This window comes from Camponotus vicinus, unplaced genomic scaffold, assembly GCF_025532165.1.
Source record: "Camponotus vicinus isolate PSW18456_S1 unplaced genomic scaffold, iyCamVici1.0 SCAF_7, whole genome shotgun sequence".
NCBI classification, from domain to species: domain Eukaryota; kingdom Metazoa; phylum Arthropoda; class Insecta; order Hymenoptera; family Formicidae; genus Camponotus; species Camponotus vicinus.
Genome location: NW_028141979.1, coordinates 17,429,406 through 17,501,494, shown reverse-complemented (window position 1 = coordinate 17,501,494; position 72,089 = coordinate 17,429,406). Strand labels below are relative to the sequence as shown.

The window sequence follows — 72,089 nt, the reverse complement described above, 5'->3', positions numbered from 1 at the left end:
CCAGAAAAGATCGAGACCATAAAAAACTTTCCGCAACCAAGTACGGTGAAGCAACTACGTCAATTCCTGGGCATGATCAACTTCTACAGGAGATTCATTCCAGGAGCAGCGGAAGACCAAGCCATGTTAAACGACGTGCTAAAAGGACCAAAAACAAAAGGAAAAGCACCCATAGACTGGAATCCGGAAAGAGACAAGGCATTCAAGCAATGCAAGGACAGCTTGTCACGGGCCACACTCTTAGCTCATCCAGATCCAACAGCTAAACTGGCAGTAACAACTGACGCTTCAGGTACAGCAATCGGAGCTGTAATCCAACAGAAAACCACAGATGGATGGCAGCCACTAGCATTTCTAAGCAAGAAGCTCAATACAACCCAAACAAAATACAGCCCATACGATAGAGAACTTCTAGCCATATACGTCACTATCAAACATTATAGACACATGTTGGAAGGAAGGCTGTTCACTATATATACAGATCACAAACCGTTAATACACGCCTTCAAAAAAGACCCACTCCAAAGTTCACCAAGACAAGCACGACATCTGGAATACATAGGGCAGTTTTCAACAGACATCCAGCACATCGAGGGAAAAGACAACACGGTAGCTGACGCACTATCACGAGTCGAAGCAATACAGACGGCTGTAGAACTCGATACACTGGCTCACGAACAGCAAAACGATACAGAATTGCAAGAATTGCTGAAAAGCGAAAACAAAATAAAACTAACACACATCCCTATACCAGGATCCACGAAAACAGCTTGGTGCGACACAAGCACGCCAGTAGTTCGACCTTACGTACCCAAGAGTCTAAGAAAGCAGGTTTTCTTATACCTACACGGGTTAGCTCACCCAGGCATTAAAGCGTCAACGAAACTCGTCAAAGAACGATACATCTGGCCAGGAATACAACAAGACTGCACTAAATGGGCAAGAACGTGTATACAATGCCAAAAAGCAAAAATAACAAGGCATAACCATACCCAGCCCGGAACATTTGAACAGCCAACGCAAAGATTTCAACACATACACACAGATATAGTCGGACCATTACCGATATCAGAGGGGTATAGATACTGCCTCACCATAGTAGATAGATTTACTCGGTGGACAGAAGCAATACCAATACCCAACATCACTGCAGAGACAATTGCCAAACACATCTTTACGGACTGGATAGCACGATTCGGCACACCAGCTCGAATAACTACGGATCAAGGCCGGCAATTCGAAGCCGAGCTATTCCAGAACCTAACAAAACTAACGGGCACAAAACACATTAGAACAACAGCGTACCACCCCGAGGCAAACGGTATGGTAGAAAGATTCCATAGACAAATGAAGGCATCTATCAAATGCCACGAGACAGAGGCATGGACACAGATACTACCTGTCATCCTCCTCGGCATTAGAGCAGCCTGGAAAGAGGACCTAAACTCCACTCCAGCCGAGATGGTGTACGGAGAGCCGATCCGACTACCCGGACAGTTCCTCAGCGAACTTAACAGGGATTACGAAAACGAAGACACCCTGGTAACCAGACTTCGAAAGACAATGGCACATCTCCGACCAAAAATCAAACACCACGGACAAAAGGCTACATTCACCTTCAAGGACATGGAGACAGCTTCACACGTATTCGTACGGCATGACGCACCAGCAGGAGCTCTCCACCTACCTTACGAGGGACCCTATGAAGTACTAAACAGGGGTAACAAAACATACAAACTGCGAGTGAGAGGAAAGACAGTCAACATCGCAATAGACAGACTAAAACCGGCGTACATAATGGACGAAGAAGCCCCAGACAAAGCGGAAGCCACCAAACAGGCTAAACCAAGCACCGAAGCCACCACCAAGACAACAAAGTCAGGACGAGCAGTACGCCAACCAGTCCGGTTCGCGCCAACGTAGGATGGGCCTTACCACAACCAGGGGGGTCCTGTGGCGGCTACGATCCACCACACAATCAGCGCCTACTGAACCGTACACCGTACACGCGCTACGCGTACGGCGGTGCGAGCCCTAAGGCGATTCGGTACGCAGCGAGCCGACAGATGGCCGCAGGGGCAAACCATTTCGCATAAGTGAAATTCGGCAGCCTCGCTATATAAGACCGCGCGAGACGACAGGACACCGAGTCGCGGCTTGAGAATAGTACAGCATCATAGCTCTCTATATCGATAGCCAAGACTTGTTCTTTTTTGCACGAGGAGATAATACCTCCTCGGGAATTAATTGTGGAAGAGCTTCGCGCTCTCGCATCATTACACGGCGGAGGAGTCACATTCCACGGCCACTCTCGACGCCCCGATCACCAGGGCCGGTCAGATCACCGTGGAAAGAGGCGCCCAGGGCACCCTGCACCAACCAGTCAGCAGGAGAGAAAAAGGTCTCGTTCCAGCTTCTGCCCTGGAAACTGGAGAAGATAGACCTGGAACCACCGAGATTTACTCGTCCACCAAGGTACCTGCTCGAAGTCTGGGACATACGCATACGAAGATACACTTCGCCAACTGGACCTTGGAGCGTTCCAGACGTAGTCTCACCGCTGCCGCCGTCGCCGTCGTCGTGTTCACGAACGGACCAGGCCTCACAGACGGTCCCTTTAAGCCGTGTCCACAGGGGGACTCAAGTCGACGCAGTTCCCACTAACGATCAGAGCACTCAATCGGACTCCGATTGGGAAACGCCCAGTCACAGCACGGCCACGCAAACGGACCAAGTAGACGAGAACAACAACTGTCTAGGGTCCTTAAAAGTCACTAAGGCCTGGCCACACATAACTTATAGAGAGCGGCTATAACTCCGCATACAATAACGGCCCTTGTAAGGGCCACCAAAAACAATCCAAAAATAATTGTATATAGTGTACAGAATAAACCAACTACTGTTACATCGCCTCGATTATTCACGAGAATCTCGGCAACCTCTGCAAATCCTTCCACGAGCGAATTACGAACACGCCTGAACATAAAGCGCTACATATTTGTGTGTATTTTGTTATAAATTAAATTTATTTTATAATTTTTTTTAGATATGCTTTCTTTTATTTCTGTTTAAAAACTTTTTTAGTTAGTTGAACTTTTAAATAATTTTTAGTTATATTATTATTTTCTATATATTGTAACATTTATAATATACATATATATGTATACACACATACATATTTACATACATATGTATATATATATAATATATACACATAAATGCATGCATACATACGTACATACATATACAGGGTGATTCTAAATAACTTTATGCTTTTGCAAAAACATAATCTTGACCGAATTCTAAGACGATTTTTCCTTTGGCAAAATTTCGTCCGAAGCTTAGTTTTTGAATTATTAAAGGAAGTAGTTAACGTATGACGGGTCGAATACAAGAAGCAGGCAAGGGTGACGCGATTCACCGTCAGACGCGAGTGCTTACGCGGGGCGCCTGCTGCGATCAGCTGGTCGCTATACACATACATACACACATGCGAACACATACATTCTCTCTCTGTCTGTCTGTCTGTCTGTCTGTCTCTCTCTTTCTCTCTCTCTCTCCCCCCCTCTCTCGCTCATTCGCTCACTCACCTGTTTTTTTTTTTTTTTTTTTTTTACGAGAGAGGGGAAAATGCATTTTATGCATACCCACCGGTCGATCCAGTGAGTTATGTGGGACTCGAGTACCAAGTCGAATTACCAACTCGGTACTCCCTACCCACTAAAAAGCCCTCTCTTTTCACGAATTTCCTTTGACACACTGTCCCTCTGACTTCCCGAGATCTGTTTTCACATAACGTCAAAAAGTAGTTATTATTACCTTGTTCGATGATTTTTGATGTATTGCTGTAATTGCTTGAAGGAGAAATGAATTTTCCGATAGATCGTACGTTCTCAAATTTAACGTAGATATCACGTTGCAAAAGACAAGAAATCCACACTAAATTATTAACTGAAAGTTTTTCTCCTTTCATGAACTGTATTCTTGTATAAACTTTAACGTAATCACATTTATTTACTCACTCGATGAGACGAGAAATTTACTAATGACTCTCACTAATCACTATTAATCACTGTCGAATAATAACTGTTGGCGATTAAAAATCATTCGATGAAAGAAACACGCGCGGACACGTTACTACACGACGCGACGACGCGACAATGCGACGATAATTACTCGGCGACTGCAAGCAGTTTTTTGTCATGGTAGGTTGCGGTAGGTTAAGGTACTGCTGGCGCAATCGAACGCAATCATGTGTTCGATTGAAGAATGCGGTAAACATAATAAACATTTAACATATTAATATTATTATTATCATGAATGTGTGTGATATCCATACATCGTATATCTATTTAAAAATTAATTAGATTAAATAAGTGTTTTTAAAATATTTATTACTTTTACTATTATCATATAAAATATTAATATTAAATATTTATTTAAGATAATAGTAAAAGTAATAAATATTTTAAAAACACTTATTTAATCTAATTAATTTTTAAATAGATATCATATGATGTATGGATATCACACACATTCATGATAATAATAATATTAATATGTTAAATGTTTATTATGTTTACCGCATTCTTCAATCGAACACATGATCGCGTTCGATAGCGCCAGTAGTACATTAACCTACCGCAACCTACCATGACAAAAACTGCTTGCAGTCGCCGAATAATTACCGTCGCATTGTCGCGTCGTCGCGTCGTGTAGTAACGTGTCCGCGCGTGTTTCTTTCATCGAGTGATTTTTAACCGCCAACAGTTATTATTCGACAGTGATTAATAGTGATTAGTGATAGAGTCATTAGTAAATTTCTCGTCTCATCGAGTGAGTAAATAAATGTGATTACGTTAAAGTTTATAAAAGAATACAGTTCATGAAAGAAGAAAAACTTTCAGTTAATAATTTAGTGTGGATATCTTGTCTTTTGCAACGTGATATCTACGTTAAATTTGAGAACGTACGATCTATCGGAAAATTCATTTCTCCTTCAAGCAATTACAGCAATACATCAAAAGTCATCGAACAAGGTAATAATAACTATTTTTTGACGTTATGTGAAAACAGATCTCGGGAAGTCAGAGGGACAGTGTGTCAAAGGAAATTCGTGAAAAGAGAGGGGTTTTTAGTGGGTAGGGAGTACCGAGTTGGTAATTCGACTTGGTACTCGAGTCCCACATAACTCACCGGACCGACCGGTGAGTATGCATAAAATGCATTTTCCCCTCGTAAAAAAAAAAAAAAAAAAAACCACGGGTAAGTGAGCGAATGAGAGAGAGAGAGAGAGAGAGAGAGTGAGAGAGAATGTATGTATTCGCATGTATGTCCGTGCATAGTATAGCGACCAGCTGATCGCCGAAGGCGCCCCGCGTGAGCGCCCGCGTCTGACGGTGAATCACGCCACCCTTGCCTGCCTCTTGTATTTGACCCGTCATACGTTAACTACTTCCTTTAATAATTCAAAAACTATGCTTTGCACGAAATTTTGCCAAAAGAAAAATCGTTTTAGAATTCGGTCAAGATTATGTTTTTGCAAAAACATAAAGTTATTCAGAATCACCCTGTATACATGCATACCTATCTATACATATATACCTATGATATTACTTTTATTTCTAAGTATTAATTATATTGAATTAATATAGGTAAAACATCCACATTCTTTAAAAGATTTGGAAAAAGCTAAATCTAAACTCACACATAATAAACGTCAATATAAAGAAGACATTAATAATGTTACAAAAAAGCAGTGTGTGTTACAAAAATGGGGTTCTGGAACAGCTGGAATAACTCAAAATAAGTTAGACACTGCCATACTACGATTTATTGTTGAAAATGTCCAACCACTCGCGGTTGTTGAGAGTCCTGCATTTATTGATTTGATTAAAATTGGATTGCCTTCATCAATTCGAATAATGTGTAAAAAAACATTAAGAGATAAACTTAGTAAATTATATCTGGATATGAAAATCGCTCTTAAAAAACAATTTACTGAAATCGATACGGTTTCAACTACAGCAGATTTATGGAGCAAAGCGAAAAGGTACATGTGTGTATAATTATGTTTTATTTAATATTTTTACATTAATATTTTATTTTTTAATGTTTTGTTACATAATAATTAAAATAATTAAAATCTTTTATTTTTATAGAAGTTACTTAGGGATAACGGTCCATTAGATCAATCCAGAAAATTTAACAAGAGAGTCTGCCGCCCTAGCTTGTCGTAGAATTAAAGGGAAACATACTTTTGATGTTTTGGCAAAAGCCATTAACTCTATATTTGTTGAATATCATATTCAAAACAAAATTTGTTGCACAACAACAGATAATGGTTCAAATTTTGTTAAAGCATTTCGGTGAGTTAATATTTTATGATATTATATACACTTTTGTATTATACGTATGTACATAATAATTTTATATGTATTCATTATATTAAAAAAACCACATATTACATTTTTATATAAATATATTTAATTTTTGAGAGATTTTGGAAAAGAAGAAGATGATGAGGAGATTAACACGGAATTCCACAATTTAAGTGATCTATTGATTACGGATGAAAAAGGTTTAGACACGGAAGATATTACTCTTCCACCACACCATAAGTGTGTTAGTCACACGCTTAACCTTATTGCAGCCAAAGATTCTGAAAGAGCCTTGGAGAATGATCCCACATATAAAAAAAAGTACAGAATAATATTTGCAAAATTATCGAAATTGTGGAATAAACAAAACCAGTCTACTCAAGTGGCCGACAAAATAAAAGATATTTGCGGCGTTTATCTAAAAACTCCAGTTATTACGAGGTAAAAACTAAAAAAACTCTTATTTTTTATTTATCTATATTTTTTCTGTATTTTATTTTAATAAATATGTTATATTTTTTTAAAAATATCTATTTACACATACATATGCTTACAAACATACGAACGCACATACACATGATATATACTTATACATATGTACATATATACAATATAAAAACAAAATTTATTTGTTATAGATGGAATTCAACTTTTGATTCCACATATCAACTTGTAACTCTTTTGAAAGATAGCTTAGATAAAATTAATCAATGTTTGGACTATTGTAATTTACAAAGGCTGACAAATAATGACGTAAAATTTTTAGACGAGTATTGTCAGGTAAAATGCACATATTTAATTTAATAGAATATGAATTATATGTATAATATATATATATATATATATACCATATATATATATATACATATGTGTGTGTGTGTGTGTATTGTATATGCACGTATATTAATAAGTATATATTTTTAATATTTTCTTTAGGTAATGGAGCCTTTAGCTAGAGCATTAGATATCTTATACAAAGTGACGTAGGAATGTATATGGGATACTTATTGCCCGTATTGAGCAGTTTACAAGAAAAATTAAAAAACATTAAAAATTTGACGGATTGTCAATCATTAGTTATCGCAATTCAAGAAGGCTTAAATCGAAGGTAATTTATTAAATAATAAAAAAATATACAACTAAAAAAATGCATATAATATTCGCATAATAAAAAATATAAAAGTATAAATATTTTATTATATGTATATTTTTTAAATTTTAGATTTTGTACAATATTCGAAAAAAAGGAATTAATAATAGCAAGTTCATTACATCCTAAATTTAAACTAAACTGGTTAACTGGAGATAAGAAGAAATTAGCTAGAGCCTATTTAGAAGATTTGTTAGACATTCGCTCAAATGAAAGTTCATCAAACTCAAGCAAGGATAATGATTATGACGATTTTTTTAATTTTCATGGACAATCAACATCAATTTCAGAATCTGGCGAAGAAGAACTAACACGATTTCTGAAGTCGAAAAGATCTGACGTTGCATTATTACTAGATTTTCCAAAATTAAAACAGTTATTCATTAAATTTAATACGGCTTTGCCAAGCAGTGCTTCTGTTGAAAGATTGTTTAGTGTCGGTAATTCTGTACTATCACCTTTTAGAGGCCATCTAAATGATGACCTATTAGAATATCAACTTTTATTAAAAATTAATAAAAAATATCGATAAAATTTAACATATGTTTTGTGATTTAGATAATCCTTTCATAAAGAAAGAAAGAGAGAGAGTATGTATTGCACGAAACAAAATTTATTACAATTATAGATTTAAAAAAAGTAACGAAAAAGTAACGAACCGTTATTTTTTAAGTAACGGTAACTGTAACTAGTTACTTTTGAAAATCAATAACTAATAACGGTAACTAATTACCTTTTTAACTTGGTAACGAGTAACGGTAACCTAACTAGTTACTTTTAAAAAGTAACGTTCCCTTCCCTGGATACGAATACCTATACAACATCAGGATTTGTACACGTTACCGTGCGAAAGCTTTCTTTACATTGAGGGAAGGTTTAATGTGCGTAAAGCGAATGACGAAATGAAGATTGTATTGGGAAACAATTGCGCCGCATTCATGTTTGATGAGCTTCAATACGAACTCGACGGAGTAGAGATTGATCGCAACAGAAATGTTGGAATAACTTCAACGCTCAAAAATTATGTCTCTCTAACGCACCAGAAAAGTATAAACTTGAAGAACGCTGCGTGGGATTTGACGTACAACGGTGACAAAAATTATTTCAACTATTGCGTACCGCTCAACATGTTGCTGGGATTTTGCGAAGATTATAAACGCGTTGTGATTAACGCTCGTCACGAATTGATTTTGATACGTTCGCGCAACGATAATAATTGTCTATTCGGACATCCATCGTCGGAAGCAGAGATTGAATTACTCAAGATACAGTGGCGTATGCCTCATGTAATATTGAATGAGATTAATAAATTGTCGATGTTGCGAATGTTGGAAAGCGGACGATACTTGAACATGAGTTTCCGATCTTGGGATCTATACGAATTTCCTCTGCTGCATAGCACGACTAAGCATTCGTGGACCGTGAAAGCCGCCTCCCAGTTAGAGAAACCACGATACGTGATCTTTGCTCCGCAAACTGGTAAAAAGAATTCAGTGTCACAAGATGTTACATTATTCGATAACTGCAAATTGACCAACGTTAAACTCTATTTAAACTCGGAATTTTATCCCTACGATGATTTAAATTTAGATTTTGAAAAAAATAGATTCGCCATCCTATTCGACATGTACTCTCGTTTTCGCAAATCTTATTACGGATGCGATAACAGCACCACGCTATTAACTATTTCAAAGTTTCTACATTGCGGTCCTCTCGCGGTCATTGATTGCTCGCGACAAAACGAGTCTGTCAAAACTGCTACCGTGGACGTGAGAATAGAGTTTGAATGCAGGGAAAATATACCGGCGAATACTACCGCCTATTGTCTCATCTTGCACGATCGGGTTGTCGAATATAATCCATTGACCAATGTAGTCCGCAAAATTACATAAGTCAGCAAATATCCCCTCCATTGCATATGAAAAAATATAAAAGATTGAGATGTTTGACGATCGACATCAGTCTGCGATCGGATCTTGTCATCATGGCTGTGCCAACGTATGTGGATCTACAAGGATTTATCGTTGGAAAAAATTTTGTCGTGAAGGAAGCTGCTGTTCTGAGAAAGGGATCCGTACTTTCTCATTACATTTTTACATGTCCTGAACCATGGCACATGCTCACAAAATCTGAGAGATGTCAGGTTTTATAGCTGATGAAAAATCACCATGGATTATCGTGGAATGATGGACACGTTTCATATTGGAAATCGAAACGTTGAATTACGACGGCGGTGATGGGTGCAACGGGGAAGGATGATGATGCGTCACCTCTCATGTACGTTAAAGGGCACGAAAAACGGCAATGGTTAGCCGATATACTGAACAATGATGCGAGAAACGATGTGATTATCGAAACTTTGGATGCAGACTATGAGGATGTAGCTTCTTTAAATAAGTTAGATGTTAAGAATACTATGCGTTGTGAAAATCATGTAAAAAATTGCGCTTTACAAAATGTATTTAAGATTTATAATTGGTGGTTGAAACACCATGATTCTTCGAATCCATATTTATAATAAATTGATGCGATATATTTTTATCGTCTTTCTTATTCTCTTCATGCTTTCCTTTTCCTTATCTATGTACGTGCGCAGTATTGTGTTTCCGTACGTGACACAGCTGCCACAGATATTGTATTTCGATACATAATGATACATTGTAATACATTTAAATATTTGATAATTGAATATAGTTTTGCGTTCGATAGTCGTTGATTTCCGTTCGATGACCGTTCAATTCCGTTCGATGACCGTTCATTTCCGTTCGATGACCGTTCGTTTCCGTTCGACGGGCGTTCATTTCCATTCGACGGGCGTTCATTTCCGTTCGATGACCGTTCGACGGGCGTTCATTTCCGTTCGACAGCCGTTCGATAGCCGTTCAATTGTCGTTCAATTCCGTTCGACGGGCGTTCATTTCCGTTCGACGGGCTTTCATTTCCGTTCGATGACCGTTCAATTCCGTTCAATTACCGTTCAATTGCCGTTCGACGGGCGTTCATTCCGTTCGACAGCCGTTCGATAGCCGTTCAATTGTCGTTCAATTACCGTTCGATGACCGTTCGACGGGTGTTCGTTTCCGTTCGACGGTCGTTCATTTGCGTTCGATGACCGTTCAATTACCGTTCGATAGCTGTTCAATTGTCGTTCAATTCCGTTCGATGAGCGTTCGTTTCCGTTCAACAACCGTTCAATTACCGTTCGATGACCGGGTCGTTCGTTTCCGTTCGACGAGCGTTCGTTTCCGTTCGACGGGCGTTCGACAGTCGTTCGATGACCGTTTAATTACCGTTCGAGCAGGGTTGACGCATTATATTATAATGTTATATTATATCATGCTAATTTGCATGGGAATATGCATACTTTTGTCTTACGACGCGTTTTTGGTAAAGCGATAATGATATGTCCCTATTCTAAAGTTTCATGCCGAGACGACTGTCTCCTCACAAAGTCGCGATATGATAATATTAATATTATATTATACAGGGTTTAGCAAAAGTGTGGAAACCCGTTAATATTTCGAAAAATACGCATTTAAAAAAAAAATGTTTCATACAAAAGTTATAGGGTTTTATGTGGCGCATTACACAGCAACATTATTATGATCTCGAATAGCGTTGTCAAGGTTATGTGAAGGTCACCTCCAACTTTTTAAATGGGATACCCTATATGCTTTTGCATATTCTTGTAGCTTATCTCGAGAGCTTTCCAAAACACTATAATTAAGTTAGTTTTCATTAAGTACTTTCCGAGTTATGAGGCTTGCAATCATTTCTTAATTTTACATAAACCATAAAATATCTAGTAAAATATTCATTTTTCGATTATCTTACCTTAATACTTTTATGTACAAAATAATGAGAGGAATCAATTGGTGTAAAGAAAAAACATAGTTGTTTTTAAGAAAAAATATGTAATTTGCAATTAACAATTCCATATTTTTTCTTAAAAACAACTGTATGTTTTCTTTACACCAATTGATTACTCTCATTATTTTGTACAATAAAGTATTAAGGTAAGATAATCGAAAAATAAATATTTTACAAGATATTTTATGGTTTATGTAAAATTAAGAAATGATTTCAAGCCTCATAACTCGGAAAGTACTTAATGAAAACTAACTTAATTATAGTGTTTTGAAAAGCTCTCGAGATAAGCTACAAGAATATGCAAAAGCATATAGGGTGTCCCATTTAAAAAGTTGGAGGTGACCTTCACATAACCTTGACAACGCTATTCGAGGTCATAATAATGTTGCTGTGTAATGCGCCACATAAAACCCTATAACTTTTGTATGAAACATTTTTTTTTTAAATGCGTATTTTTCGAAATATTAAGGGGTTTCCACTTTTGCTAAACCCTGTATACCATGCTGAGTTTCATGGGACCGCGCATACTTTTGTCTTACGACGCGTTTTTGATATGGTGATAATGCCACATCTCTACTATAAAATCTCGTGCCGAGACCTCGTTCTCTCATCAGAAAGAGTTTAGCAGTGCAAGTCGAGAAGTACGTGTGCCAAATTAAAAAAAAAGAACAAATGGATCAAACGAATATTTACCCCCAATGGAAAAGAAAAATGTTTGACCTATTGTGCATAGTGTTCTTAAAACTAACTTTCCTGTGGAATGTAAGTATCGTTTTTGTGAAAAAAGAAATGAAAATTTGTGGAATATTGTGTAATAATAAATATTTTTGTGTAATATTTTTGTGTATTGTGTAATAATAAATATTTTTGTGTAGTTCCAGGATGAAGTTCAAATACCAGGTTTTGTAAATATTGAGCACCATCAGTAGGTGCGGGTGGTGCGCCGGGCGAGGAGAAGCCATTTCTCTGATATGTGGGGCGACACCCCGGAGAGTCGCCAGATTGAGGATATTTTTGATCTGCGGCGGTTCTTCGGGGAAGAGCCCTACGATGAAATGGAAGAGGAATGGGTGCAAGAAAATTTGGTAATAGAGGAAGAGGAGCAGGAGGAGGAAGATGAAAGAGAAGAGGAGGAAGAGGAGCAGGAGGAGGAAGAGGAAAGAGAAGAGGAGGAAGAGGAGGATGGGGAAAGAGAAGAGGAGAATGAGGAGCAGGAGAAGGAGGAGGAAAGAGGAGTGGAGGAACATGAATGGATAGATAGATGTAAGTGTTTTTTTCTTTTTATAAATCTTATCGTAATATACTTCTATTAACGCAGCATCTTTTTTCTGTTCCAGGAGCGGCATCCCCCTTAGCCCGGCGCATCGCCCCCTTCCCCTATATTAAATTTTAATTATTTTTATATTTTTATTATTATTAATTTTATATTTTATATTATTATTATTACTATTATTATTGTTAATTTTAAGTACACATACACACACACACACACACACATAAATGTATTTACACACATTTTGAAATAAATTTTATATATTTTAATTGTGAAAAAAATGTAATTATTTACGCGCCTCTCCTTGCGTTCCCATCCCTTGCGCTATCTCTCTCTCGCGCGTTAGTTGTAAGTCTCGCGATATCTTCGTTGCGTTCTCTCTCGCGCGTTAGTTATAAGTATAGCGATATCGTTCTCTCTCTTTCGTACGCGCTATCGTTCTCTCTCGCGCGTTAGTTGTAAGTCTCGCGATATCTTCGTTCTCTCTCGCACGCGTTGTTCTCGCGCTATTATCGTTCTCTCTCGCACGCGTTGTTCTCGCGCTATTATCGTTCTAAGTCTCGCGATATTATAGTTCTCTTTCGTATGCGTTCTCTTCGCGCTATCGTTCTCTCTCGCACACGTTGCTCTTGCAATATCGTTCTCTTCCGTACACGTTGTTTCGCGATATTATCGTTCTCTCTCTTTCATATGCTCGTTGCTCACTTACCTTTGCATCGTCCTTCTCCCACCTATGCAGCATCTTACATTGCGTCATCCTTGTCCCACGTTGACGTCATCCTTGTCGCACGTTGATGCCATCCTTGTCGCACTGTCCTCTTCACACACTTAGCGCTATCTTTTTCCCACATGTAGCGCTATCCTTCTCACACCTTCGCACCGTCTTCTTTCCGCGGATCCCCCTTCTCCTCGCGGACCTCCTCGTCCATCGCTCGCGCCGCGGATTCCCCTTCCCCGCGCGGGCCCCTCGTCCATCGCTCGCGCCGCGGATTCCCCCTTCCCCGCGCGTGACGTCACCCCCCGGCACGTGACGTCACCCCCCGCGTGACGTCTGCCCACGCACGTGACGTCATCCCCCGCACGTGACGTCACACTCCCCGCGTGACGTCACACCCCCCCCCCCGCACGTGACGTCACCCCCTCCCCGCGTGACGTCATCCCCCAGCGTGACGTCACCCCCGCACGTGACGTCACCCCCCCCGCGTGACGTCACCCCCGGTTCCCCCCGCCCTCACCCCCCTGAGATCCCTGAGTTAGAACCGGCCTAGTATCACTACTTGCAGCAAATATATAAACTTCTGTATAGCTATATATAATTATAATTATATAGACAAATATATAAATTTATGTGTAATAAATACAGTTATGTAGAAAATTATTCATATTTATAAATATAATATATATAAATTGTATACAATTATCCTTATATAAATATATTATTTAAATTATGTAAATAATTTATATATTTGCATAGCTACAATAATGAAAATAATAATGTAACATAATAATTTAACATAATGTGAGAATCTTCTACATAGTCATATAATTATGATTATATAGTATTTCTACAATCATAGAAGTTTATATATTTGTTGCATAGCCAAGAATGATTGCAGAAATACCATACCATCATAATCATATCATCATTTATAGTTTCGCAAAAGGTTCCTCTCACATTATGTTATATTATTGTTGTATTATTTAATAATAATTATTATTTTTATTTGCAGCATAGTCATAATAATAAATAATGTAATATAACATAATATGAGAGAATATAATCTTCTGCGTAGCCATATAATTATGATTATATGATATTTTTACAATCATTCTTGGCTATGCAGCAAATATATAAACTTCTATGATTGCAGAAATACTATATAATCATAATTATGTGGCTACGCAGAAGATTCTCTCTCACATTATGTTATATTATTGTTGTATTATTTATTATTATGACTATGCTACAAATATATAAACTTTTACATAAATAATTTAACATAATGCAAGAGTAAATAATCTTTTGTGTAACCACATAATTATGATTATATGATATTTCAACAATGATTCTTGGCTATGCAACAAATATATAAACTTCTATGATTGCAGAAATACTATATAATCATAATTATGTGGCTACGCAAAAGATTCTTTCTCATGTTATGTTATTGTTGTATTATTTATTATTATGACTATGCTGCAAATAAACATAATTATTATTAATAAATAATACAACAATAATATAACATAATGTGAGAAAAAATCTTCCATATAATTATGATTATATAGTATTTCTGCAATTATAGAAGTTTATATATTTGCTTATATATTTCAAGATAAGAGGAGAAATACAGGGGGAAGGAAGATAAGTGGAGAAGAGAATGGGGGGATAATGGGGGAAGAGAAGAGAGGGGAGATTGGTAGGGAAGAATGGAGGGTGGCATTCTGGAATATAGCGGGGTTGAGGAATAAGGACAGGGATTTTTGGAAGGGGTTGGAAAATTGGGACGTAATTGTGTTGTCAGAGACATGGGTGGATGAGAAGGAATGGGATAGGATAAAAGGAAATTACCGAAAGGATACAAATGGGGGACACAAATAGCAAAAAGGAGAAATAGGAAGGGGAGAGCAATGGGAGGAATGGCTATGGGAATAAGAAAAGAAGTAATGGAGAAAGGACAGGAAATAAAATCAGAAAAGGAGGGAATAATTGAGGGAAGAGTGAGAGTGGGGGGGGGAGGTGGAAAATAATAGGAGTATATGTGAAGGGGAATTTAGAGGAAGTGTTAAAGAATATGGAGGGATGGAAGGAAGGATGGAAGGATGGATGGAAGAAAAGGAAGTGGGAAGTAGAATACTGATAGGTGGGGACTTTAACGCGAGAACAGGAAGAGAGGGAGGAGCGGTGGGAGAGGAAGATGAGGGGGAATCAGGAGGTGAGAAAGGAAGGAGATCAAAGGACGAAAAGATAAATAGAGATGGAAGAAAGTTAGTGGAATTGATTGAAGAAAAAGGATGGAGTATTTTTAATGGAAATATGAGGGGGGATGAGGAAGGCGAATTTACGTTTACGGGAGGTAAGAGATATACAGTAATAGATTATATGATTGGAGATAAGGATGTGAGAGGGAGAATCAAAAGAATGAGAATAGGAGATAAAATAGACTCAGATCATCATCCGGTGGAAGTATGGGTGGAAGGGAAAGTGGAGAGGAAGAGAAGAGGGGAAAGGATAGAAGGAGTCGGAAGAATAATATGGGATGAGGAGGATAGAGAAATGTTTAGGAAAAAGATGGCATTAGAGAAAACAATGGGAGATGGATTGGAAGAAGCATGGGGGGATATGGAAATGAGAATAAAAAAGGCGATGAAAGTGACAGAGGAAGAACAGGGAAAAGAAAAGATAATAAGAAGGGGATGGTGGGATGAAGAATATAAGGATAAGAAAAGAGAGGTGAGAGAGGAATTGAAGAAATGGAGAAAGGAGGGAGAAGATAAAGAAGGGTATAGAAAAAAGAAAAGAGAATATAGGGAGTTATGCGAACAAAAGAAAAGGGAGGAAAGTGAGAGATGGGAAAAAGAAGCGGAGCAGGTAAAGAAAGAGAAGGATGTGTGGGAGATTGTGAATAGAGATAGGAGAAAGAGGAGGAGAGTGAACGAGAATATAGAGGAGAGAGAATGGAAAGATTATTTTATGAGACTACTGGGAGGGGTGGAGCACAGAGTAGTGAGAGGAAATTGGGATAGGAGAAGGGAGGATGGAGAAGGGGAAATAAGCAAGGAGGAAATTAGGAGGGCGATCAGAAGGATAAAGGATAGGAAGGCAGCCGGGTACGATGGAATACCAGGAGAGGTTTGGAAATATGGAGGGGAAGATTTGGTAGACTGGGGGTGGAACTTTTGCAAGGGAAGGGAGTGTGGAAGGGAGAGGGTGGCCGGAGGGATGGAAGGAGGGGGTAATTGTACCAATTGTGAAGAAAGGAGAAGGAAAGACAGTGGAGGAATATAGGGGGGTGACACTGATGGCGGTATTATACAAAGTGTATATGATGGGGTTAGCGGAAAGATTGAGGGAGGTATGTGAGGCTAAAAGGGTGATTCCGCAGAATCAGACGAGGGTTTAGGAAGGGAATGGGTACAATGGATAATATATATTTGGTAAATTATTTAATAAATAGGCAATTGGAAAAGGGAAAGAGAGTAGTGGCATTATTTGCGGACTTGAAGGCGGCATTTGACACGGTGGACAGAGAGGTATTATATGAGACAATGAGGATGAGAGGGATAAGAGAGGATTTAGTGGAGAGAGTGAAAGAAGCACTGAGAGAAACAAAAAGTAAGGTAAGAGCAGAAGGGGAAACGGGGGAGAGTTTTTGGATGGCAAGGGGGTAAGACAGGGATGTCCATTGAATCCGATGTTATTTAGTATAATGATTGCGGACTTGGAGGAGGAGATGGGAAAGGTGAAGTGGGGAGGGATAAAGATGTGTGGGGGAGAAAGGATATATACCTTAGCTTATGCGGATAATATAGTGCTATTGGTGGAGGAGGAAGATTAAATGAGGAGCATGATTGGTAGATTGGAAGAATATATGGAGAGGAAAGGTTTAGAGTTGAATGTAGGTAAGACGAAGATAATGAGGTTTAAGAAGGGAAGAGGTAGAATGAAGAAAAGAGAGTGGAGGTGGAGAGGGAAAAGGATGGAGGAGGTAAAGGAATTTAGGTACCTGAGGTATACGTTGCAGAGGAATGGAGGACAAGAAGCGCATATTAGGGAAAGGATTAAGAGGGCGACGGCGGTAATGGGGGAAGTATGGGGAAGAGAAAGTTTGGCAAGGATTGGAGTAGAATCTGGCATTGGCTATGGCTGTTTGACAGGCTAATATGGACAATATTGAGTTGAGATATGGGGTTGGAAAGAAAGGGAAGGAATAGAGAGACTGGAGAAAAGATATATGAGGTGGGTACTGGGACTAGAGAGAAGAACGCCAGGATACTTGATAAGGGAAGAAATTAAGAGGGGTAAGTTAAGAGAGAGAGCGGGAAAGAGAGCTTGGGGATTTGAAGAAAGGCTGAAGGAAGGGAAAGGTAGTGAGTTGACAAGACTATGCTGGAAGGAATTGAGGGAGGGGGCGAGGGAGGGAAAGGTAGAATCAGAGTGGAAGAAGGAGAGAAAGAGGTTCTTTGAAAGCAGGGGATGAAGGTTTGGAGAGGTAGAGAGGAAGAGAGAGGAAGGAGATGGGTGGTTTGGAGAATTGATTAAGAAGGACAAAGAGGAGCAAAGGTTGGAGAGAGAAGGAAGGATAAGAGACTCAAGATATAACAGGTGGTATAAGATGATAAAGGAGGAAGGAATACCAGAATATCTAAAGAAGGGATGGGGAGAGAGCAGGTGGAGGAGGGTATTGAGGTTTAGATTGGGGAATGAGATAGGAGAGAGTAATTATTGGGAAAAAGAAAATAAAAGGATATGTAGGTTATGTGAGGGGGAGACGGAGACTGGGGGAGACGGAGACTTGGGAACACGTATGGGAGGGGTGTAGAGTGTGGAGGACTGGGGGGGAAGCTGGCAGGAAATGGCGGGGTGGATGTTGGGGCAAGGAGGGGAGGGAGAATGGTAGATGAGAGAGATAGGGAGAGAAAGAGAAGTAAGAAAAGATAGAGGAGGGAGAAGAGAGAGGGGGCGGAGGAAGAGAGAGAGTGAGTAAGTGAGTGAGTGAGAGAGAGAGAGAGGGTAGAGGGAGGGACGACGGAGTTGAGAGGTTGAATAAAAGGCAAGAGGAAGCGGAAGGCGTGTGTGTGTGTGTAAAGGAGGGAGGGGGAGCGAAGAAATTCGCGATCCCTCAAGTAGTTTATAAGTATAGGTTAAGTTTAGGATAAAAGTAAATTTAAGACTTTTTGTAAAAGATTGTAACCCTGAGGGGAACAATAAAGCTTATTATTATTATTATTATTACAATCGTGCCATAAAATAGAGTTAAATTATTCTAAGTTTTAATCTTAACAATCACATTTTTAGTCACATTAGTAAAAATTCCATTTTTCTTCCGTACAGTCACCCAGAAATAAAAGCTTATCGACCCTCTTTCCATTAAGACGATTTCTCGCTTTACTAATAGTGGCTCCTGCCTTTGAAAATAGTCGTTCTAAAGGAACAGATGTTGCAGGTGTGTGAAGATATTGACGCGCTTGTTTGTACAGCAATGGGAAGACAGTTTTCATGTCTTCCCATTGTTCCATAGGGTTGCTATGCAGAGGGGCCACTGGATTTTTCAAATATAGCGGGACTTCATCATTTAAAAAGTCATCTTCCAATTTTTTTTTGTGTTTACCGTGAGTTAAGTTTTTATGGTGGGGGGGGGGCTCCAAAAGTCATATACTGGTGCTGTTTCTGAAGAATCCGTGTTACTATTTTCTTCACTACTACTAGCAATATCCACTTTTAAATTTTTTCTGATAATCGAAATAGCTCTAGAACATGCTTTTGCATCCGTGAAGTGTAGAGTTTTGAATCGAGGGTTCAAAATACAAGCAACGGCTATTAAATAATTTTCCACCATATGTGCAAATCTTTGAGTTATTTGTTGTAATATTGTTTCTTTTACCTTTCCTACTACCTCGATTTCATTTTCTTTGCAATCTTGTAAGTTTATTTGTGATTTTAAACAATTGATTATTGGGATTATTTTGCTTGCCGTAACATAATTTTCTCCAGACATTTCACGGATAACGTACTTAATAGGTTATTATATTCCGAAAGACTATAACTTTATTTTACCTTATCATTAATAAATTTTATACAATTAAAATGCTATAGAATGTTCGCAAACCGCGTAAAACCGCTACCTCAGCGAACCACGCGCGAATTCGCCGGAAACGTGAAAATGCCAACGAAGGGATTCGACTTTGAACCTCCTTCGTTTGCACTTGGACTTGACCGCCACGAAAATCTTCCATGACCATATATGGTCATGTCGCTAGGCGATCCCCTCCAAAATACCCCTAAAAATGATGTGTTAAAAACCGTCCACCGCGGGTCCGCGGCAGACAGTCGTTAATTAAAATTCAATCAATAAAGAATGCGAATCTGGGGCTAATCGCTGTGCATCAAACGCTGAATAAGTTTATTAACACTCGAAATCTAAGAACGAGGCGATTTAAGGGAAGACGATATTAAGGAGATAAGGCTTAAAAAAACCGATCAGAATAGAATAAGTGTATGTATTTGTGAAAGAATTATAATTATAATAATAAAAAAAAAGAGATTGAAGTGTAAAAGGTCTTGAGGCCTTGGTTGGTTTTTTCGGCAACCTCCCACATCTCGTGCCGCACCCGGCACAACATTTGGTGGCAGCAATGAGATTGCCGAGAGAGAGAAAAAAAAACCGCCGAAAAATCCTTTTGGACCTCTAACATCTGCAACAAAGAGAAAATATAAAATTAATAAAGTGGACGGAGCAACTGCTATATTAAAGCAGACGGACTCAAGCAAACCACAGTACACATAACGCATAAAGCCAACAAGTGATAAGGGATCACGGTCAAGCAGCTGTATCTGAAAAGGAGCACCAGCACCCAAGGACCAACGTCGATCTACGACCTTCGCCAAGGCAACGCATCGCCGACGGACAGCGTATCACCGACGGACAACGACCCGTATCTACTAGCAGCGTCAGCGGTCGAGCGAACCGATAAGCGACCATGTGATTCACCGTACTACTACTGTAAGTCGAAATTCAATTTAAATGTCGGAACCGTTAAACCGAGTTCGATTTAATAGCCCGCGATTTTTGAGCGTGCCAGCATGATTGGCAAATAGATTAGGTCTTGTAACACCGCTCCAAGTTGCGGAAGAAGCTACTCGCGATATACGAAATAGCGTGCGAAGAAATTTAGAGAACCAATATTCGAGTTCCGAATCTTTCGAAGCGCGCGAACAAGACGATAACGATAATTTAGAACAGAACCGACAAAGCGTTAGTCGAATTACTGTCAGGAGAAATTATTCACCAATATCCGTTGATATTAGTTTCTTTGAGCCAAATCCCGCGAGAAATATGGATAACGAAGCCGTCGATAGAGAAATCGAACGCTTGCGAGCGCAACAGGCCGGACAAAATGCAGCCGCGAATTATGAAGACGCCGATCGCCCGGTCAAAAGCACTAGTAATATATTATTAGCCGAACTCGTACATAGTTTTCGCGAAATGCAAGATGAAATACGAGATTTACGCGAACAAGTGCGAAACGCACATATTAACCAAGGAAACTTTAACGAGCCACGAGCAAATATAAACGATGTCCCACACGATATGACGTACGGACGTACCGAACGCGATATTAGAAACAGACGTAGCGCAACCCCGCACTATCTACCATTAAAAGAAGCGCGATCAATGATTACCGAATTTGACGGATCATCGCGACAGAAATTGCAAGAATTTTTAAATGCATGTACGTACGCGGTACAAAATATTAATCCCGCGGATGAAGAATCGCTGATGCAAGCAATTCTATATACTAAGTTAAAAGTTAAAGCCATGCAGGACTTCGAGACGCGAAATATACAAACGTTCGAAGATTTAAAACAACAACTTGAAACGTGCTATCAAGCGAAACAAAGCACGACACATTTACAAATAGAGTTCAATTCGCTAAAACAAAAATCAAGCGAAACCGCACATGCATACGGGCAACGTGTCAATATACTAGCCATGAAGTTATATGAGTCTATGGTAGAAGGAGAAGAACGACCTCCTTCATTCAAACAAGCTATACAAGAAACCATTAAAAAACAAGCTTTGATAAATTTCTAAATAGGATTACGCGATGAATTAAAAATTCTCGTGCGATCACAATGATATACTTCGCTCCAAGAAGCGATAAATGGCGCGAGCGCGGAAGAGGAGCTTATCGGACCGTCTGTCACACGAGCACCCGGCTTCTCTAATAAAAATTAATTCGACGCTAAACACACGCGACCAACTCGAAACACAAACATACAATGTTATAAATGTGGAAAATCTGGACACTACGGACGCGATTGCCGTAGCAGTAATAAATATACACTACCAAAACCGAGAAAGATAGAGATGTATGTGGGAGGAGGTCGGACGTGTCTTTACGCACATTTGATCAACGAGCGACAGAATCCATCCGTGGCAACGGCATTGACGCATATCCTGTGGAGAGAGCATTCACACATTTTTCAGCCTAACGAATAATTGCTAGAAAACAATATTTGCAGACTAGAAAAATATGTGAGGCGCAAGTGGCCGGATCGGGAAAAATCTACGCGAATAAATACTATAAATAAATTCTGCAAATATTGCAAAAAATCCGGACACAGCCGCGACGAGTGCTAGAATTTAAATGGACGACCAAAAAATAATATTAAAAATAATAAACAAACTAATAAAAACAATTATAAAGATAATACGTGTGAACAAAAGACTTCGCATCGACAGCGGAAAAAGAGCGCCGACTCTGCAAGCAATAGCGAAGAGGAACAGGAAGAAACGAAGAAGCAACCGCGACCTTAGAGTATCGCGTAACGCATGTTAAAAATATGCATGCACTATCGAAGGACGAATTACTACAAGTTACACTACCCATTCGCGAAGTAAAAGGAGAAAAAATAAACATGTTGTATGATTCCGGATCAACAATTTCCTTAATAAAATTAAAACATTTAAAGGACGAAACATTAATATATGAGAAGAAGATAGCACTTATAGGAATAAGCGGACATAAAATATATACTTTAAGCAAAATGTACGCTACGATAAAAATCAACAAACATAAAATTAAACATGCATTTTATGTAATAAAAGACGATACCGCCATAGAACACGAGGGAGTTCTAGGACTAGACATCCTTAAAAAACAAACAGCTAAATGTGATTATGAAACTAACGAAATAAAAATAAAAGACAGTACATTAAAACTCTATCCTTGCAACAAAATAATTTTAAATCCGCGTAGCGAAACAATAATAAAAGCTGCGACTAATCAAAATCGGATAGGGATAGTCCGAACGGAAGAAACCACACCGGAAGTATATATTGGAAGCTGTCTAGTAAAACCAAAAAATTTTTCATGTCCTGTGAGCGTAATAAATACGACCGATGAAACCATCGAGTTAGCAACTCCCATCACATTAGAGGACATGGAAGACAAAATTAGCACTGCCGAAATAAAAACAGTAAAATCAAGAACGAAGAATAAAACCAACACTCCGCGAGTCCAGCGCATTTGATAACTACTGCGAACTCAACACTTAAATAAGGAAGAGGGGCAGACACTCTTAAAAATCTGCGAAGAATTCAGCGATACATTCCACTTGGAAGGAGAACCACTGACTTGCACCGCGACGGTAGAGCATGAGATAAACACGCGTGCCGACACTGCGCCGGTGAACATGAAGCCGTATCGTTTACCCGAGAAACATAAGACAGAGGTAAATAGACAAATTCAAGAAATGCTAAAGGACGAAATTATTCGAACTAGCACGAGTCAATGGAACGCACCGTTATTAGTAGTGCCGAAAAAAGCAGACGCATCTGGAAAACCGAAGCTCCGAGTAGTAATAGATTTTCGGAAGCTAAACGAATTAACAATAGGCGATTCATTTCCATTGCCTAATATAACCGATATTCTAGATCAGCTGGGAAATGCGAAATGTTTCACCACGTTAGATTTAGCATCAGAATATCACCAAATCCCAATGGCTGAGAGGGAAAAATAAAACAGCTTTTTCAACTCCCTACGGACATTACGAATTTAATCGAATGCCGTTCGGTTTAAAAAATGCGCCAGCAACATTTCAACGACTAATGAATTCGGTCTTAACAGGAATACAAGGACTTAGATGCCTGGTCTATCTCGACGACATCGTAATATACGGATCGAGCTTAGATCATAATAAACGTCTAAAGGAAGTACTTCAAAGACTGCGAAAAACTAATTTAAAATTGCAGCCGGATAAATGCGAATTTCTACGCAAAGAAGTAATTTATTTAGGGCATATTATTTCAGAAAACGGAATATCGCCAGACCCGTCAAAGTTAACTGCAATAAAGGAATTTCCAACGCCGAAAAAGGTAAAGGATATCCAATCCTTCATAGGACTTACAGGATATTACAGGAAATTTATTGAAAACTTTTCAAAAATAGCTAAACCGCTAACAAAATTAACGAAAAAATCAGAGAAGTTCGAATGGACAACGGAACAGCAAGCAGCATTTGAACTACTACAGGAAAAAATTAATGACTGCACCAGTGTTAAAGTACCCTGACTTCACACAAGAATTCGTAGTAACCACCGATGCCTCCGACTATGCGATCGGAGTAGTGTCACAGGGAAAGGTAGGCAACGACTGACCGATTGCTTACGCCAGCAGAATATTAACAAAGGCGGAGAAAAATTATAATACCACTGGAAAAGAATTACTAGCAATTGTATGGGCCGTAAAACATTTTAGACCATACGTATATGGAACAAAATTTAAAATTGTGACCGATCACAAATCTCTAATATGGTTGTTTAACGTAAACGACCCCGGATCAAGACTAATCCGATGGAGATTAAAACTATAAGAATACGACTATGAAATTATACATAAGGCCGGACGAGCAAACGCGAACGCCGACGCACTAAGTCGCAACGCGATACCGGGACCCTCAAATGAAAATAATAATCATGAAGTCTTAATAATAGAAGAAGAAGAAGAAGACGAAGAAGAAGAAGAAGAAGATGAAGAAGAAGAAGAAGAAGATGAAGCAAACAGAAACATATACAGAAGAGGAGAAAAAGCAAATACTCTCCGAATATCATGATGCACCTATAGGCATCAAGGAATAGAACGGACAATAAGAAGAATCCGACTTCAGCACAATTGGAAAGGCTTGACAAAAGACGTCGAACGATATATTGCAAGATGCGAATCTTGCCCAAAAAATAAATTATCGCGAAAAAATAAAGTACCGTTAATTATTACGGATACGCCTAATAAACCATTTGAAAAATGCGCGTTAGACATTGTCGGACCGTTAACGATTACTACTAATGGAAATAAATATTTACTAACGTTCCAAGATAACTTAACTAAATTTAGCAAGGCAATACCGATTCCGAATCAAGAAGCGAATACAATCAGTAAAGAATTTGTTATAAAAATAATACTTGAACACGGAATACCGGAAAAAATTCTAACGGATCAAGGAACTAATTTCATGAGCGAAATATTTAAAAATACCTATAAACTATTAAAAATAAACAAAACACAAACAACCGCGTATCACCCGGAAAGCAACGGCGCGTTAGAACGATCACATCGCTCATTAGCCGAGTATTTACGACACTACATAAACGAAGATCAAACAGACTGGGATGAATGGATACCGTTCGCGATGCTTACCTATAATACAACGCCGCATACCGCTACAGGATATACACCCTTCGAATTGGTGTACGGACATCAAGCCGAAATTCTGACAGCGCTAACAAAACCGCCTAAACCGACGTACAATTATGACGATTACGCGCAGGAATTAAAAGAAAGATTAAGAGCGATAAATCAACTCGCGAAAGAACACATAAAAGAAGAAAAATTTAAGGCTAAAAAACAATACGACAAAAGCACAAAGGAAACACAATTTAAAGTAGGAGACAAAGTATTAGTATATGACGAAACACTACGACGTAGAAGATCAAAGTAACTAGAATCACTATGGACAGGACCATATACAATTCTAGAGGAAAACTCCGATGTTAATTATACAATAAAAAGAGGTAGAAAAGCGATACGCATGCACGTGAACAAATTAAAGTTATTTATAGAATATTAAAAATATAAAATAAAAAGCACTTACCCAGGCGAGCGACCACGACCACGACCGATGGAGGGGCATCCTCTCCCGCAGCCTAGGAAGAGGCACCACCCGATTTATATCTATATAGTCGCATATCTTGTGTATATTCAAGGACGTACATTGTACATCACATGCATGTACTATGTATATGTACACAATGTACATATAAATACACATTGGATATACATAGTACATGCATATGATGTACAATATATATTCTTTGGATATACATAGGATATGCTAAAAGTGTGACTATACGGATATACGAAAATGTATGTTCCGTGTATGTACACTGGATGTACAAATGGATATATAATGGATCTACCTGAGATCTACGGCGCATTGCTTTTGAACATCCATATGACCTGCAATGAACATCTTTCAGACGCATTTTCGTAGATTATATGTATATATACTATTTGAGGTCCCAGGAAGATTCAATATATATCCATATATACATCCACTGTACATACATTTTTGTATTATCAATATAATTTTTTTGGCATATATATTTTTATGATATTTAAAAACGTATTTTGTACGTCATATTATATGTATGTATATAGTATAGATATATTCAATGTCGAATGAATATTTGTAATACATACATATAGTGTATATCCTGTACAATTAAAGGTAGATAATTAAATTATTAGTTAAAATTTGTTTTTATAATAAAATTCTAAATACAAAATGATCAAAATCTAAAATATAATGCCTGATGCCTTATTGTCAAAAACTAATCGATTAAAATAATGAGTAATATGTAATGAAAGAATAAGCAATTGGTGGAACGGAACATATTGGAAAGTTTGAAAAAGTACATATTTTTAAATTTTACAATTCAGAATATATTTTAAAATATCTAAATAAACATGTGTGTTGTTATATGTAACATTAAATTTTTTTAGCATAAATTTTTTGTACCTACATTGTAAGGCAACATAATAAAAATAAATTAAACAAATCAAATAATTACAAAAATAAAATAAGTATTATAGCAAAATGATATATTTAAACGATATGTTTTAAAGTTTTAAAATAAAAATAACTCAATTGAAATAAAAACAAAACTAAATACTGATAAATGTGCAGTAAATCGAATAAAATGAAAATGATAAATACATTAGTAGCAGAACAAGCAAATTATTTGTATTTGAAATCTTAAAACCTCTCTTGCTGTACTTTTAAGTTTTAATAAATATTGAGAATATTATCATATTCAGTGTAACAACGATTATCAATTTCAAATGTTGATCTTTATTCACAATGACGCGCACGCGTAATTGATACATATCGCGCACACGCATGTTTTCTATCTTGGTAATATATACTCTCTCTCTCTGGCATCTGTATCGGGATATATTCTACCTAATAATTCTTTCTAAAATAAAGTTAAGTGATTAAATAAATGCGTGTGATTATTTACGACAAACACAAGCATCCTACCTGATAAAGATTGACAACAGGTTATGGGCCCAGGTAGGTCGTAAAGTGCGAGAAAAATAAGAATAAAGTTCGCTTCAAGTGCAGCACGTGGGCAATTTCGAGGTTAATCATGGCAGAGCATATACGGTCTAGCATAACCGAACTAAATGGTGAAAACTACCATATGGAAATTTAAAATGGAACTCCTCCTTACCAGAGAAGAATTATGGGATCAAGTTAATTCGACGGCGCCAACGCTACACAGGCTGCAGCATGGAAGAAGAGATAAGGCTCGATCCACGATAGGTTTGCTTGTAGAAGATGCACAGCTTATACATATTCGTAAGGCAGAAACGGCAAAGCAGATATGGGACTCTCTTAAGAATTATCATGAGAAATCTACTCTAACCAGTAAAGTATATCTGCTGAGACAAATCTGTAATTTAAAGTTAACGGAGACTGGAAATATGGAACAGCATATAATTACTATGCAAGATCTTGTCGATAGGCTGACAGCGCTTGGCGAAGAAATTAAAAATCACCTTTTCGTAGCCATGTTACTGAGCAGTTTACCAGAGTCTTATAGTACTTTAATTACAGCTCTCGAGAGTAGACCCGAGACAGAACTCACACTGGATTTGGTCAAAGGGAGGTTGCTTGATGAATATAAAAGACGCAAAGGTGTGCCAGACGCCAGTGAAGAAAATACAGCATTAAAGGCGTCACAAAAGGGCGGTGGTACAACAGGTGAAGGAAAAAGGTCATGTTTTTTCTGCCACAAGCAAGGACACTTCAAGCAGGACTGCATAAAGTATAAGAAGTGGAAGACGAAGAAAGAAAATGGAGAGAAAGCAAACAAGGTTGACGCAGAAGAAATACAATCGGGGTTTATATGTTTCAGCGCTCGTCGAGGAAAAATTCAAAAGAATACGTGGTGTATAGATTCGGGAGCCACAAGTCATATGACGAGAAACAGAACCTTTTTTAATGATTTTGAGTCAAGAAAGTTGCCAGACGTCACTCTAGCAAACGGACTAAGTGCTCAAGCGACAGGAATTGGCTCAGGTGTCATGAGATGCATCGATGGAAATAACAGGGAGGTAAATATTAAACTGTATGATGTACTGTACGTATCAGACTTAACCGAAAGTTTATTGTCGGTAAGAAAATTAGCAGAAAAGGGCTTAATAGTGCAATTTGAGGATAAAGAGTGTAAGATTGTTAAGAACAACGCTGTGATAATGCGGCAGTTCTCTCATCAAATATGTACGCACTAGAAGCAATGCCCAAAGCAATGGCTGTGAAACAGATCTCGCACACAGAAAATTGTCAACATACTTGGCACCGAAGATTTGGTCATAGACACATACACGATATACAGCTGCTCCAAGACAAAAATCTGGTATCAGGGATCAAAATACAAGATTGCGGAATTCGAGAGGTGTGCGAATATTGTGCGAAAGGCAAACTCACGAAGAATCCATTCCCGAAAACTAGTATAAACAGAGCGACGCACGTACTAGATTTGGTGCACACTGATCTATGCGGTCCCATGCAAACTGAGACATCGAGCGGAAAGCGATATTACATACATGACGATGATCGATGACTACAGCCGATACACGGAGATATATTTTCTAAAGAACAAGTCAGAAGCAGTTGAGCACATCAAAGGATACGGTATGTGAAGAATAAATTTGGCAAAGCTCCAAATATAATAAGGTCAGAAAATGGGCGTGAGTATGCCAATAACGAAATCAAGCGACTATTTGCAGGAGAGGGAATACGTGGACAGTATACAGCTCCTCATACGCCGGAGCAAAACGGAGTCGCAGAAAGAAAGAATAGGACGCTTATGGAGGCAGCAAGATGCATGCTGATCGATGCGAGCATGGCCAAAAGGTACTGGGCCGAAGCAGTTAGCACGGCAAATTTTTTACAGAATATTTTACCCAGTAGAGGGATAGAAAAAACGCCATATGAACTATGGAATAAACAAACGGCGGATGTTGGTAGGCTGAGAGTTTTTGGATCTAAAGGATACACGCACGTACCAAAAGAAAAAAGGAGGAAACTCGACTAAGGCTACCTTGCTCACTTTTGTGGGTTACTCGACGGAATCTAAAGCCTATAGGATGTTAGACACCAAAACAAACCAGATCACCATTAGTCGCGACGTGAAGTTTGACGAAAACTACTCGAAGGGAACAAAATGGGAGACTGAACGTGACGCCCAACAAAAGGGGAAAAGTGAAACCATCGAAAGAGAAAAAACAGTTACGAGAGATAAGGCGACACGCTTAGCAGAAGTCGATTTAAACCTTGAAAATCTCGAAGAAGAGCAAGAAGTTATACACAAAGCGGATCTTGAAAGAAAAAATAAAAAAAAAGACGGCTTTCCTCAACGGAAAGCTCGAAGAAACGATTTTTATGAAGCAGCCCAAGGGATACGTTGTGGCTGGAAAAGAACATCTATGCAAGCTTACAAAAAGCCCATATGGACTAAAGCAAGCTGCGAAGGTGTGGAACGAAAAACTTCACGGAACAATCATCAGACTAGGATTCAAAACAAAGTACAAACAAAGTACAGCAGACCCATGCTTGTACTCGAAACAGTCAGAAAGAAAAACTCAATATATGATTATCTATGTAGACGATATTCTTGTTGCAGATTCAAACAAGCAAGAGATGAAACGGCAAATAGTCTCGAACAGGAGTTTGAGCTCACACGGCTCGGAGAACTCACAAACTATCTCGGTATCAACGCACGAAAGGATTCAGAGGGCATATACAGCATCGACCAAGAAAAATATATTCAAAAAATTGTCGAAAGGTTTGGGCTGGAGGATGCGAAAATATCGAAGATATCTATGGACACGGGATATCTGAAATTAACGGGAGACAAAAGGCCTATGGTAAACGATGATATATACCATAAGCTTATCGGAGCTCTACTGTACGTGGCAACACATACGCGACCCGACATCGCAGCCAGCGTATCCATCTTGAGTCAACGCATTAAACAACCAACTGAGACCGACTGGACCGAAGCAAAGAGAGTTGTACGATACCTAAAGGGCACAAAAAACCTACGACTAAAACTAGGAGGTAACAACGGTCTCGTAGTATACTCAGACGCAGACTGGGCAGAAGATACAACAGATCGCAAATCACATAGTGGACACTTGTTCCTATACAACGGAGGCGCAATCGCATGGTCCTGCAGAAAGCAGACATGTACAGCCTGGTCAAGCTGCGAAGCAGAGTACATTGCCTTGGCAGAAGCTAGTCAAGAATTAATATGGATAAGAAAACTTCTAAAAGACTTCGACGAGACGGAAATCAAAGCAACAAGGGTATACGAAGATAACCAAAGTGCAATTAAGATGGTAAAAAGTAAAGAATTTCGAAATCGAACCAAACACATTGATACCAAATATCACTTCGTTAACGATCTAGTCGAAAAGGAAGTCATAGACTTACGATATTGCACCGAGGAAATGATTGCAGACATGCTTACAAAACCTCTGCAATCAGTCAAGCTGAGAAAACACCGAGAAGGATGTCAACTGACGGATAAATGAATATGGAACTATGTAATCGTTGAGGGAGGGTATTGAGAATATTCTCATATTCAGTGTAACAACGATTATCAATTTCAAATGTTGATCTTTATTCACAATGACGCGCACGCGTAATTGATACATATCGCGCACACGCATGTTTTCTATCTTGATAATATATACTCTCTCTCTGGCATCTGTATCGGGATATATTCTACCTAATAATTTTTTCTAAAATAAAGTTAAGTGACTTAATAAATGCGTGTGATTATTTACGACAAACACGAGTATCCTACCTGATAAAGATTGACAACAATAAATGTAAAACAAATAATAATAACACCAAGTTGTATCTTAATCATGAAGATTCTGGCTTATTTCACAAACAGAGCCTTTTTCAAAAACGGAGGGTGATTCAGAAATAGAGTCTGTTTCACAAACGGAACCTGTTTGACATACAGTGTTTTGTGCTTTTTTTTTTATTGAAACTTGTTACTGCGTTCTTTACTTCTAACTAGCCAATTTTTTTATGACTTCTATGATGTCCGATTCTGTTGCAGATTTTGTCTTGAGATTCAGTCGAACAACACCTAAAATCATACTGCTATGTATATAAAGCTATGTACGCATATGACTCGAGCCTTACAACGTAACTGTGGAACGTAACCGGTGTGAACAGACCTGCGAACTTTAAAGGCCATTGCACACATTTTCCGTAACCATACGTAACGTAAGGATTCGATCAATCGCGTTGCTTGATTCACGTGACGGACAGCCGAATCAAGCAATAAGATTGATCGAATCCTTATGTTACTGTTACGTTTACGTTACAGAAAGTGTGTGAAATGGCCTTAATGCGTAACATCATCGCATAATACACGTATTACAGGATTACAGCCTAAGATTCAGAGCGACCTACTGATTGTCAGTATTTCTGTGTCGCGCGTAAAATGATGTTAGACATTAATATGGTTACGCAGTATTAGATACACGTCAGACTGAGCCACAAACCTATAGGAAATGTATTAAATCAGAAATAGTTAATCAAGGAATGATAGCAACAAAGTAATGTAACAAGATTAGATTTAAATTCAAATTTTTCTATTTGACTATCGAGCATCATTTGGTTACGCAATATGGTTAGGAGGCTTGACTCAAGGGTGTATACGTGCTTAAAATTATTTAGAGTGTATATTAAAATAATATATTTTATCAATAATAACTTGGACGAATTTTAACGATTTAAAAGTTTTTTTTTTGCCGGGCTCCTTCCCAAGAATACAGCATCCCAACTTCGTTCGAAATTACTCTCGACATAACACCCTTGATTACATGGCAAAGATCCATGCCTCCAATTAAACGCAGTTGATAACTCTAAAATATTAAATTCACAAAATAATAGAAGTTATTTATTAGAAAATAATTTTCATTATGTAAAATAACATTTTAAAAAATACATAAGTAATTTAGTATACGCACCAATGCATGTATGTTATTAGCTGAACTCGATAGCCATTCTTCCATCGACATTAGTTGCTGCTCTGTAAGAACTGGAAACGATTGTATTAGAATCTTAACAGCCGCATTAGTATCATCATTAAGTTCTGGCTCATCAGTATATCGGGCTTTTTTTATAAGTATATTAACGTTGCTTATAAGGTCATTTAATTTTAGATTAATCAGATGAATTTCTTTAAAAAGTTGTTTTCTAAATTCTGAAAATTTGAAAGTTGAGTTGTATTAGATATTATTAGAATATTATACAAAAAGAAATATTTAGAAAATACGAAATAAATGAAACACATAATATAAATGAAAATAATTATTTACCAGCATTTATGTAAGCGCTGTCTGTAGCTGGCTTGAAGTTATCTTAAAATAACAAGAAAATATGATCCATTTAATAATGGTTATTTAATGAAATTGGTTGTTATATTAAGGCCGGATATAATACAGGGATGGATTCAACGGAGCAGAAAAAGTTTCAACACATGTATTCCTATGGTAGCACACTACGGCGGACTGTGGCGGGCCCGCCATAAGCTATTTACCACATAGGAATACATATGCTGATAACCTTTCCGTCCTGCGTTGAATCCACCTGTGTACTACACCGGCCTTAGAGTGGAATAAATGAATACACTATTAGAATTGAAAAACATCAATGTTATTTTGAAATAATAATTAATTTTTTAAATGTATATACAGGGTGGCCCATTTTAATCCATCCAGTCGAATATCTCGAAAACCAAGCCCGGGAGAGAAAAATGTTTCAGACAGAAGTTGTATGGTTTCGAGGGGGCCATAAGATGGTACCATTGGTTTGACCGTGAAGAGTCATTTAAAGGTCACGTGAAGGTCACTTCAATTTTTTTAAATGGAACACCCTATATATTTTTGCACATTCTTGTAGCTTATCTCGAGAGCTTTCCAAAACACTATAATTAAGTACCTTTTCGTTAAGTACTTTTTGAGTTATGAGGCTTGAAATAATTTCTTAATTTTACATAAACCGTAAAATATCTTGTAAAATATTCATTTTTCGATTATCTTACTTTAATACTTTTACGTACAAAATAATGAGAGGAATCAATTGGTGTAAAGAAAACACATAGTTGTTTTGAAGAAAAAATATGTAATTTGCAATTAACAATTCCATATTTTTTCTTAAAAACAACTATGTTTTTTCTTTACACCAATTGATTCCTCTCATTATTTTGTACATAAAAATATTAAGGTAAGATAATCGAAAAATGAATATTTTACAAGATATTTTACGGTTTATGTAAAATTAAGAAATTATTTCAAGCCTCATAACTCAAAAAGTACTTAACGAAAAGGTACTTAATTATAGTGTTTTGGAAAGCTCTCGAGATAAGCTACAAAAATGTGCAAAAATATATAGGATGTTCCATTTAAAAAAATTGAATTGACATTCACGTGACCTTCAAATGACTCTTCAAGGTCAAACCAATGGTACCATCTTATGGCCCCCTCGAAACCATACAACTTTTGTCTGAAACATTTTTCTCTCCCGGGCTTGGTTTTCGAGATATTCGACTGGATGTATTAAAATGGGCCACCCTGTATGTATAAATGTATAATGTATTATAATTAAATGTTATCTAAAACAAAAGTAGATATTTAAATGTATAAATTGCTAAGCCGTGTTCGAATTTGTTGCGTATCTGTATTATGTAATTTTGAATTGTAAATAGTGATGTGATAAAGATACGACGCAATAAAATTGTTTCCCGTTGCTTTACAGCATTATCTTCCATGCGTATCATTAATACGAGGGTTGCCTTTTAAGTTTTGCGACAAACAAATATCATATAATATTTATCATTGAAAATGGCTTTACTGTTTTTCAAAATATTCTCCATGAAGATCAATACACTTTTGCATGCGTTTGAACCAATTTTCAAAGCACTTTTTCCACTACAATTGAGGTACCTCCAAAACATGCATTTTGAACGCTTCAACTGCTTCTTCGGGCGATGAAAATCGTTGACCACGCAGCTTATTCTTCATGGATGGGAACAAAAAGAAGTCATTGAGTGCCAAATCAGGGCTGCACGGCGGATGATCCATCAATTCGATGTTTTGACTGCTCAAATAGGCACTTGTTTGAGCCGATGTGTGAGAGCTCGCATTGTCGTGGTGGAGAATGATCCGTCTTCGGCGGTTGGTTTTCCTTATTTCTCCGAAGACTTCTGGCAAACAAATGGTTGTGTACCATTCAGAATTGACCGCCCTACGTTGTTCTAATGGTACAGGTTGCCACATGTCCGGTTTTTCCGAAGAAACAGGCGACCATTTGCTTCGAAGTGCTTCGTGCGCGAACAACATTTGTTGGATTTGGCTCACCTTGAAAGACCCATACAGTCGACTGCTGTTTACTTTCGTGCTCATACGCATAGATCCATGATTCGTCACCTGTTACGATTTTATAAACGTCTTTTGAAGCACTGCGATTGTATTTCTTGAGCATTTCTTTGCACCAATCGACACGAGCCTTTTTTTGAGCGATTGTCAAATTATGTGGGATCCAACGCGAACAAATCTTTTTGACGACCAAATGTTCATGCAATATTGAATGTACGCTGGTGGAACTAATGTCTAGGGATACCTCAATCTCACGATAAGTCACATGACGATCTTGCAATATCATTTCACTCATAGAATCGATGTTTTCTGACAAAACAACCGATTTTGGACGACCTTCACGGAATTCGTCCTTGAGCGAACGACAGCCACGATTGAATTCAGCAAACCAGCGAAACACGGTGGCCCGGTGTGGTGCTTCATCACCAAAAGTCAAAGCAAGTTGATCGGCACACTGTTGTTGAGTTAATCCACGTCGAAAATCGTAGTAAATCATCGCACGAAAATTTTCACGATTTAATTCCATTTTTTGGCCGAGATGAATTTTTCAAGTCACTGTAAACAACACAAATAGCACTCGTATTACAAAACGTTCTGAGGACGTATGCCATTAAAAACGTCAAACTTCACGATTCTGATGTCAGATTTAATGTGGCAACACAGGTGTTGCCACATCGCAAAACTTAAAAGGCAACCCTCGTAATACGTATGGATGATATACTGTTCACAGATTGATACGAGAACCAGGGGATGAACTTGCAACGGGCTTATGCAACGTGTGCATATCTAAACTTGCCTATTTATTGCCATATCATCTCTTTTATATTTTGGCAAAGTAACGACATTGAAACGGTGAAGCCCGTTTGTTTATCTTGTATTCAACTTTTGATTTACAAGGTTATAACGGGTCCATTTTAACTGTGATGTTACAAAGATACGCGACAAACCAGTGGCTTTGGAATTTGTTTTTTTTTCAGCATATCTGGTTAATATAATGCAAATATATATATTTTATTATATGAAGATTTCAAAAATACTTACCATTAGTAATATTTTGATCTTGACTTTGCGTTGGAGAGCGATTATTATCTGTTAAATATAAAGGAAATTATTTTTTAAAAATAAAAAGAATTCTTACTAAAAAAGTAATCATTTTACCGTGTTCAACATGTCTGTTGCCAGAAAGTGGAAATGATGGATACGTGTTACTATTTTCATCAGACATACCACAGTTAGACTCATAGGACTCATCAGTATCTGAATAATCGTTGTGTTTATTCGTGCTGTGTCTCCGCTTATGTAATTTATTAATTTTTTTCGTTAAAATCTCCGTATGTGATGAAAGATCGTCTGTATTTTGAGCTTTGATTACTTTTTTTTTAGCAATATTTAAGTCAGCTAAACAATTATTACTTGTGTAACCAATGACGAACAATATAACTAATAAAAATAGCACCGTTTGTTGTATATAATATAATATTTGCAAGTGCATAGTATTACAAAAGATGTTATTCGCATGAAGCTACTAAAAATGCACAGAACTATTCTACATTACAGAACTTGTTATAAATTTTTAATAATTATAAGTATTAATAAGAGGATATACCATGAGTACATCATGGCGTGGTACGTTGATGTACATTAACATACTGCGCCGTGACGTATTCAGTGGGATGTTCTCTTTAATGTTGTATTAATAACATAGTTTGAGTATAATTCTTTATTAATAAATTAATGATTTATTTTTTATAAAAATTTTATAATATAATTATATATTTATATATTTATTAGAATTATAAAATTATAAAATTATAATTATATATTTATTAAAATTTTATTATATAATTTCAGAAAAATTTAATATAATATAAACGACATTTACCATATGTGCCTAAAATAATTGCTTCGTATTTCATCCATCTCGAGTCAGGACTGTGCTGATTTTTTATTGATGCTTTAATAGCTGCATTATCGTAACTTTTTGGTGGCCAATAGCATATAGATTCTTTTGTCAGAAATCATTTTTTCCGTACTGCCTCAACAGTATTATCCTCTTTGAATCGAACGACAAGCCAAGTCATCTATACACATATATTAATCAATGCTTAGAAATTCCTAAAACTTAAATTTAATTATTAAAAACTTCTTCAATAGACAATGAAATAAACAAATCAAAATTGTGCCAAAGAGAAAAACTATAATTTAGCAAATAAATCAAAATTAATCAAAGAATAAAATAAATATTATAACTGACCCTTCTTCGAAATTTTTTTCGTTATTTGAATATCCTCAAATACTGATAATTTTTTATATTAAGATTTTCATGGGCTAGAGATATTCAAATTCAATGACTTGACAATCTGTCAGTAGTCAATTTTAGATCCCAATTGTTGAGCCCAACTTTTATCTATGGTATATCTCAGTGAATATATTTAGGTAAAAAAAAATTAGTTAGAAAATTCATACAATTCATACAACAAAAGGATCTTTTTCTAAAATATAATTACCGAAGACTAGAGGAAAATAATATTTTTTCTAAAGCAATCAATACATATAATAAACAGATTAATAAATTTAAATAAACAAGAATTTCGAAACTGAAATACAAAACTGATTGATTAATTACTGTGTAATTACAGGTCTACAAGGTTTTGTTGTTGGGCAGCTGGGGGTCATTTCCGAAGTAATTTTCGGCGTAGTATCCGAATCCGAGGTCAGAATTGGCCCATCACGTCAACTATAGTTGTGGATTTAGTTATACAGGGTTTAGCAAAAGTGTGGAAACCCCTTAATATTTCGAAAAATACGCATTTAAAAAAAAATGTTTCATACAAAAGTTATAGGGTTTTATGTGGCGCATTACACAGCAACATTATTATGACCTCGAATAGCGTTGTCAAGGTTATGTGAAGGTCACCTCCAACTTTTTAAATGGGACACCCTATATGCTTTTGCATATTCTTGTAGCTTATCTCGAGAGCTTTCCAAAACACTATAATTAAGTTAGTTTTCATTAAGTACTTTCCGAGTTATGAGGCTTGAAATCATTTCTTAATTTTACATAAACCATAAAATATCTAGTAAAATATTCATTTTTCGATTATCTTACCTTAATACTTTTATGTACAAAATAATGAGAGGAATCAATTGGTGTAAAGAAAAAACATAGTTGTTTTTAAGAAAAAATATGTAATTTGCAATTAACAATTCCATATTTTTTCTTAAAAACAACTGTATGTTTTCTTTACACCAATTGATTACTCTCATTATTTTGTACATAAAAGTATTAAGGTAAGATAATCGAAAAATGAATATTTTACAAGATATTTTATGGTTTATGTAAAATTAAGAAATGATTTCAAGCCTCATAACTCGGAAAGTACTTAATGAAAACTAACTTAATTATAGTGTTTTGGAAAGCTCTCGAGATAAGCTACAAGAATATGCAAAAGCATATAGGGTGTCCCATTTAAAAAGTTGGAGGTGACCTTCACATAACCTTGACAACGCTATTCGAGGTCATAATAATGTTGCTGTAATGCGCCACATAAAACCCTATAACTTTTGTATGAAACATTTTTTTTTTAAATGCGTATTTTTCGAAATATTAAGGGGTTTCCACACTTTTGCTAAACCCTGTATGATAGGTTTGGGGTCGATCTGAGATCAGATTCGTAATCAGCGACCCCAAAAACCCATATATACAGTTTTCAGTCCAGGTTTTCGGGTTTATAGTTCAGAGTTTACAGGTTTAATGTGAATGCTCATGAGGTTGTTGGGCTATAACGGCGCAGGGTTTGGAATTCATCATGTCATCTTAAAATGGCCGTAACTTTGCAAGGAAAAATCGTAGATGACCATTCGACAGCTCATTTTGAAGGGAAAGAGTAGTACTAAATGATGCAATTAGAAGAAAAGAGCTAAAAAATTTTGTGCGTCCTGTACATAACCTCAAAAGTAGCCCAAAAAGCCATTTTTCGAGTATATAACCTCAAATATCTCAAAATCCTGACGTGATGGGCCAATTCTGACCTCGGATTCGGATTCTACGCAGAAAATTACTTCGGAAATGACCCCCAGCTGCCCAACAACAATCATGACCCCATTTTTTGTAGACCTGTGTTATTATTATCATATATTTGAATTAATTATATTTAAAGATCTCATACTAGTTAAACAAGAAAAATAACTTACATTTTTCGTTAGCTTTCCATTGTTGGTTCCGAAAAATATTGAACTTGTTATATATAGAGTATTTAAATTTCAGAGTATTTAAAATTTCAGAAATAAAGATTATGGTTAATTGATTATTTTTTAAACTGATTTCTCATTGATTGCCAAACCAAGCCAATACCATATGTTAATATCTAATGATATATACTTGATAATGGTATATACCTAATAATATATATTAATAAAAAATGATTTATATTTAAAAAAATTAAAGTGAAATTTCACAAAAGATAATTTTCAAGTGTTAATTTTCTTTTTTAATTAATTAATCTTTTCAATTAACATTTTAGCTTTTTAAATTATTATTACATTATTTACACTTACACATCAATATATATTTTATAATATTAATTAACCATCTTTTTTTTGTCATATTTGTTTTTCATTTAAAAAGGATCAGAACCAACAATCGAAAACTCACGAAAAATATAAGTTATTTTTCTTTTCTAGCTAATATAAAGCCTCTAAATGAAATTTTAAAAAAATTATCAAATATTTAATTTCTAGCTAATTACTGAAAAATGTGATCGATTATTATCATCATGAAATTATTTAAAACAATTATAAATGCAGTAAAGGAAATGCAATATATTGATCATTGTATGGTAAAACTAGTAATTTTCTTTTAATCTTATCAATTCTCCACATTTGAAATACATTATTGTATTTTGCAATAAATTTAATATCAAATAATGAAGAAAAACATGGCTTTGAATAGAAATCTTTGTGTGGAATATACTTGATTCCTATTAAAAATATTTTATTTTGATATGAAGCAAAATTTAGTATTTCAACGATACTTGAATCATCCAATTCAACAAATCGATCAGCTACTTTTAAAATATTTAAGCAATAATTAATTGTCTTAAGTTTCCTGTACTGCGGAGAAGTGCAATTATTTATTAATGGACCATTAAGATGTTCCCGCAATAACGTTGTGGAATTATCATTTGCAGATTGTATTGGTTGCAAAAAATTATTATCCTCGCTAACTCTACACACAACTTGTTGCAGCTGCTGCGAATGCCTACGGATATACTTTTTTAACTTCTGCATATAATTTTCGAATGGAAAAGCGCTGAATTCATCGAGTGAACCAAATAGGCGCACACAATCACTTAAATGCAATAGACTATGTATGTTGTGCGAAATAAAATCGGGTCCATAAATTTCAATTGAATTCTTAATAAAATATTTGATTAGGTCTTCGGCATATGAAATATAATTCTCAAATTTTGTGTAGTGATTACTTATCAATATTGAGCTGGCTAAACTTAGCGTAAGAAAATTATTATACTCTTTCAATGGTATTACTTTCTTCAAAACTATTGGACCTGTATATAATACAAATAGTCTAAATTCGGTTGCCTTAAATCTTTTACATTCATTTATTGGCCGAGTTTTTCTTGCAAATTCACAAGAAATATATTTTCTTAAGACCTGAAGATTGTCGTTAATTTTATTAATACTCGAAGCACGTAATTTATGGGGAGGCCAAATATCCATCCATAACGCTTACAACATAACAACCTTTTTGTTGCACCCAATAGAAGATTATGCATATAATCTAAAGGTACATTATTAATCATATTATGATAAATAGGCAATATATTAAAAATGTCTTTGTGTTCTTTAAAACTCAGCGCGCCTGTTTTATCTTATGTCTGACTGTTCGTTTTAGTGAGTCTGCCTATCTAGGTTCAGTTTTTATGTTTATGTGTTTTCTCGCTACAGAGGCCGCTGTACTGTAATTCTTAGTTTTGTACGCCTGAACGACACAAGTCTAGTGTGTGTGTCGACTGTAATAAAGTACAGTTTTGCTTGAAGTGTTTATGTTCTATTTCAAAATTAGCCTGATAAGGAAGCGCTATTCTGTCAGGTTATGGGCCCAGACTGATAATAAGTGATTGTTCGGGCAAATAAGTGTGCAACCGCGAATCCTTTGTGACGCGTCGTATCGAACGGGATTTCTCTATCAGTCATGGCGGAACAGGACAGGTTCAAGGTCCCTTTGTTTGACGGGACGAACTTCGACAATTGGAAATTTCGCATGGAAACGTTATTAGAGGAACATGAACTACTCGAATACGTAAAAAAGGCGTATACGTCAATGGTCACCATTGAGGAAGCCGATAGTGCGGCAGTGCGTTCTGCAAAAGAGGGACAGTTGGAACAGTTCAAAAGGAATGATCGGAAGTGTAAATCGCAGATTGTGCAGCGGATTGCGGACAGCCATCTTGAATACGTGAAAGATGAAGATACAGCGCATGGAATCTGGACAGTTTTGTCGAACACCTTTGAACGGAAAGGCATAGCTAGCCAACTTAGACTCAGAAAATTACTTCTAACCATGAAATATTCGACGTCGGAAACAATGGGAGGTCACTTCCTGAAATTTGATAGGTTGATACGAGAGTTGCGCTCTACAGGGGCGAAGCTAGAGGACACGGACGTGGTGTGCCATCTACTGTTAACTATGCCTACGGAATATGACGTAGTGGTAACAGCGATCGAGACGTTATCGACCGACAAGCTGACTCTTAGTTTTGTGAAAAATCGTCTACTCGACGAAGAAGCGAAACGAAGCGGATCAGTCGAGGAAGCGCAGAACGATAGTAAAACTTCGACGGCGTTTGTGACTGCGGCAAATCACAGCAAGGCTAGTGGAAATAAACAACCGGCGTCAAAGCGTTTCCCGTATAAATGTTACAACTGTGGCCTGATTGGTCATAAAAGAACTGATTGCAAGAAGAAACCAAAGAAGAACAAAAACTCGGAGGTTGCAAATGTTGCAGCTGAAGCCAATACTGAAAGTGGTCCAAGCTACACTTTTTGTGCAGGAGAAGAAAACTTTGTTAATAACTCCGACTGGTATTTGGATTCTGGTGCGACGGAACACATGGCGAACGAACACGTTTGTCTGAATAATGTAAAACTGTTGCCTAAACCATTAAAAATAAAAGTGGCAAAATCCGGTCAAATTCTAACGGCGAAGGAAGTTGGCGAACTAAACGTACAGACTCTGGTGAATGGAGAAGTGAACTCAATCACGGTTAAAGAGGTTCTGTTGGTGCCGGGTTTGCAGTGTAGTCTCTTGTCAATCAGGAAGTTGGACATGAACAAATTTATTGTAAGTTTTGAAGACAGTAAGGGAGTGATTCGCAAAGGAAATACAGTCGTGGCAATTGCGTATCTGAAAGACAAACTGTATAAACTTGACTTTTGTGAGAAAATGGAAAGTGCCAATGTGTGTACGGTGTCAGAAGATGCGGAACTATGGCACAAGAGGTTGGGTCATATCAGTAACAACGGGCTGAAGAAGGTTTTGAACATCACTGATGGAATCAAGATCGACAAAGAAGATAAGGTTTCGAAGTTGTGTCAGTATTGTGTTGAGGGCAAGCAGACGAAGCTCCCTCATAAACAGGATCGGGTAAGAGCTAAACGTCCGTTACAGTTAATTCACAGCGATCTCTGTGGACCGATGGATACTACTTCATATGACGGAAAGAAATACGTATTGACCTTTATAGATGACTTCACGCATTTCACGGTAGCTTACACTTTGAGTTTGAAAAGTGAAGTACTTAGACACTTTAAAATGTTCAAGGCAATGGCTGAAGCGCACTTTAACAAAAAGGTGAGTCGTTTCAGATGCGATAACGGCCGAGAGTATATCTCCAACGAAACAAGAGAATATTTCGAGAGTAACGGTATACAATATGAATTTACAATCAGGTATACTCCACAGCAGAATGGGGTCGCAGAACGTATGAATAGGACGATTATAGAAAAGGTTCGATGTATGATACTTAATTCAAACACAAACAAACGGTTTTGGACGGAAGCGGTGTTGGCTGCTGTATACCTGATCAACCGTAGTCCAACATGTGCCTTGCAAGATAAAGTACCGGCAGAATTATGGTACGGTGAGCGACCAGATCTTCGGAAACTGAGGGTATTCGGAAGCATAGTTTATCTACACATTCCCAAGGAAATTGTGGGAGGAAAATTCGAGTCTCGCTCGAAGAAATGTCACATGATGGGATATTGTCCGAACGGATATCGATTGTGGTGTCCTGAGGACAATAAGCTACTCTTTGGTAGAGACGTCGTATTCGATGAAACGAAATTTAGTTTCGAAACTGACAACTTCTATGACAAAAGTCTGCCAAGTCAAGCGGAAACTGAAGATAATGAGAAGTTGCGGGATCAAGGCGGAGGAGCAGGAGTTCCAGAAACCAGCGACGATACTGGAAATCAAAGTGAAGTATCAACAAATGACCAATCCGATGAAAAGTCAGAAGCAACTCGACAGAAGGAAAAAGGCAGCAACACAGGTTATCGACGGAGTTCCAGAGTTAGAAGCAGGCCTAAACATCTGGATGATTATTGTGCTATGGCACTTAGCGCGGAAAGTTTTCTTGATGAAATTCCTGAAAATCTCAGCGAAATAGAAAATCGAGAGGACAAAGATCACTGGAAGAAGGCTGTACAAGATGAGATAGATTCATTACTGGAAAACGGAACGTGGGATCTTGTGGAATTGCCGCCTGGAAAGAGAGTGATCGATAACAGATGGATATTTAAAATTAAAAGAGACAAGAACGGAAATATCGAGCGTTATAAAGCACGTTTGGTGGTCAAAGGGTGTTCGCAACGAAAAGGTTTCGATTATTCAGAGACCTATGCACCAGTAGCTCGTTTAACCACGGTTCGAACTCTACTATCTGTTGTTAATCACGAAGTTTTATTGGCGAGTCAAATGGACGTCAAGAACGCGTTTCTTCATGGACACATCGAAGAAGAAATCTATATGAAGCAGCCAGAAGGTATCAATAACAATTCCAATCTTGTGTGCAAGTTAAACAAGTCCCTATATGGATTAAAACAGGCGCCACGCGCTTGGAACGCAAGATTTGATGAGTTTGTGAGAAGTCTAGGATTTAGAAGATCTGAAAATGACAGGTGTTTGTACATCCGTACGAATGGAAATTCCAAGATCTATCTGCTGCTGTATGTGGATGATATCATCATTGCTGGCAATAATGAAAAGGATTTACGTAAATTAAAGGCCTACCTGATGAACGAGTTCTCCATGAAAGACCTGGGAAAATTGCATAATTTTCTGGGTATTAAATTAGAAAGAACAAAAGCTGGAATGTTCTTGAGTCAATCAGCCTATATGAAGAATCTGTTATCTCGTTTTAAAATGGACGAATGTAAAGCAGCGAAGACGCCGATGGAAGTCAACCCGTGGAAGGAGCAAGACAACCTGAACAAGGAAAATTTGGAGTGCATCATCGAGAAGAAACCATATCGGGAGCTCATCGGATGCCTCATGTACCTGATGTTGACAACAAGGCCGGACTTGAGTGCATCAGTGAATTACTTCAGTCGCTTTCAGAGTAATGCCACTGATCTGCACTGGAATGGTTTGAAACGAATTTTACGTTACATAAGAGGCACTCTCAACTATGGTCTCTTCTATCGACGGTCTGGAAGCGGAAACGACGCAGCACTGATGGGATATGCTGACGCGGACTGGGCAGGAGATGCAGATCGAAAATCGACGTCAGGGTTCCTGTTTCGGGTATACAACGCTACAGTGTTATGGGCAACGCGTAAACAAACCACTGTAGCCCTGTCTTCTACAGAGGCGGAGTACGTGGCACTGGCGAGTGCTGCAACAGAGCTGGTTTGGCTGCAAAATTTATTGCGTGATTTTGGTGTAATGTTTGATGGTCCCACCGTAATTTTTGAAGACAATCAATCTTGCATTCATTTGCTTGATAAATGGGAACATCGTAGACTCAAACATATAGACGTAAAGTATAATTTTATTAGAGAACTGTTTGATAATAAAGTGATTGATGTAAAGTATGTTCCGTCCAAAGAACAAGTTGCGGATATTTTTACGAAAGGTTTGACTGGTGAGCTCTTTATAAAATTGCGTGAATCTCTTGGTATTACGGAAATGTAAATAAGAAAAATAGACATTTTTGTTTTGTTTAAAATGTTTATGTAGGTACGACATTTTCGTGTTATATTGAGGCGGAGTGATAAATAGGCAATATATTAAAAATGTCTTTGTGTTCTTTAAAACTCAGCGCGCCTGTTTTATCTTATGTCTGACTGTTCGTTTTAGTGAGTCTGCCTATCTAGGTTCAGTTTTTATGTTTATGTGTTTTCTCGCTACAGAGGCCGCTGTACTGTAATTCTTAGTTTTGTACGCCTGAACGACACAAGTCTAGTGTGTGTGTCGACTGTAATAAAGTACAGTTTTGCTTGAAGTGTTTATGTTCTATTTCAAAATTATCCTGATAAGGAAGCGCTATTCTGTCATATTAAAATTAGGAATTTGAAGCCAGTGTTTCTCCTGTATGGTGTTCGACTTGAAGGGTATTTCTAAATGAATGATCTGTTCTTTTTCTATAATTCTCTATTTCAACAAAGCATAAAACATTATTAACCATATCCCCTTCCTGATCACACTTTGTACATGAAAAATAACCTGAATGACTTTTAACAGATAAAATATGAGATTTGGCTGGGGTATCACAAATTAACATTGAAATTTTGAATTTACATAATACAGATTGTATCATTATTCCATTTGATAATTCTATACATTCTTCTACAAATTCCTTTAAAAATTCATTGGCTTTAGGTTTTTCACTTCCATAATATAAAGCTATTATAAATACTTGATTTTTCAGATTTAATTGATTTGACTGTACCCAAAATTGGCCAAAAGGAACTTGATGTGCTTTTTGTTAAAGGCAGCCCGTCAATGTTAATTGCAAGAAAAAATTCTGTATTTTGATCAACAATTATATTATGCTTTAAACTTAAAAAATTTAGTGAGTTGCGTATACCAAAATAATGAAATGAATTGTTTAAAGAATTAGATTTGCGGGCTGTTTTCAAAATTGTACGTGGATCAGCTGGTAAAATATTAGTCAACAATGGTTCTTCACGTAATATATCTAATAACTGTTTAAATGCAGTTAGACTAATATTTCTGTCAATGGACCATTTTTCTAATTTTGTGGTAAGAGATTCCGTAGGCTTTGCAAATAACGGAAGTGAAATACTAGTGTCGTTACGTTGTTGTAAATCACTAAGAGAAGAATAATCATTCTGTTTCAAACTGTCTTGACTATTTAATAAAATGTTATCGTTATTTAGAAAATCACTATTATCATTTTTATCAATATCAATTTCATTATCAACACTACTCTTATATATTTTTTCATTATTCTGATTATAATATTGATCTGAGATTATTTCATGATTTGCTAATTGATTTGTTTCACTAATTGTTGCTAATGACAGATAGAGTCTTTCGTTAACTTTCCGACACAATTTTCTCTGTGACTTTTTTTATTTGGCATTTTGAATTATATTCATCAGAGAGACACAAAGAAATTAATAGAATATATAATATATATAGGAAATAATAGATGAAAAGTGCAGGTTTAATTAAAAATTTATCGATCCGAATGTAATGAACAATACCTAAAACATAAAACAATTCATGTTTATTTATAGAAACTTTATAGGATAGCTGAAATAAACAATATTAGAAAGAGAATTAAAACTTCATATATAGCAAATTGTCTTAATTTGCATATGTCTAAACTTATATTATTAATAAATTATAAATAAGCAATAGAGAATTTATTCATCACTCATATGTAGCGTTAAGTGTACATAGAATTATGCATTTCATATTAACGAATTTACTAAATTGGAATTTAAGAAATAAAATAATTTAAAAATTGGATCTAAACAGAGATAAAAATATTATATTCGTATAAAAATTGGAAAGATAGTACAACTTTTTAGAAGCAATATTTAAGATTTGATATAATATAATATATGTGCTTTTCAAAAGTTTTAACATTAAGTTTGCGGTGAATCGTATATTTGGCTAAAAAATGTTTATAAACCTGTTGCTTTTAATAATTTTTCTTTGTATTAATTACATTACTTAATGATATTAGACTAGTATATTATTAGATTAAGAAATAAACATGAAGAAAAATTATGTTGTAACAATGATTAACCTACATAAAGCAGTAAATGAAGCACATAAATGAAGCAGTAAACAATGCTTAATCTACGTAAATGAAGCAGTAAATGATTATAGGACGTAGTATATAGTACTTACCGCTTTAATTTTAATGAAACTATCTGCCTGCTATTGCACGAAATAGTTGTCACACAATGCACAATTATATTTTAGACAAATTAAAACGTTGCACAAGTCGTTTTTTATATTAGATTTTTCAAAGCCTGCGTGCTGTGTGCTGCGTGAAAGACGAACGTGAGATGAGACAATAAACGAGCCAAGGAAAAGAGAAGTAAAAACAAGTGAAAACTGTCTCCCAGTGACTCACAACTCACGCAGCGCAACCAACTCATCCACCATTAATAGATAATTATACTGTACATCGTAATTGATTTACGATTTTTATGACGCTAAAGTTAAAGAATAATATTTATTAGTGTTAAAGCATAGCTCGCTACATTACTATTCAATGTATAATTACTTTTTAATATTTACAAAAAGTGTATATACAGGGTGTTTCATTTTAATCCGACCAGTCGAATATCTCGAAAACCAAGCCCGGGAGAGAAAAATATTTCAGACAAAAGTTGTTTGGTTTCGAGGGGGCCATAAGATGGTATCATTGGTTTGACCTTGAAGAGTCATTTGAAGGTCACGTGAAGGTCACTTCAATTTTTTTAAATGGAACACCCTATATATTTTTGCACACTCTTGTAGCTTATCTCGAGAGCTTTCCAAAACACTATCAGTAAATACCTTTTCGTTAAGTACTTTTTGAGTTATGAGGGTTGAAATAATTTCTTAATTTTACATAAACCGTAAAATATCTTGTAAAATATTCACTTTTCGATTATCTTACCTTAATACTTTTATGTACAAAATAATGAGAGGAATCAATTGGTGTAAAAAAAACACAGTTGTTTTTAAGAAAAAATATGGAATTGTTAATTGCAAATTACATATTTTTTCTTCAAAACTGTCATAGTGCTGTAAGAAAATATACAAAAGATAATTAATATATTTTTTTTTACAATATAGAATTTAATTTTTTACACACACACACACACACACACACAAAATTAAATATATAAGTGAAATATGATTTAAGATATACATTTACATATATTAAAAAACATATATTAATTTCAATGTTTTCTCATTTTCAACACTAAAAATGTTATGCAGCAACATTATACAGCCCTATTGTTTTTTAAATAATATCGTATGGAATTTTCAATAATTTACCAACCTTTTTCTCCTTGTTTCTTAAATAGTTGAGGCGATCTCCCGCATGTCGTAACCATTCTTGGATGGTCTTTTTAATATCGTGCATATTACTTTTTTCGTCGTCCGAAACGTATGCTGAAAAACGATTTGTTACATAATTATTAAAATATTTTGTGCTTTAATTCCAATAGTTAGAATAGGGTAGTCATGAAGTAAAGTATAGCTATAAACGTTTGCAACTTTTGGAAAGAATATAAAAATTTTGATCCGTAAAAAATTGGAAAGAGTATAAAGTGTAGAAGAATATTTGAACGAAATTTGAAGTAAGATCTTATTAATAATTCTGAAGAAAAATTTAAAGTTAAAAGTGCACGTTACATCTAAGCATATGTTAGATACTATCTCGAATACTGATGTTCGAATACATTAAAGGTGCAACTATTTTTAAACAATATTACATAAAAAGGAGAAATAAAAATATATCTTAAAGAAATAATAATTACCCATAATAACTGTGACAAAACTTGTGTCCTTAATTGCCGTTGATCCTTTTTGGCCTGTCCATGATAATTTGCGGCACAATTCATCCGATAATGTGTATTTTATAATATTCCTTGTCTTGTGAACGAAAGTGTTTCCTCCAATTTTTGCAATTTTCCTTTTCTATAACAGAATGTTACAAAAATGTTTAATAATATTTTCAATTTAAGCCGCTTGAAGAAAAAGGAAACATGAATTTAATATATTTTAAGAGCTTCTTTCAAAATTACTAAGCGACAAAAGGCAGCAAAAATTGTAATAAAATTTAAAAGAATGTTATATATTACGCTTTAAGTAAATTTAAGTAAATATTTTATACTATATATCTAAATTTGCGGACTAATAACCGCGTGTCTTTTGATTTTTATTTGCCTTTTTACCCCTTAGTAATTTATTATTATGTTGAGCCTATTATTTTCATTATTTTATTTTTCAAAATTGTTTTTATTATATGAATAAATAAATAAATAAATATATATATATATATATATATACATACAGGGTGTGTCAGACCACCCGTATCAGCCGAATATCTCGAAAACCGAGAACGGCAGACAAAAATGTTTCCTATAAAAGTTATAGGGTTTCAAATAATGCACAGTAATATTAGTACGACCTTGAATAGCGTTGTCAAGATCATGTGAAGGTCACCTTCAATTTCTTAAATGGAACCATTTATTTTTCATTACGTTATTATTCTTGTAGCTTATCTCGAGAGCTTTCCAAAACACTATAATTAAGTTAGTTTTCATTAAGTACTTGTAGAGTTATGAGGCTTGAAATCGTTTCTTAATTTTATATAAACCGTAAAATATCTTATTTTGTACATAAAAGTATTAAGGTGCGGTAATCGTAAAATATTCATTTTTCGATTACCTCACCTTAATACTTTTATGTACAAAATAATGAGAGGAATCAATTGGTGTAAAGAAAACATAGTTATTTTTAAGAAAAAATTGTAATTGTTAATTGCAAATTACATATTTTTTTTCGAAACAACTATGTGTTTTTTTTACACCAATTATCTTATTTTAATACTTTTATGTACAAAATAATGAGAGAAATTAATTAGTGTGACACCCAGTATATTCAATATCTAGATTTTGTCTTCTACTTTTATCTCTACAAAAGAATTTTTGTTGTTGATTGAATTATAGAAATATACATTTATTTCACATTTAAAAATAGAGAGAAGAAGAAAAAAGAAATGGACGCAAAAACAGAAAAGTACTCACTAATTGTTTCCGAATCTCTCTGTCCTTTTGGAGATCCGTGTCAAATTTGAAAAATTCGTCAACTGTTGATAGCGGAAATTCCGGCAATAATTGGACTTCGTCATTATTATATATTGTATTAGCTGGTCCTGCGTTATTTATTAAATTTATTATTATCTCCAACTGTCTCGTATTCTTTTGTGAGATTTTTAATGATTCTTTTGTGAGATTTTTAATAATTTTTTGTTTGGTACGACACGCATCTGTATAAGATAAAAAAGAAAAATATTTATTTCTCTTTATAAGTATCATTAAAATTATCTGTTTAGTTATTTTACACAAGTACATACATACGAAATTAAGTACATATAACATATTGCTATTATAAGTACAATATAACGATATAATTAAGAAGGAAGAATAAAGAATAAAGTTTAATACATACCACAGCATTTTTCCAAATGATTGCCGTTGGCATTGAAAGTTGTCATGTCATCACCGTCAAGCACATTATCGGGGCTAATCATATTGTCACCAATATCATCATCATCATCATTATTATCATCAGGCACATTGTCATTATTAAGCCCATTACCATCATCACGCACATTAGCATTATCGCAAGACACGTAATCACCTACTAAACTTTCGTTCAACCATTCCTCATCAGTAATGTCAACATCTGTAAATATAAAGTCTGTGAGTTCATTTTGTTAGTTATACTGTTCATCACAGTGTTATTAAATTTCATTCATTGTAAACTATTTTATATAATTTTCATTTAACGCAATTTTTTATATTATTTTTTCTAGAATATATTTTACACAAAATTAAAATAATTTGAAAATTTTTTAAGTATATGTAACAGTTTTTGATGTGGACTTAGCACCCTTTTTTAAAAAGATAATTTTTTAATAAACATAATCTAATTTAAATATTGCTATAAGAGTTTGCTTATAAACAAGTGGCTATATACTTCATGAATAGTTTAATTAGATAAGAAATAAATAAATACAATTTATTAACAACAAATCATTAATTGAACTTCACAAAGTATTTAATCACTTCTTTATATAAGCTTCTTTTTTTCCTGAAAAGTAAAAAAACATACCATTATTTTGCTTGCCTTTATTAAATTGGCTGCTATTTCTGGGTACTTGCACACAAGAAGTAAGACGCACACTTTTCTTCATCATATATTCTGCAAAATATAAAATATAATTTATATAGGATTTCATTTTAGCTTTAAGTAATACTTCACAGCAAGTGTCATCACATAAAGTTCATTGTTATCGTTGCAGTAAGTTTGGAAATATGTGTGTGTGTGTGTGTGTATATATATATATATATATATATATATATATATATATATATACACACACATTTCCCAACTTATACACACACACACACACACACACACACACACACACATAGATAATCCATATATATCCTATAATTATGCGTACCATTCAAGTTACTAAGACTGGTAACATTTCCGGATACTTGTACGCCACTGCAAGAAGGCGTTTGCACGAGGTTCGTTTCTTCTGTAGATCCTACAAAATATTATTAATGTTATTAAACTTTGACTGCGGTCGGGGAAACGTTAGATATGCTTCGGAACATTATTCTATTTTTGTTCTACATTCCACGAAAATAAAGATATATGAATGATTTTTCGAAGCATTCATAACATCTTCCTGACCATAGCCATAGAATACAGTTAACTTAACTTTACTACTTTCGGGAAAAAAAAATTCGTCATATATGGATTTTGTCAATATCTGATCATGTCTTGCCAAATATAGTCGTATATATGATATATATTATCAAATACAGTCATATATGATAACCATATATCATATATGACTCTATTTGGCAAGACATGATCAGATATTGACAAAATCCATTTAGGACAAATTTTTTTCCCGTGAAGAAAAACTGAAACCATAAATACCATTAAATCCTTTGTTTCGAAGATTGCTGACATTATTAGATGGTACGTAATTACAAGGAGGCGTTAACGCATTCTTCTTTTTCTTGCTTAGATGTTCTATCAAAGTTAAATACTATTACTTAATTTACTGTTCTTATTAACGATAAAATAATTACAATTAAATAAGTAGAATTATTATTAGAATTATTATCACTATCCAAGAAAAAAATGGGTATAATATAGTCAGATGTAAATATACATAATTATTAGATATGAAGATTTGATAACATATATAATTTTATATAATCATATCCGAAGAATGGCGTGACATGATCACATCTTTATATAATAATATTTGATCATCTATTTTCATATATAAATAGATCTAGTCGAATATGATAATAAAAATATGATCATATCACATCATTTTTCGAATATTATTATGTATGATTATATAAAATTATATATATGTCAAATCTTTTCATATCTAATTATGTATATTTACCTCTGACCATATTATATGCATTTTTTTCTTGGGTAACGATTAAATGAATAGAATTAATTACCGGTTTTGCTGTAATTTTCAAGTTCATCATGAAACGGTGGTCTTTTAATTGTTCTTTTTTGTGGTTCCTGTATAATTGAATATCCTTGACTTAGTGCTTGCATTGGTCCTTCATCGGATGTGGATACAATTTCTGCTCGTTTCTCGGCTTGTATGGCTGTTTCATAAGAATCTATGCAAAATAATTTTGATGTAATTACAAAATTCTTCCAAAATAAAATTACATAGTTTCAGTTTCATTACCATATGGCCCTACAATGCGTCTATACTGTTGAACATCCCAGTCGTCACAGGGAAAAATATTTTTCTGAACAGCTCTTCTGACGTTTATTTCTTTTGGTGGCCATTTGAAGGTTCTTGCCTTAACATTTACCCAAACGTCAGGTACTATGGAGCACCAATCGTCAAAAAATATTACATAATACATCTGAAATTGTTAAATTTTAGTACTGATTAAATGTTGAATATCATTTTCCTCAGTAATGCTAAAAAATATATTACACATATACAAATAAGAGCTCCTGCCCACAGAACGCGGAAGCGCTTGCCGCGCGGGAAAAAGTTACGCGGTAGCTAATAAACGCTAGGACAACAATACGTTGATTGATTACTGTGTCACTTTTTGCCGCGTGGCAAGCGTTTCCGCGTCCTGTGGGCAGAAGCTCTAAGTGTATCAAAAAGTGATGGCAATAAAATTGGCGTTATTTTTGGCATATAAGAGAAAATATCCAAAAAAAATATTTTTCACGTTACAGTCGTTAGAAAAAGGAAGATTAAAATCGAAGATTTTTGATAACTTTTAACATTTATCTGCATAAAAATAAATGTAGTACTATATGCATATAAATAAAGGTAACACTACTCACAGTTTTTACAAATGTAAAAGAGGCATTATATAATACATGTGATTGAAAAATATTTTTACAGCTTTAGCATCAATTTGCGTTGCTGATACTACTTCCACACTTGTTTGCCGCGTTGCTGTATGAATATTCATGTCTTGGGAATTACAAGAATACATTGCAATGGACTGAAGATCACAAAATTTTTTTCCAACAACAATAGGTATGTTATCTTTGTAGCCGATATATTCGATGCAAAACACTGATCCATCCTTTAAATAACAGCAATTATCTGCAGAATTCGTCGTCAGCAAATATTTTGCAAATTTCATACTTTTGTGTGAATTTACACATCCTAAGGGCATATTTCTTCCATCTGGATGTAGAAGTAGCGGTATATTTATTACGTTGCTATTATTAAAATTACTTTCACATTTAGTTATTGCGCGTTCATTAATTCTGTTGTTCAATTGTGACAATGGTTTTTCTGATTTGCGTAACATTTTCTTGAGTTCTTTCATAAAATTCTCGAAAGGAAAAGCGCAGAATGTATTTAAAGATCCATATCTCTTTACATCTTCACACAAATGTATTAAATTACGTATATTATAAACAATAGTGTCTTTTCCGTATAATACTTTAAATGTTCTGACAAAATATTTCAACAAATCAGTAGCATATTCATTGTTACGTAAACAATCTTCAGGATGGCATAATATACGTATAGCAATATGTAGAGCACAGAAATGTTTGTAATAATCAGCGTCCAAATATTTCTGTAAAACAATAGGTCCCAAATAAAGAAGGAATAATCGAAATTCTGTTGCCTTCCACCTATCTAATTCGTTAAGTCCTCGTGGGCGACGAGCAAATTCAATTGGTATGAATTTACGCAAATTTAAAATGTCTTTGGATAATGCTTCTATCTGTGCCGCACGTAATCGCGATTTATGGGGCCCCTTCATCAATAGAAGCAGCATCTTCTTCATTACTCCTAAGCAAATTACATGCATATAATCCAAGGGGAAACTGTTAATTATGTCTATAGGCAAGTATTCGAATGGTGATACTGTAACGTGATGTTCTTCATTTTCTCTATTGCGGAAATTATTGTTTGTACGTAATCGTGCATTTTCTTGCAGAAAAACCATCTTATGGTTATAATATTCTCCTTCACAAAAACATTTAGTGCAACCAAAATAACCATTATGTCCTTTAACACCCGTTACAAAGGATTTGGCAGGAGCATCGCAAATAATAGCTCTGATTATTACTTGATACTTTTTTTCTTTGAATGAAAATCCTTCATTGTGCAGATGTAGATATTCTTCACAAAATTCTTCTAACAACTCGTGCGCATTCGTAGGCTTCTTATAACCGTGATATGCTCCAATTAAAAAGGGTTCTGTAGATTGATTGTTATTATATATTTGCCCAAGTATGGGCCATAATTGACTTGCTGAGCTTTTAGCAAGAGGTAAGCCATCAATGTTAACGTTAATTTTTATCAAATCATTGGTACTTTCATAATGTTCTAAGCGCTCCCGTAATGCTCTTTCCAGACCATAGTGGAAATAATGACCACTCGCGCATTCACGAATAATCGTTTCTGTGGGTGTGTGTAAAAAGGTTCTCGCATCGCTAGGCAAATTTTGGAGACCTTCTTCTCGAATAATCCGCAATAAACTTGTTACAGATGTGTGTGGAACATTATATTCTATAGCCCAAGTACGTAAGCGTTGTTGTAAAGTGTTTTTTTCTTTGTCTGTTGCAATACATGTTGAAAAAAAATCATGCATATTTTCAATGTTCTCGGAATCATGTAATTGCTCGTGTACTACATCTACTGATTGCAAAGGAGATTTATTTGTATCAAAATTCTCATTTTCGAAGCATTCTATATGAACAGAATTGTGTTTAGCAATAACATTGTCTTGCCAATTTTTCGTTATCGAAATGGCAGTAACATTTCTCTTTCGTTCCTGTGATAACAATCGTCTGTTTTGTTGTCTTCGAGATAAATCTCTGAATTTCTTATACTTCGGCATTACCTTCAATTTCTTAAATGGAACCAAAAAGGGGGTGCAATTTAAAAAAATTGAAGTGACCTTCACGTGACCTTCAAATGACTGTCCAAGGTCAAACCAATGGTAACATCTTATGGCCCCCTCGAAACTATATAACTTTTGTCTGAAACATTTTTCTGTAAAACGTATTATTTGAGAAATATTTGAGGTTATTTAAAATGGGACACCTTGTATATAGAACGACCACCATTTTCAATTTTCATACACCGATTGTTTCGAAACTTTATCAATACTAAAATCTATCTATTCGTAGTTTACGTTACCTTTATTTCTTCGAATCGAAAGATTTTCTTCAGCTTGCACAACCACAATCACAATCGCACTCGATGAAAGATGGGAACAAAGGAGCATCTCAGATAAAGTTTTCATTTATCTTATGATAGCAGTCATTTGTCATAAGTTGCTAGTGTATTCGCAATATATACTGTGTCCATTTTGTGTGCAACATTCAATTTAATTTCAAATAACTGCATTATTGCATATTTGCAATACATGCACTAGCAACTTATGACAAATGCTGCTATCATAAGATAAATGAAAACTTTATCTGAGATGCTCCTTTCTTCTTTCAGTTAAAAAGAATATCAAAAAATATATATTGATATATGAAATATGAGACCTAAAAGAATCAATAAGTTTTAAATATATCATGTGTTTTATACAAATAATAACTTACTTATAAAAACTAACTTTTATTTGGGGAATTATTGAATACTTGAAGAATTGTGATCTGTGTAAATGATACATAAATTGTGGATACAAGGAAAAATTTTCTGCCAATCTAAAGCTAGTTGGATCATCTTTTGCATATTCTCCGAATTTTTGATACTGCAATAATAAGATTTTACACCTCAAAATAGATACAATATATATTTATGTGTAAATCTATATGTATAAATATATAAAGTTTAAGCTTTATATTAAGTGTAATTGGGCACAATTTTAATGATAGAAACTACTAACAAGTCTAATCAGAATATGATCAACCCATCTTCAAACATTTGGACCATCGTCATTTTCTGCTCGAAATACAGTTAAACGTGACATAAAAACAGCTGTTGCTTCCTCAAATTCTATGCTTACATGATGCAAAGATGATGATTCATCTGCCTAACTGATAATTAAAGATATCCCTATAACATCATAAATATTTATGATATCATATTATTATTTATGATATTATAAATATTTATGATATACATATAATGTATAATAAAAAATATATTTACTTTCTTGCAATAGTAGTAACTCTAATTCGCCTTTGTCCATTACTATGTTAATATTGGATAATGAATTGAATACAGCCTCTTCCACTTTGCGGAATTGGGACTGTATGTTAATTTGCAACTTCAAAGAATAATGCTGTTGTTGTAGATGGTGTCAATGAACAAAATTTCCACTGACAAGTAAGCCTACTTCTTGTAGTACTCCAACACTTGATCCTTTCTCCCACTGACATACACAAGATCCAATTGCTTCAGAAACTTTAATTTTCTGAGATGTTTTTACTTCTAAGATTGCATTGAATGCTATTTTCAAATCACCCTTGGCATCTGTAGCAAATATTCGTTGAAAAGTTTGTTTGAATAATGAAGAATTAAATGAATCCCCCATCATCATATGACCACCAGTAGAGTTGCAATATTGTCGCCTTTCTAATAAACCAGTTTGGTCAAGAGCACAAAAATAAATATCTATTATAAATATCTATTATGGCCATTAGTTGCAGCACGTGATGCAAGTGTATCATAATGCTTAATTGCCTTTTTATGCTTAGCATTATCTTTTTGAATATCATGATGTGATCTGATTGGTTGTCATAAATCATCAGTTACAACTTGGCCAGGTCCTTGAGAACATGGTCCGCCAACAAATAGCATAATCCTTAAATACATTGATAGCATTATATGTAGGATTACAATGAAAAACATAACATATATACATCATATTACAACATATAAATACCTAGCATCAGTATTCGCATAACTAGCTTCTAAGAGACCCGTGGCGACTGCTAATGCCACACTTGTAGATCGCAATGAACGTTTCTCTGGCCCAACAGACCATGGATCACGTTACAGTTCTCCTAAAAGATCTGTCGAACTGTCTCATATCACACTTATGTACTGGTTACAAAAAGCGATTAGCAGCTGGCAATAGATACGCACCAGGTCCTCTTGGTTGATTTGGATTTTGTCCAGGAATTAGTCTACCTATACCTATCAAAATGTAATGTGAATAAAATGCAATAAAGTAATCATGAAGAACAATGACTAATATAGTAAATATAACTTGGGACTTATTCTATTCGTACCTAACATATCTTGAACTTGTTTTGGTTGAAGATCCTTTGTGCTTCTAATTCATGAACTTGAATCATTTTGCCAAATGTGATAAGACCAATAAGAGCATTGAGTGAAAGCAGAGACAATGACATTTGTAATGAATCTTTAAGTGCCTCTAATTCTTCATCATCCAGACATATGTATCCGCAAAAAGTAAAAATATTGATGGCAAACATTGGGCACGCTAAATAATACATATAAATACATACAATTGGACTCAGATACAATAATATTTAAAGTAATATATAAGTAACATATATATATATATATATATATATATATATACAGGGCGATCCTGAAAAACGTTATGTCTTTAAAATGACGTATTCCTGACACCATTCTAAGACAATTTTTCCTTTACCAAAATTTGATTTGAAGCGTAGTTTTTGAATTATGAGCAAAAATAGTTAGTAAATCACGCGTCGGGTACAGAAGGCAGGCAGGAGCGGCGCGGCGTGCCGCGAGCGCGGGCGCAGCTGACCGCCCGACGGGTGATTATCACCGCATGAGTCGCTAACTATTTTATCTTATAACATAAAATTATGCTTTAAATAAAATTTTGGTAAAGAAGAAAATGTCTTAGAATTACGTCAGAAATACGTGTTCCTTAAAATAACGTTATTTTAATAATGAAAAGTTGTTCCGGATCGCCGGCCGTCCGACGTTGCAATCAGCTGATTGCTACACGCGATGTGTGTATGGCGGAGTGTGTGCGTAAGAGAGAGAGAGAAAGAGAGAGAGAGAGGGAGGGTAGGAGGGACAGACATTCATACACACGCACGCACTTTTTTCTCGCTCTCTTTCTCTCTTTTACGCAACACTCATACACTCTCTCATTCAGTCTCTCACTCACACTCTCTCGGTCACTCACTCACTCACTCACCTGCTTACTCACTTGCTCACTCACCTTGTAGCAGCGTAGCGAATCTTCATGCTATGTATTGTTGTTATCTGCTGCACGGTTATGATTGCTAGAGATGCGCGACACATCGAAATTTTTTCGATTATTAATCTCACACTCGATTGACACAATACAGATTACACGATAACGAGTTTACTGTTTATTCACTCACTATTGATTTATCGATACCAAAAATTACTTTCAAAGAAACGCGAATGCAAACAACACATGACTCGACGCGAAGCGACGGACCGCGGAGACTGCGCGACCACAAGAGTTATGTTGCCAGAAACGCGACACGCGACATCTAACAAACGACTTGCGCGTGGCGCGTGATTGACGCGAGATAAGACGAACGATCGGCTAAAACCTTCGCATTGCGAATGCGGTAGAAAACATGAAACGTATAATGACATACTTAAAAAATTAATTATTTATTATAAATAATAACTATTTCTAATTATAATAAATAATAATTATTTATTATAATAGATTCTCGATCCGTGATAATTTAGGTTTCGTTATTGATATTTATTTAGGTGTTTGTGATCAAATTTTATATCAACAAAAGAAGAAGAAAAGTTTATGCCTTTTTCACGAACTTGAAGGCGGCTTTTGATATAGTAAATAGAGAAAAACTATGTACTATAATGAAGAGCAAAGGAAAAAGATACTTTATAAGGAAAATAGAAGATATTTATGAAGAGACAATCAGTACTGTTTTAACCGAAGGAGTTTTTATACAAAAGATTTTTGATAAACGTAGGAGTAAGAGATGCCCTTTAAACCTAACATTGTTTGCAATATATATAGTTGATGAAGAGGATGTTCTGCGAAAAGGGCAAGCAGGAGGCTTAGTAATAGGTAGGGAAAAAATTTGAAGTTTGCAGATAATATAATATTAGTTGCGAAAGAAGCAAATGAATTGAAAGAAATATTGAAAAATTTTTCAAAAAAAAAAACTAATTCTTAGTGTAGAAAAATCGAAGATAATGATCTTTAAAAAAAGGAAGGGATAGGAGGAAAAGAGGACAATGGCTGTGGGATGGGATAGAGATAGAGGAAGTTAATCATTTTAAATATTTAGGTTATACGTTGTAAAGAAATAATGGAACAGAAATACATATTAAAGAAAAAAGTTATGTGTACCATGAAATAGGAAATAGGACAAAGAAAATTCATAGGAGATTTTAGCAGAAGGATCTGGAGATTTGATCATTTAGTAAGGAGTATTTTAATGTATGGAGCAGAGATCTGGGGATGAAAGGAATATGAGATTATAGAAAGATGCCAGGATAAATTTATAAAATGAACGCTAGGATTAGACTGTGTTAAAGAAAGCACGAGAAAATGGCGTTTTCAAACTCAGATTAACACACTGAATTTTTAATTATAATACTTTATTTCGAACACTGAATTTTAATCGAGCACAATCAATTGAAACAATTTATTAGCAGTGAATTTGTCGCGAGGGGTGATTCGGTTAACCGTCGGCGAAAGTGATGTCTAAACGAACACTCGAGCGCTATTGTAACGAACAGCTGATTCTGAAAGCTGCGTGGTACGGCGAGACGAGCGGCAAGACGTTCGAGAATTGAAAAAAAAATAAATACGGCTCGTCGGGGAACGCTGCACGGATTTCACAAGAAAGCGAATAAAATAACTACGACCGTCAAATAATCGTAATGAATCGTTACCCATCGAGAAAACGAGTAAATTCGAAATTAATCAGTAACAATTTTTTTTTTTAACATTACCGCCCGCTTCAGAGACGTGACGAGCGCCAATGAACTAGACTAATGACAAAATGAAATTGATACAGTTAATACAGAATTACAGAGCATACAACGAAATACATCGAATGATTACACTGAATACACGGAACAGAATTAACATGACAGTAGTAAATAGCGCAATGAGCGAAGTACAAGAAAGAAAATTCGAATGCGATGTGACAATGACAGTCTATTGCGTATTAAATTCGAATAAATGCAAGTATCGAACTTTATAATTTTATTATTCATTCGGAAGCGGACATAGTTTTACGATGAGTCTTTTAAATTCAGACGTAGCAGTTCGTACCGTGACGACGCGTATTCGACCGTCAGACCCAGGATGAACGGCGGTTACTCGCGCTAACGGCCATTTGGACGGTGGAAATCGCTCATCGAGAATTAATACGAGAGAACCAATCGATAGTGGATTGGAGGACTGCTGCCACTTGTTTCGAATCTGAAATCGCTGAAGATACTCAGTTGACCAGCGATGCCAAAATCGTTCGAGTATGTGACGGAGAAGTTGCCACCGTGACAACCGCGTAATCAGCGTTTCGGCTAATGATGGTTCCGGAATGGCGATAAGCGACTCGCCAACTAGAAAGTGCGCGGGTGTTAATGCGGTGATGTCGGCAGGGTCGTTTTTTTATAAAGAGCGCAAAGTGGACGTGAATTTAAGACGGCCTCGATCTGCACAAGGAGCGTACTTAACTCTTCATACGTGAGCACGGAATCGCCGAGGATGCGTCGAAGGTAAAATTTAGTCGACTTCACCGCGGCTTCCCATTTGCCCCCGAAATGTGGGGCTGAAGGGGGATTAAATTTCCACGTAGTGCCGTTGGTAGCGAGCAGATGAGAGAGTTCTGCGATTTCTTTAGACGCGGAATTAAACATACGCCGGAGTTCAGCATCGGCGCCGACAAGATTTGTGCCGCAATCGCTCGTTAAAGTACTGCATCGGCCACGTCTGCTAATAAAGCGTCGGTACGCCGCGTTGAATCCTTGCGAAGAGTAGTCCGTGGCAAGCTCGAGGTGGACTGCTGATGTGACGAAGCACACGAAAACAATTAGATAACCCTTGTATGTGCGAGAGGAGCGTCCACGCCATGTGCGAAGATTGAAGGGGCCGGCATAGTTCACGCCGGAATTCAAGAATGAGCGCTTTGGAGTGACGCGAGACGTTGGTAGCGAGCCCATCATTTCTCTGGCGGTGATGGCGCGATGTCGAATGCATCGAACGCAACGACGAATGAAGGCACTGATTGGGGCGCGACCGCCGATGATCCAATATTGCTGTCGCAACGTTGCCAGCACGACCTGCACTCCACCATGAAGTGTTTGCTGATGAATATCTGAAATCACGAGACGTGAAAACGGAAAGTCACGGGGCAATATGGCTGGATGTTTGCTGTTTGAATCCAGCAATGAATTATTTAAGCGACCGCCGACGCGAAGAATGCCTTCTGAGTCGACGAATGGCGAGAGTTTGAGAAGCGGATGCGAGCGGGGAAGTGCGGCTTTCTGAGAGCAGATATCCAATTCTCTGCTAAAGTGAGTCCTCTGCGTCTCCTTCAACCAAAACTTGCGAGCTGAGAATCTCGTCCGCAGTCAATGAGGAAGGACGCTGGAGCCCTTTGAAGTAATCCGTTGCGCGCATAATCCAGGCGGTTATGCGAAAGAGCCGAGTGAGCTGCGAATAGCGATGGATTAGGTCCCAACTATCAGGTGGTGCTCTCACAGTGGAAACGTGCATAGGCTTCTGCTGGCGCTCCTCAAGGTCGATTGATCGATCGATAGGAGGAGCGTCTGAAGGCCACAGACGGACCTTGAAGCCATGTTGGTCCGTGCTACCAGAGATGATGACGAAGGAGTTGATGCGGAGATAGACCGCGAGACAAACAGTCGGCGGGATTGTCCACTCCAGCTACGTGATGCCAGCGCGCATTGGGAGCTAACTCTTGTATGACGGTCACTCTATTTGAGACGAACTCTTTCCATCTCGACGGATGACCTCTGATCCAGGCGAGACTAACAGTTGAGTCGGTCCACAGATAGGAACGTGTTGATAGTCGAGAATGGTTCGAACTCGAGCTAGAAGACGAGCTAACAAAACAGCCGCTGAGAGCTCTAAGCGAGGAATCGTTTGTCGTTTGACGGGAGCAACTTTGCTTTTAGCGGTGAGAAGTACGACCTTGGCATCGGCGTAGTCGTGGAAGGTCCGAAGATAGAGCACAGCGCCAAGAGCGTCTTGAGAGGCATCAGAGAATCCATGGAGTTCGATGCCCTGTACAGATGACGAGGTGCCGAGCCATCGTGGTATTGAGAATTTAGACACACCCTTCAAGCTTTCATCGAATGTGAGCCAGTCGCGAGCGAGAGATGGAGGTAATGGATCATCCCATCCGTTTTGCGATTTCCAGAGACGTTGAATGAAGATTTTGCCCACAATTATGACCGGAGCTAGCCATCCGAGTGGGTCAAAAAGCTGAGATACACGAGACAAGGCAGATCTCTTAGTAGGCGTGTGAGAATCAGCTTGATTCACGTGAAATTTAAAGGTGTCCGTTGCAGGATGCCAAGCGAGACCAAGAATGCGAGCTTCAGCTGGAAGTGCTCGAGCGGATGAGGGCTTACACGTTAAGATATCTGAGATAATGGAATCGTCATTTGATGCCCATTTTTGTAATCGGAAGCCGCCCGCCATGAGGAGTCCGATTAGTTATTAGGCGACTGCGTCGCCTTGTTTCGAGCTTCTTGAGGAGAGTCAGCACCGGAAAGAATGTCGTCCACGTAAATCTCCTTGCGTAAAATTTCAGCTGCTTGCGGAAAGTGATGCTCTTCGTCGGAGGCAAGTTGCTGGATGGTGCAAAGCGCAAGGTACAGAGCACAGGTGAGGCCGTAAGTCACCGTGCATAATTGAAACTCTTAAGGCGCTCCGGTCGCGCTCCAGAGGATGCGCTGGTGATCTTGATCGTCTGGGTGGATCGATACATACTGGGTGGTCGATACATTTTCTCTATATCGGCTGCGAAAACAAACGAGTGCTTTCGCCAGCGGAGAAGAACGGCATCCAGATCCTGTTGCAGCTTGGGTCCAGCGTGAAGACAGTCATTCAATGACACGCCGGTGTTGGTGCGCGATGAGCCATTGAATACGACTCTAAGTTTCGTTGTAGAGCTGGATTCACGGAGAACACTATGATGAGGGAGATAGACTGGAGAGAGATCACCTCGAAGATTGGTTGCTAGCTGCATGTGCCCCAGGCTTTCGTACTCTTTCATGAATTCGACATAGAGGTTGCCGAATGAAGGATCGCGTTGAATTCGATTCGTACTCTTTCGAGCGAACGAACAGCCGAAGACCGAGATTCTCCTAGTGGCTTGTGAGTCGACCGAAATGGTAGACGAACAATGTATCGTCCGGTGGTGTCGCGAGAATGGGTTTCGGGAAAATGCGTTTCGCATTGAATCTCGTCTGGACTAAAATGCCTAGTTGCGGAAGAGGCGACTTCCTCTTGAAGCCAGAACCTTTGAAGCTCCTCATGAAGATCGATATCCTTGGTGGATCGGATGGCGAAGGAAGCTGGGCAAACAGTAGTTGTAGTGGAGGTCGCCGGTCCGGAAATAATCCATCCGAATGAGGTCTCTTAAGCGACGGGAGCGTTGAATGGTCCTCGTTTAATGGATCCACACAGAAGAGCGCCATAAACATCCGCGCCCAAGATCATATCGATCGTACCGGTTATTGCAAATTCGGGATCGGCTAATGGCAGATCGACGAGATGATTCCAGGATGTCGTTAACACGGCCTGGGCTGGAACTCGACCAGTGACTCGAGGCAGGATGAATGCTGAGACGTTGATTTCAATGGATGGATCGATTCGTGATCGAAGCCGTAGCGAGACGACACCGCGAGTTGAGCCAACGTTTTGCGCGCCGACACTAATAATCGGCACTGAAGCACGGCGTCGTGGCAGCCTGAGTAATTGGACCAAGGATTCTTGAACCAGCGAGACTTCCGATCCTTGATCGAGTAGGGCTCGAATTTTAATAGTTTCGCCGTGTGCGGCAACTAGCGTCATGCAAGCGGTTGCAAGTAAAACTTGCGGACGTTCGAACGAGACCGAAGCGTGATGCGACTGAATGATCGGCGCGGTGGGTGATCCCGAGGAAGACGCACTTGAAGCCGTTGAAGTGTTTGTGAGGATGGATGCGACAGGTGACGACACGATTTCGCGGTGAAGCAGTGTATGATGTTGACCTTTGCAGAGTCGACATCTCTTCATGGTGCGGCACTCGCTGAGACGATGAGCTCCGAGACAATTAAAGCACAGATTTTTTCGGTTCACAAAATCCTGTCGTTCCTCGAGTGATTTTGCGGCGAAGTCTGAGCACGACGCGATGTAATGAGCAGCGCTGCAGAACGAGCATTTCGAGGTACTTACGACGGCAGCATGCGCACGAGCTGATGATTTTAATTTTGGATTCGATTTCGTTGCGGCAGCTGAAGATGTCAAAGCACGTGATTGCACCGTTTCTAACGCCCGAATACGCCCTTCAAGAAAGAGCTCAAGCTGCTCAAAGGTAGCGAGTTCGTTGGAGTTTCCGTGTTCGAGCTCCCAGGCCTCTAAGGTGTGCGCGTCGAGACGCCGAGTGACGACGTAAACGATGAGAATGTCCCAGTACTCCGTGGGCGCACCGAGAGACTGCAAGGCTCCAAGCGATTCCTTGACTGTTGACAGTAATGTCTTGAGATCGGAATTGGATTTTTGAGCCAGCGGCTTCAATTCGAAAATGCGATCGAGATATGTTGTGGCTAAGATACGCCGATTTTCGTACCGAGAGGTTAGCGCTTGCCAGGCACGCGAAAAGTTCTCGGCAGTTACGGCTATATCGAGCTGCTTCTCCGGTGGTCTGAGCTTTGAGATAATGCAACTTTTCGACGCTTGATATGTCTCGGTTCGATCCGACCAATGAATGAAACAAATCGCGAAACGACGGCCAATCATGATATTCACCGGAGAACTTCGGCAAGATGATTTTTGGCAGCGAGCGACACGTTCCCGAATACGAATTCTGAGACTGAATAGAGTCATTCGCGGGTGTATTACGATCGACAAACGATTCGCAAGCTTGCATTAGACAGGACTTTGAATCGAAATAATTCTCCTCACATGTTGCATAGAGATCGTCAGCAAAATATGTATGCTTACGCATTTCGTCGGTGAGACTGATGACGAGTTTATCATGATTGGTTTGGAATTTTTCCCAGTTTGTCTCGAGAGTTTGCAATCGGGCGTCAAGGGAAAATTTGTTGAATTTCTCCGCTCCAAGCTTCTTAGTGTTGTCAAAGGCGCGAGCGATGAGCCCGAAGAGATGGTTTTGTTTTTCGATGATTGCTCCGAAAGTTGACATCTTGTAGAAAGTTCGAGAAAGGTCACGAGCAACTTTGGTTCAGTTTGAAATTTTAACGGTTATTTGGATATAATGCATTCGAGAGATGCGAATGCAGTTAAGAGAGGCGGCACTTCACTGTGGCACTGCGAGAGAGAGAGAGAGAGAGAGAGAGCACTGGCAATCGTTGAGCGCGAAAATTGCTTGCGAATGCGAGACAGAATCGAGAAGATTATTGTGCGTTGCGGACTGTCAAAGGATCCGTTGATCCGGCTCGAAGGACCAATAATTTTATGTTAAAGAAAGCACGAGATTGATTAATCGAACTCAGATTAACACACTGAATTTTTAATTATAATACTTTATTTCGAACACTGAATTTTAATCGAGCACAATCAATTGAAACAATTTATTAGCAGTGAATTTGTCGCGAGGGGTGATTCGGTTAACCGTCGGCGAAAGTGATGTCTAAACGAACACTCGAGCGCTATTGTAACGAACAGCTGATTCTGAAAGCTGCGTGGTACGGCGAGACGAGCGGCAAGACGTTCGAGAATTGAAAAAAAAATAAATACGGCTCGTCGGGGAACCGCTGCACGGATTTTACAAGAAAGCGAATAAAATAACTACGACCGTGAAATAATCGTAATGAATCGTTACCCATCGAGAAAACAAGTAAATTCGAAATTAATCAGTAACAATTTTTTCTTTTTAACAGACTGGAACACTCCAAGTTATATTGTTAGGGAAGAAACAAAAAGACAACTTTTAAGAATAGAAACAGGTAAAAGAGCTATTACTTTTGGAAAAAAAATCGGAGAGAAATCAAACAATAAGATACTGAAAGAATGTTTTAGGGAAGTAGAAAAAAATAGGAGGAACAAAATGGATGAGAGATAGGCAAAGAAATGTATTTCCGAAGAAATGGAATGTCCGGGATAGAAATTAAAAAATTAAGAGAGGAGGGTTTCGAAGTAGTACAGAGGCTTTTTTTTTGGTTACCCTAAAAAAATGCTTTATGCATACCCTCGTCCCCGGGGGAGGGTCGAGGGTTATGCGGGACTCCTGGCGGTACCAAGTGTCGGTCCGTCGGTTTACCCGCTAAAACCTCAGGAGTAGCCTTCCGCACGTCTGAAGGGGCAGGCGGGGACCCGGAACTGGCGGATGCAATATATCGGCATCCCCGGCTGTGGATCGCCTCCGCGCATATGACCCGGCGGTCTTGGACTAACCGCCGGGTCTCCTTCCCAAGGGAGGGCATTGCCCTCCCCCTACTTCCTAACTGTGGTTTTATATATATATATACAGGGTGATTCAAAATAACCCCTGTGTCCCTGAAATGACATATTCTTCAATCAATTCTAAGACGATTTTTCCTTCGGCAAAATTTCGTCCGAAGCTTAGTTTTTGAATTATTAAAGGAAGTAGTTAACGTATGATGGGTCGAATACAAGAGGCAGGCAAGGGTGGCGCGATTCACCGTCAGACGCGGGAGCTTACGCGGGGCGCCTGCTGCGATCAGCTGATCGCTATACACATACAGACACACATGCGAACACATACATTCTCTCTCTGTCTGTCTGTCTGTCTGTCTCTCTCTCTCTCTCTCTCTCTCTCTCTCTCTCTCTCTCTCTCTCTCATTCGCTCACTCACCTGTAATTTTTTTTTTTTTTTTTTACGAGAGAGGGGGAAATGCATTTTATGCATACCCACCGGTTGATCCAGTAAGTTATGTGGGACTCGAGTACCAAGTCGAATTACCAACTCGGTACTCCCTACCCACTAAAAACCCCTCTCTTTTCACGAATTTCCTTTAACACACTGTCCCTCTGACTTCCCGAGATCTGTTTTCACATAACGTCAAAAAATAGTTATTATTACCTTGTTCGATGACTTTTGATGTATTGCTGTAATTGCTTGAAGGAGAAATGAATTTTCCGATAGATCGTACGTTCTCAAATTTAATGTAGATATCACGTTGCAAAAGACAAGAAATCCACACTAAATTATTAACTGAAAGTTTTTCTTCTTTCATAAACTGTATTCTTTTATTAAACTTTAACGTAATCACATTTATTTACTCACTCGATGAGACGAGAAATTTACTAATGACTCTATCACTAATCACTATTAATCACTGTCGAATAATAATTGTTGGCGATTAAAAATCACTCGATGAAAGAAACACGCGCGGACACGTTACTACACGACGCGACGACGCGACAATGCGACGATAATTACGACTCGGCGACTGCAAGCAGTTTTTTGTCATGGTAGGTTGCGGTAGGTTAAGGTACTACTGGCGCTATCGAACGCGATCATGTGTTCGATTGAAGAATGCGATAAACATAATAAACATTTAACATATTAATATTATTATTATGTTAAATGTTTATTATGTTTACCGCATTCTTCAATCGAACACATGATCGCGTTCGATAGCGCCAGTAGTACCTTAACCTACCGCAACCTACCATGACAAAAAACTGCTTGCAGTCGCCGAGTCGTAATTATCGTCGCATTGTCGCGTCGTCGCGTCGTGTAGTAACGTGTCCGCGCGTGTTTCTTTCATCGAGTGATTTTTAATCGCCAACAATTATTATTCGACAGTGATTAATAGTGATTAGTGATAGAGTCATTAGTAAATTTCTCGTCTCATCGAGTGGGTAAATAAATGTGATTACGTTAAAGTTTAATAAAAGAATACAGTTTATGAAAGAAGAAAAACTTTCAGTTAATAATTTAGTGTGGATTTCTTGTCTTTTGCAACGTGATATCTACGTTAAATTTGAGAACGTACGATCTATCGGAAAATTCATTTCTCCTTCAAGCAATTACAGCAATACATCAAAAGTCATCGAACAAGGTAATAATAACTATTTTTTGACGTTATGTGAAAACAGATCTCGGGAAGTCAGAGGGACAGTGTGTTAAAGGAAATTCGTGAAAAGAGAGGGGTTTTTAGTGGGTAGGGAGTACCGAGTTGGTAATTCGACTTGGTACTCGAGTCCCACATAACTCACTGGATCGACCGGTGGGTATGCATAAAATGCATTTTCCCCTCTCTCGTAAAAAAAAAGAAAAAAAAATTTACAGGTGAGTGAGCGAATGAGAGAGAGAGAGAGAGAGAGAGAGAGAGAGAGAGAGAGAGACAGACAGACAGACAGAGAGAGAATGTATGTGTTCGCATGTGTGTCTGTATGTGTATAGCGATCAGCTGATCGCAGCAGGCGCCCCGCGTAAGCTCCCGCGTCTGACGGTGAATCGTGCCACCCTTGCCTGCCTCTTGTATTCGACCCTTCATACGTTAACTACTTCCTTTAATAATTCAAAAACTAAGCTTCGGACGAAATTTTGCCGAAGGAAAAATCGTCTTAGAATTGATTCAAGAATATGTCATTTCAGGGACACAGGGATTATTTTGAATCACCCTGTATATATATATATATATATATATATATATATATTGTGACGTTGCCGTCCCGACGCGCGTCCATCCGCCCCGAATATCTTGACGGGGCGCGAGCCGAGCGACCGCGCCAGAAAAAGATAACGAGAGCCGTATCGTGATCTCCGAAGAGACGAGCTATTATTGTGATTTCGCATTTTTCTAATTGTAATTTTTTTTATTATTTTGTACGTTGAGCAACCCGCCGGAAAACAACCGGAAGAAAAAGAAGAGGAATCTTTTTGCGACCACCGGCACGGCGCTCACAGCCTTCGAGTCGAGAGCGGAGATAGCGCCCGAGAATCAGGACAGCGCAGAGTCGCGGGTGGAATTCGCCCCCTGCAATTAAAGGAGGAAAAGCCTCTAAGAAACAGCTGTCTCGGACCGGGGTCATAGAGCTTGATCGACACTACCCTCCGAGGACGGAGGACAAAAGATCGGCCTCAAGAAGACCGTCGGTAACAGGGTCGCCGACATGAAGATTTACGAATTATCGGGGCCGTTAGGGCCCCCGATACGGCGTTATCGCGGGGCGCATTAATACCTCGCGGCGCTATTGGTCGCGAATCCGCGCACCCCTGCGCGCAGGATTGACGCCGCTACCGACTCTGAATCGCGAGATCCAGGGATTCATTCTAGTGCGGGCGCTCTCAGCGTTTAGTCGTGTCGAATAGACTTTTGTCGTTGTCGTGTGTGCGTCGCAGTCGAAGTTGTCGAAAGGACGAGACCGAGGATCATCCCCTGTCTATGGGAGCGAATATCGGTGAGGTTGCCTATCACATAACTGTAAGCCACGTACGCGATTCCGTCCGCGGACCGGCCGCTCTGTCGCCGTCGCCATGTATCGTTGTCGCTCGGGCTTTGTACCGAGCTTTCGAATTTCGTGCATTTCGGGCGATCGGAGACAAGCAACCGAGGCACCAAGGACGATCGTAACATCGGCCGTAGTCGATAAGGAACCGTTCGTCTCTCTCCGGAATTCGGGGAGTCATAAAACGCGTAGCGACCGGCTCTCGTATGTCGACCACGTGCGCGGTAAATCGCGGGAAATGCGTTCGCTATCCATGCTGTCGAAAAGAGTTGTCGAAACCGCGTAAGGCATCCCCGCAATCAATCTTCTTACGACTTTCGCGTATTAATTAGCGTGTGTGTGATTGTATGATCGTTACGTATCGTGACGTTGCGACTGTCGTGCTGTCTTTGTTGCGCTCGTTACGTCTAGGATTTGCGTTTCTCTGGAGATATTTATCGTGCGTGTAAGTGTGTCGCGGTGCGTAATAGATTACGACGGATTAAGAAATTGTCGAAATTCGAGAACTGCGCGTGAGTAAATAGCGTTACGCCGAAGGGAAAGTAAGCGGCGTCCGAAATCGGCTGTCGAATATCGATCGCATCGACCGTGCTCGTCGCAAGCGAGATTTTCCGTCTCCGCAAATTACTCAATTATTCTCGCTCGATTATTACGCAGTCTATCGAAGATATCGCTGTCGATTAAAAGAGCGAGTGTAAGAATAAAGGTAAAGGATCTGTAAAATGAGTCGTCGATGAGATTGTCGAAATTTCCGTTATGTTTTCGAAAAGCCGTTCGGCCTCGCAAAGTCTGGCCATAAAACCGGGCCAAAAGAACTACAAATATCAGCGCTTTCTTATGGTCTCGATTTCGTATTGTTATGATTATCACCGCTATCGAAAAATTATCTGTTATACATTCCGTTGTTTCAAATTTTCGAAGTTATGTTAACATCTGTTATATTTCGTTATTTCAAATTTACTAATTTATGTTATTATTATTTTTTTCTCTCTTTAATTCGTTATTTCTTTTACTTTATATTCTTTTTTTATATTTCTTTTCTTGAATAAATTTGTTATATTTTCTTTTATATTAAGCTCGCGTAATTTATTTGAGTGTTCGCCTTTCGTGATTGTTAAATTCCGTTGTGCTTGTCAATTTTCGGAATTTCCAAAAGCCTCGTATAAAACAATTTAATATCCTTTTCAACAGACCCTGCTTCTCTACCGTTAGGTGAGCTAGTCGGCCCGTGGCGAATTAGGCTAACGTTTTTCGCGTTATTCTAGCGTTTTAGCGAACTGATACGTGAAAAACCGTATCTGGCGCCCAACTTCGAGATCTCGAGACGGCCTTCGCTTCGCCGCGGTTCGCGCGAGAACACCCTCCATTCCTGTTCCTCCGAGCGCGAGTATCTCTATCCGCCTTGTGTTTTTGACGACGTTTTCGCTCCCCCTTAACATCCTCCTCTCTAACACCTCGAGAAGGAATTGTATATAAAATTATCAATTTGAAAAACGTCGCAATATATATATATTGTGACCTATTTTTATTGAGGGCAAGATTGATTAATTTTTGGCCGGTGTTCTTGGCCCGCGGCACACCTTCGGCACGATTCTTTTCGATCAAGAGTTGTTCGGTAATCTAAATTTTTGGGCGCCAGGCGCGGAAATCCGCGCCGCTCTAACAAAAAAAAACTAAACGCAACAGGCTCGAAAGATTAATTAACCGCGACGGTAATAAGCTCGATTAGCTCCCGTTAAAGAATGGTAGAGGGGGAGGTTCGATGATTTTATACGGGGAAGGAGGCTCGAGAATAGAAGGCAGCTGAAAGAAAAGATATTAGTGCAAGAATAAAATATAATGTAAGTAGTAAGACTAGGAGAGTTCTAACCCAGGTTCTCTCAGGGGGGGGTGAGGCGCGAGGGGAACCGCGGCGCGGGGGGGGTGACGTCACGCGCGGGGAAGGAGGAACTGCAGCGCTCGGAGAATGACGTCACGCGCGGAGAAGGGGGATCCGCGGCGCGATCGATGGACGAGGAGGTCCGCGAGGAGAAGGGGGATCCGCGGAAAGAAGACGGTGCGAAGGTGTGAGAAGGATAGCGCTACGTGTGGGAAAAGGATAGCGCTAAGTATGTGAAGAGGACAGTGTGACAAGGATGGCATCAACGTGCGACAAGAATAGCGTCAACGTACGACAAGAATGACGTCAACGTGGGACAAGGACGACGCATTGTAAGATGGCGCATAGGTGGAAGAAGGACGACGCAAAGGTAAGTGAGTGAGTGATAGTG

At 37.5% G+C, this 72,089-nt stretch overlaps 3 protein-coding genes and 2 pseudogenes across 3 annotated transcripts; 1 reads left to right on the top strand and 4 right to left on the bottom strand.

Moving 5' to 3' along the window:
- Positions 1-28,566: 28,566 nt before the first annotated feature.
- On the top strand, positions 28,567-30,558 carry LOC145974287 (uncharacterized). The gene is made up of 4 exons (XM_083104085.1): positions 28,567-28,654; positions 28,750-28,982; positions 29,035-29,558; positions 29,646-30,558. Exons 1-4 carry the CDS (start codon positions 28,567-28,569, stop codon positions 30,556-30,558), a joined length of 1,758 nt encoding a protein of 585 aa, XP_082960211.1.
- A 333-nt stretch (positions 30,559-30,891) lies between these two features.
- Positions 30,892-36,506, bottom strand: LOC145974286 (uncharacterized; annotated as a pseudogene).
- Positions 36,507-46,778: 10,272 nt separating this feature from the next.
- Positions 46,779-55,723, bottom strand: LOC145974285 (uncharacterized). Its single transcript, XM_083104084.1, has 12 exons — positions 55,410-55,723; positions 52,461-52,644; positions 52,219-52,389; positions 51,674-51,769; positions 51,183-51,272; positions 50,828-50,917; positions 50,162-50,398; positions 49,738-49,979; positions 48,466-48,625; positions 47,985-48,097; positions 47,695-47,722; positions 46,779-46,783 (listed from the first exon to the last, which is right to left on the bottom strand). Exons 2-12 carry the CDS (start codon positions 52,642-52,644, stop codon positions 46,779-46,781), a joined length of 1,416 nt encoding a protein of 471 aa, XP_082960210.1. The 5' UTR covers positions 55,410-55,723.
- Positions 55,724-56,371: 648 nt separating this feature from the next.
- LOC145974284 (protein transport protein Sec23A-like) lies at positions 56,372-62,871 on the bottom strand (annotated as a pseudogene).
- A 942-nt stretch (positions 62,872-63,813) lies between these two features.
- Positions 63,814-65,175, bottom strand: LOC145974283 (uncharacterized). Its single transcript, XM_083104083.1, has one exon. The coding sequence runs from the start codon at positions 65,173-65,175 to the stop codon at positions 63,814-63,816; it is 1,362 nt and encodes a 453-aa protein (XP_082960209.1).
- Between the last annotated feature and the right edge of the window lie 6,914 nt (positions 65,176-72,089).

Bases quoted from the DNA above. Each gene is read 5' to 3' on its own strand.
- LOC145974283 (XM_083104083.1), bottom strand. From the start codon at position 65,175: ATGATTGGCCGTCGTTTCGCGATTTGTTTCATTCATTGGTCGGATCGA.
- LOC145974287 (XM_083104085.1), top strand. From the start codon at position 28,567: ATGACGATGATCGATGACTACAGCCGATACACGGAGATATATTTTCTA. The intron at 28,983-29,034 runs GTTGGTAGGCTG...ACGTACCAAAAG, and splicing joins GGAATAAACAAACGGCGGAT to AAAAAAGGAGGAAACTCGAC. The intron at 29,559-29,645 runs GTACAGCAGACC...TTCTTGTTGCAG, and splicing joins CAAAACAAAGTACAAACAAA to ATTCAAACAAGCAAGAGATG.
- LOC145974285 (XM_083104084.1), bottom strand. From the start codon at position 52,644: ATGTATTATGTAATATTTTTTGACGATTGGTGCTCCATAGTACCTGAC. The intron at 50,399-50,827 runs GTATGTTTTTTT...TTATATTTACAG, and splicing joins TAAAGGCAAGCAAAATAATG to ATGTTGACATTACTGATGAG. The intron at 48,626-49,737 runs GTGAGTACTTTT...ATTCTGTTATAG, and splicing joins GAGAGATTCGGAAACAATTA to AAAAGGAAAATTGCAAAAAT.